Genomic DNA, 72,089 nt, shown 5'->3' on the forward strand with positions numbered 1-72,089 from the left:
GCATCTGGCCCCTATGTTAACAACGTGAAATACTAGAATGCCAAACCACCTTTGGAATGTTCAAATCGCAGATCTGGATCCTAATCCTGTGACTCGGGCCCACTATTCGATTTCTGAAGGGAGAAAGATAGGTGAAGGGGGAAAAAAAAAAGACATCTGAGATAGGGCTCCTCTCTCAAGTGTAAACAGAGTTAAATTTGTATCACGAAGCAGTGGGCTTAGTTTTCTAAAGGAGGCATGGTTCCCAGAAGGAATTACATAAATATTTATGAAAATGAAGCAGGAAATATTTTCCCAGGGTAGGACACTTATTCAGTGCTACATCAGGTCAGCAAAAGCTAGAGGCTATTTGGTAAGTCATTCACTGGAACTGAATCACTGCCTGCTTGTTTGCTGGGTTTTGTTCTGACACAGGAACAGGCTGCACTCTGACTAACACAAATTATGAAACAATTGCAGCTTTTCCCTTTATATTTTATATATATTCATATCTAACGGAACTTGGAATTCCCTTTTTTTTTAAACAACCCCAATGTTTGGCAGTATCTATATGTGTTTCCATGGAAAACCATAATGGTGGCATTAGTTAATTTCAGGCCTTTCATGGAGTCTCATGAGAGTATTATTGTAGCCAACAGTTATTTTCAGTAACAGGAAGTGCTCTGTGGCCAATTGCTCAAACTGACAATAGGGATGAAATTAACCTAGAGACGTCCCTGTTAATGTGGTGTGATTCCTGGGAAATGTGAATAAGCGCGAAAAGGGCCTGGTGCTGCATATTTTATATACCCCACTGAAGTGGGCTTTAAGTAAGAACATACCATATGTTATCTTCAGGCCACATGTTTGAAGAGCTAATCAATGTTGGCTTTGATCTTGCAAATCCTTGCACGCTGCATAACTAGGGACACAAGGCTGTGGTGTCCCAGTGCAAGTGTGAGCAGAGGCTACATGTAGCTTGGATATGCTTGAACAATGCAACATAAGTGGACCCCCCCAAACAACCTGCGAGGCCAGAATGGATGTTAGGACATTGTCACCAAGACTGCTGGGTCATGTGTAGCCTCTTGAATATCATGTTGGAAGTTATGTAAGACTATTGCAGACTATCTTAAAATCTCTATTTAATTGACTGTACAAGCAACAAGGCTTTGGAGGAATTCTTGTCATTAGCTGTAAAGTGCAGTTCTTTTTGGAAGCTGTTTGCCGACACTCATAAAGCATTGGTCACTACCTGGGTCTCTGACTGGAATAATGTAGTGTAGAGCTGCTGTTTACAGACTACAGCCACATGAAGCAAATGTTACAAAATATGACATGGTGTCAGAACACACAGGGTCAGATTTTGAATGAGAAATCAATGAGAATTAGGCACCTAAATCCCAATCTGGGCCTAAAAGCTTTAAAATACCTTCCCCCTACCCCGTCCCTCGTGTGCCATATCATAGTATTCTATTTCTCTCTATTCTTTCCTTCTCTAATCAGTTCCAAGCTCTGACAGTATTGGAATTAACTCAGTATCCGACATGGCAGGCGGGACAGTCCTGACCTCAGATACTGTGGTAGTAGGGGCCATATAAGTACCATCGGAAGACATTTTGCCTTTGAACACCTCCAGATCCCAGTAGTTGATCAGTACAGGTATAGGGAAGCTCCCTGAACTATTGAAGTCTTGGGCTAGAGCTGCTGCAGGTGGACCCTGAGCACTCCAATCTGAGTTTTACCTATGGTATAGGCAGGATGTGTAAACAGTTGAGTCCAGTTATAGTATGTGGGACTGTGCTAATCAGTCAAGTTGGCACTAGTATCTGGCCACCTATTGGTAAACTTTACAACTACCTGAGCAGGTTGTTGTTTGTACTGTATGCCGCATATTGACTTTTGATGGTTAACATCAGAGGGATATTAAGGTAAAGGTAACACTCAGCTCCTGAGGGAAAGGCTTAGATTCTAAAAAGGTAACATGTGACATAATGGTGACTTGTGTACAGCTGATGGCAAATCTACAGAACACTTCATGATTTTCTTTTGACTATTCTCAGCGGTTTCTGGTAAAACATTCTTGCTGCAGGAAACACAAACGCTGGTTTGTTCATTTTTTTCTTGCCTACAGACATCTCTCTTTGCCTGATTCAATGAGAATTAAAATGCACAATGGCTGATGTACCTCATTACATCTCAGTCACCACTGAATTCTCCGAGCAAATGTTTGCCTGCCTCACTTCCCCTATCACTGTTTACTGCTGAGGAATATCAAACAATTGCTGGAAGATTTCTCAGTACTGCTGAGCAGATTCTGCCATTCACATTGGTTTGCCAGCATGCCATCCTCAGAACCAACTACACTACTTTCCTGCTCCTACATCTTGCGCTTAAATGGACTTTATGCTCACAAAATGGAAGTGAAGTGTCAGAAAAAGGGAAAGGATAAATAACATGAATTTACAACTTACAAAGTGATAGGCAAATTCACAATGCAAATCACAGTCAAGTTTATTCCTGTGGGAACTCCATCGACCCACAATCCCAAATTCTTATTCTTCCTGCATGCCCCTCTAGCTATTTGTTTTCCTGCCTTCCATCTTATTTAGATTGCATGCTCTTTGGGACAAGGATCTGTCTTCTTATATTTCTGAAAAGCACAGTGCACACCACAATAATAAAGAGAGAGAGTATTTTGAAACAGCATGGCAACCCATGACAAGCCTGGCTATCAGAGGTGAAATCTTCACTCTGCTGAATCAGGGGGAATTTTCCAATGTGGCCAAGATTTCCACCCCCACCTCCTTCCCCTCCCACACACGTGCTTGAGATCAAAGGCCTCCAGCCATCAAAAAAGAGTAGGTACCTTGTGTAACTGCACACTTCTGTATGGGTATACTTGCTGCTATGTTATCTGTCTGTCAAAGCCTGTAGGGCTATAAAATTAATTTCTCTTTAAATAATGAGGAAAGCATCTGAAAAGCTATTTCTCCTCTTTAATATGTTTTCGCTTAGGATGGGCACAAACAAACGTGTGTGTAACCAGCAATAAATTACTCAGCTCCAACAAATTAGCCCCCCTTCAAGAGCAGCTCTCCCCTTATTGAGCTAAATTCATCCAGAATGTAATGGGACAAAAGTTAGTAGAGTCCCACCAGAGATTAATATGAGCATCCATCTGCCTTTGCTCCCTACCTGCCATGATTCATTGACATTGTTACTATGTTTTTTATCTAATTAAGAGCTAAAGCCTGCCCTTTTCAAGTAGGGTTGCTCTGCGAAAAAGTGCAGTGGGACCACACAATAAACAGAGGCCCCAGGAAGAATTCTTGTGACTACCAGAATTCCTCCAGGGAATCACACACTAGTTCCTCTACTCAGGGGGTTTTACGCCCCTTTGTCTGTGTGTTTGAGCTTCAAACCCACAAACTCAGAGCAAAACTTGGAGAACCATGTCACATAAATCAAAACCAGCACTAACTGAAAACCTCTTTTGCAGTGCAATTGAGAAAACAAAGACTGAATGGGCCTGGAGCTGAACTACTCCATTGCCTATAGAGGTCATCTCTCCTGTCTGGCAATGGGATGAGTGGGCTAAAGGCGGGGTGGAGAATTTTGCACTGCTATTGCTTAAACTTTAAGCCTCTTCTGTGGCTTCAGTCCTCAAGGTTGTCCTTCTGGATCTTGTCTGTCAACAAAGCCAGGGAGGCCACAGAGCAACCACTACAACAGTCTCCAGGCGCTAATAGCAGCCATGGCCTGTGGATTCTGGCTGGCAGATCAGCTTGGTTCAGAGACCCCCTGCTCATACCCATCTCTCACCCTTCCACCATGCTGCATGGAGCCACCAGAGAATCTACAGCATGGCATGCAGGAGGTGTGAAGTCCCATTCTATGACTTCTCCTTGAAGCAGAGCTGCAACCATTCCATTGCTTTTGGGGGATTTGGCAGGCTCTTGCTGGCATATGTCCCTTACCTGTTATAATGAGCGTAAATTAATTTCCTTACATAACACAGAACAAGCATCTTATAATTAATTGACATTCATTTGGATAGAAAATCAAAGTCTTTCTCTTCTGAATGATGGAGTGTTGGATTTCCCCATTATAAGTGTAAAAAGAAAAGGCTAACAAAAACAGAGAGAGCCTCATATATCCAAGACATTTCCTCTGGCCAACGCAGCTAAATATTTCACAACTAAAAGATACATTAGAATAAACAGCTGTCACTGTTAAATAAATATTCTGGACAATGTATCATCTGTGCAGGATACAAAAAACTAACACATCAGTGACCTCCTTTTCCCCACTTTATTTAGTTTTTTTTTTCAAGTGTAAGCTTCCAAGTCTTTGCTCTGCCTCATTTAGTGAAACGTTTATTTTAGAATCAACTTGTATTTTTCAAGACTGAAACAACGAAAGGCATTTCCTGAGGAACTGCAAGGATGAGCAGCATGAAAGGACAACAGTGGAGGACATGTGGTGCTCTTTATTTAGTAGTGCTCTTTATTTTTCAAGTTCAGATTTTTGGTTTCGATGTTGACAATCAACCTGCAACAGATGTTTGCTCGACACACACCATTTTACCTGGACCAAAAGGTGAGCTAGTTAATACCAAAGCTGATCAGAGTTGAAATTCTGAGCAAGGAAGGGATTTGTAGTGTGGGATGTGCATCACCAGTGGGCTGGAGATGAAGGATCTGAAGCATTGCAGCTCTAGCCAAATGAAATGTGTAGGGGAAGATGGAGGGGAAGGGAAAAGAAGGGCTGCAGTGAGGAGACTTGAGAATTGTGGAATTTTAAAAAAATGTTACTGGAACCAACTCCTGCACTTTCATATAAAGTGTTTTCAAACTGGGGTATGCATACCCCTCGTCTGGGGGCTCTCGTCTGGGGTACGTTGGAAAAATTCTGTAATGGAGGACAACACCTTTTATTTAGTAAGTCTTGGCAATCTAATCAACATTTAATCTCCTTTCAATTAAAATTGCAGCCGCTGTGCAACTCAGAATCAGAGGTATTTTAAACTCTGAGGCATGCCCCCCTACGGGGCATTGAGGAATGTTTGGGGGGGCTCGGGCCAGCCCTGCAAGGCAGGGCTCAGAGAGGGAGCACCACCACCACGCCCTGACTCACCACTGCAGGCCACCCAGCCTGTCTGGGTTGGAGGGGGCGCGGCAGGGCCGTCCTTAGGCATATGCAGGATACGCGGCTATGTAGAGTACCCGAAAATTTGGGGCACCATTCCCCTGGAATCCTCTCTTCTCCAGACCCTCCCCCGTGCTGGGCCGGTGGGCTTCTCCCCGCCCCCAACCCCGCCTGTTCCCTCACTTGCTCCTCAGCCAGCTGGCTGAGGGCTCCAGGCTCCATTTCTGCTGCCCCAGCCCCGGGGAATCCAGAGCAGTGTGGCCAGTCACTGGCAGTCCCTCCCTGGACCCTGCTTGCCTGCGCCGCTCGGTCTCCAGCAGGGGCCGGGGCCGGGCCCGGGCCCAGGCCAGGACAGGAGGAGCGAAACTTCCACGTGAGTCAGTGGGGTGGGGGGCCTAAACTGACAGTGCGCTCACTGTCTCTCACACTTCCCTAACACACACACTCTCACACCCACATACACTCTGCCTCTCACGAGTCACAGTCTCCCAATACAGATTGTCACGCGCACACACAGTCTCACACTCCCCAACACACACTCTGTGACACAGTCCCCCAACACACAGTCACACACACACAGGCTCCCTCTGTCTCTCTCAGATGCACTGGCTCTCTCTCACACACACATACACACACTCTGTCGCGTGCACACACTCACACACACACACACTTGTATTATTGTTGTTATTACTGCTTGGTACTTCCTGTCAAAATGCTCGTGGTGAGCCAGGAGTGGCTAGGGGCTGCAGGAGGGCCGTGGGCTCTGGCAAGATGCAGCTCCCCCATGTGACAGCGTGAAGCCTGCCTTGAGCCGCTGCGTACAAAGCTCAGTGTGTGTCAGCAATGGGGGGGAGGTTCTGGGGGTCTGCGGGCGGGAGTGGTGGCTGTGCCCCCTCGACACACTGGGGTCAGCAGCACTGGCTGAGGACCGCCTTCAGTGGAGCATAGGGGCACCAGTTTAATAATGCTGCATAGGGCCCCATAAATCCTAAGGATGGCTCGGGGGGGCGGTGGCGCACAACCAAAAATTGTATCACACATGGGGGGGCTCAGCTCAAAAAGTTCAAACTCAAGTCAGCGCTCGCCCCCCTGAATGTTCCTCCATGCCCCCTAGGGGTCACGCCCCACAGTTTGAAAACCTCTAGAAGCTGTTGCTAAATGGAAGGCAGAAATCTGCGGGGGGCACGTGACCCTATGTGCCAATCCCACACATCACCTCTACCTATCTTAGAAGGGGATACATGGTAAGCTACATTATTTGAACACCACTAATATAAACTTAATAGCTTGTCCAAATTGTTTCAGCTAAATTAGATCGCTCCTGTTCAACGTATGTGTTCCCAGGCAGTTAGTATACAAAACAATAACACCGTGACTTCCCTTAAAAGCAAGCATTAACCAAGTGACAGCTGACGGTTGCACTAGTTGTTTCTACACTTAAGGGAAGAATACCATCATGTTCTCATTGTTTATAAATGCCTACTGTCACGGAGTGTTGGGGGACTCAGGGCCCTGCACCCCCGGCTTCCTGCGATTCACCATGACTCTCAGCCAGCCAGTAAAGCAGAAGGTTTATTTGGATGACAGGAATACAGTCCAAGACAGGTCTTGCAGGCACAGACAACAGGGCCCCCCTTAGTTAGGTCCAGCTTGGGGTCCCAGGGCATGCCAGCCCACCCCCCTTGGGGGGGTCAGAGCCATCTCTGCCTCCCAGCCATCTCTCCAGCCTCCTTCCAGCCTGCTTCCAGCCCTCTGCCTTCAGCGACCCCTCCCACAGCCTTTGTTCAGTTTCCCGGGCCCCGGAGTCATCTGACCTCCAACCCCCTCCTGGGTTCTCATGTTACAAGCTCAGGTATGTTCCCTTGGGCCGGCTCCCATCCCCCGATGCAGACCATCCTAGTCACACTCCCCTGTCAGCATTCACACACCACAGTAAGAACAGTCCCAGTTCGTCACATCTCTCCCCCCTTCGAGACCGAACTGAGCGGGGTCACTTTAGCCAGTGACCTGGGGAAGTTCGAACCTACCCCCGTTCCCATGGATGCCCCCGCATCCCTCCAGTTCCTTGGTGGGAGTTACACCAGGCCCCTTCCGTTCCACGCCCCCCCTTAGGTCGGGGGTGCTTGATGGCACTCGCAGTTCGCATGTGGGAAGGTTTATGCGGCCTGTGCCCTTTTCCCACCCCCATACCTCTGGGGTTCCAACTGGGCTGTGGTCTTCTCCCAGCGCTCCAGTCTGGAGGTCTGTGCTTTGGGCTCTCTTGGTTTAGAGCCGCCCTTTTAACCTTGGCCACCCTCTGGAAAGGATCCTTTATGCTGGGCAAGGGTCCTAAAGCTGTTTTCCCCTTGTCCCAGGCCTTCCTCCCCCTCTGACAGGGGTCACAGGATCCGCAGTACTGTCGGACAGTAACAAAGACCCCAGGCCAGTAAAAGCTCCGTAGCAGCCTCTGCTGGGTACGCCAGGTTCCCTGGTGCCCTGAGAGGGGAATGTCATGGGCCCGGCACAGCAGCTGGCGGCGATACTTCTGGGGTACCACCAGCTGCCTCCTGATCCCCCCTGACTCCATTTTCCCTGGGGGAGCCCATTCTCGGTACAGGAACCCCTTCTCCCACAGGAACCTTTTCCGGCCACCTCGTTCCATGGTCTGTACCGCATTGAGGTCGGCCAGGTCCCTTATCTTCCGCAAGGAGGGGTCTCTCTGTAACTCGGCCTGGAACTCAGCAGCTGGGACAGGGATGGCCACCTGCTCTTTCTCGCCCGCTGGGTCCGAAGCTGCAGCCTCCCTGAGCCGCGTCCCTGGGCGTTCCCTCCCCACCAGGTTAGGGTCCTGCGCCTCAGGCAAGGCACCCCCCCCAAGGCCAGGGCGCAGGGCCCCTCGCCGGCTCTGACTGCGGGTCACAACCAGTGCCTTTTGGGGGTTGCTTGGCCAGTTCTCCAGGTCCCCCCCCATCAATACCTCAGTGGGCAAATACGGGTGTACCCCCACATCCTTGGGGCCCTCCTTGGCCCCCCACTTCAGGTGTACCCTTGCCACGGGCACTTTGACTGGTGTTCCGCCCACCCCCGTCAGGGTCAGGTAGGAGTTGGGTACCACCTGATCTGGGGCCACCACCTCGGGCCGGGCCAGTGTCACCTCTGCGCCCGTGTCCCAGTAACCATAAACTTTCTTCCCATCCACCTCCAGGGGAACAAGGCACTCGCTCCGCAGGGACAGCCCCGCGCCAACCCTGTAAACGGAGAACTTTGAATCCGGAGCATCTGGCCCTCCAGAGAAGCTGGCCGGGGGCCCTTCTCTCTCTTGAGCAGTTGATAAGCTGCCAGCCCCTCTTGCGTGGGAAGCCTGCCCCTCGTCCGTCTGGGCCTCTACCAAGTTAACCCGGTGCGGGTTCGGTCTGCTCAGTCTGTCCTTGAGCTTGGGGCACTGGGCCCGAACGTGGCCTCTTCGGCCGCAGTAATAGCAGCTCAGGTCCCGTGGGTCCCCTCGAGCCGGTCGGTTGTCCCTGACGCTGGGCCTTCCCCGTGGGAGGGGATTCCCCATATTCTCCCTTTGGGAGGTCCCAGGGTGACTCTCTCTCTGCATCGCGGCGGGCCTGTTCCTTTGGGGCTCCTCCCTGCCACCCCCTGACCGGCTCTTTACAAACTCATCAGCCAGCTGCCCGGCGTGTCGCGGGTTCTCTGGCTTTCTGTCCACCAACCACAGCCTCAGGTCGGATGGGCACCGCCCATACAGTTGCTCCAGTACCAGCAGTTTAATCAGGTCCTCCTTCGTCTGGGCCCCACCAGCCCACTTGCTGGCGTATCTTTCCATGCGGACGGCTAGTTGCAAATAGGAGATCTCAGGGGTTTTATCTTGACTCCGGAACCTTTCCCGGTACATCTCAGGAGTCAGCCCAAACTCTCGTAGCAGGGCCTTTTTGAATAGTTCGTAGTCCCCTTTCTCTGCCTCTCCCAGTTGGCGGTACAATGCCACGGATTTGGGGTCCAGTAAGGGGGTAAGGACCCGGAGTCTGTCCGCGGGGTCCACCCGGTGCAGCTCGCAGGCCGTCTCAAAGGCCTCCAGGAAGTCATCCATGTCCTCCCCCTCCTTGTATGGGGCCATGATGCACTTATCAAAGCTCCGTGCAGTCCTGGGTCCCCCCTCACTCACCGCAGCCGGGGGTTTGCTGCCCTTCAATCTCGCCAGTTCCAGTTCACGCTGATGCTGTCTCTCATTCTCCTGTCTCTGTCTCTCTTTCTCCTCCCGTTCATGCTGACGCTGTCTCTCTTCATGCTGTCTCTGTCGTTCACGATCCTCCAGCTCTCTCAGTTTTAGCTCTTTCTCCCATTCCAGCCAATTCCGCTCCCCGGATGCTGAACGTCGCCGGGAGGATCCTCTGCTGGCCGGCGGGCTTCGCCGGGGGGACCCCCTGCTGGCCGGGGGGGTCACGGCGCCTTCGGTATTTGCTGGGCTCCTCCCCACCCTTCCCCTAGGCATAGGAAGGAGGGGTCTCGGGAAGCCCTCAGCAGCCGGCTGACCACTCCCAGCTGGGACAGACACTGGTGCCTGCGCTGCATTTGCCAGGCTGCTTCCCTGAGACACAGGGATCAGTTCATTCGCGCGATCTTCCGCCTCCAGCTGGGCAATGAGCTGTTCTTTGGTGAGCCTCCCAACGCGCAGCCGCCTCTGCTTGCACAGCTCCACCAGGTCGCTCTTAAGCCGCTTGGCATACATCTTCCTGCTGGCCACTCACCGGCCTGTGTGCTCACAGCTCCCCACAGTTCCCAGGGGGCCCCCTAGTGTGCCAGCCCTTCTCGAGGTCACCGCCTCTCAGCCAGGGTCGAGCTGCAGACTCCTCCGCCCCTGGGACCACTCGCTGCGATCCCCCCGGGGGACCCTGTTACTGCAAAAGTCCTTCTCGCTGGTCACACAGTCCCAGGGGTAATAACCGTCTCTCTCTCACTCTTCAGCAGGCCTGGTCCCCGTCAATCCCCCTTCGTTTTACTGCTCCCCAGTCACTTACTGCAGGAAGCGCCGTCCACGGGGTGCAGTAGATCCCACCGCTGCCACCAGTTGTCACGGAGTGTTGGGGGACTCAGGGCCCTGCACCCCCGGCTTCCTGCGATTCACCATGACTCTCAGCCAGCCAGTAAAGCAGAAGGTTTATTTGGATGACAGGAATACAGTCCAAGACAGGTCTTGCAGGCACAGACAACAGGGCCCCCCTTAGTTAGGTCCAGCTTGGGGTCCCAGGGCATGCCAGCCCACCCCCCTTGGGGGGGTCAGAGCCATCTCTGCCTCCCAGCCATCTCTCCAGCCTCCTTCCAGCCTGCTTCCAGCCCTCTGCCTTCAGCGACCCCTCCCACAGCCTTTGTTCAGTTTCCCGGGCCCCGGAGTCATCTGACCTCCAACCCCCTCCTGGGTTCTCATGTTACAAGCTCAGGTATGTTCCCTTGGGCCGGCTCCCATCCCCCGATGCAGACCATCCTAGTCACACTCCCCTGTCAGCATTCACACACCACAGTAAGAACAGTCCCAGTTCGTCACACCTACTTATAGATAATGATCACTGCAGCACATATCAGACTTGAGCTAGGAGCTCCTGTTGAAGTCAATAGGGGCTTCACCATTGACTTCCGCGGGATCTCGATCAGCTCTTTAGCATATCATTCTTTCACCTCCAAGACATTTTACAAATATCTGAGGCCAAATTCCATGCATCATCAGCTTACACAACTGAACCCATGTAACCTAACTGAAGTCAGTGGAATTGCCTGGGGTGTAAATCAGCCAAGAACTTAGCCCATAACAAAGAGCTATATCTTGCAGTGGCAGTTCTAAAACATTTATTCCAGGCAATGGCTATTGAAGCTCAGACTGCTTCCTTATTAGTAATTTGTTATATTTCTCTGTAGGCTACAGAACTGGGGAACAACCGCAAGTGATTTATAGTTTAAACAGAAAAGAGACTTTATCAACATAAAACCATTGCTGCAGACTCATTTGTTTTTATGATGGATTATTCAAATGAATGCTGCTTAAAGTACCATTTTTAATCACCACATTCATTTCTTTAAGATTGAAATCTAATGTTTAACCTTTGCTGAGGCAGTGTAAACTCAGGAAGACACAATGAAACCAGAGGGAGTGGTACAAGTTTGTTTAGTTTCTATCTGAATAATGGAAGCGTACATGCTTGGAAGAGAGAGTTTGGCTGACAATAAACTTCGCAATTAAAATATGCCTGAGTGGGCTATGTCTACACTAGAGACCTTACAGCAGCACAGCTGTACTGATGCAGCTGTGCCGCTGTGTGATTGCTCATGTAGCTGGTCTACGACATAATTACCACCTCCAACAAGAGGCGGTATCTGTGTTGGCAGGACAAGCTCTCCTGCCAACCTAGTGCTGTGCACACTACCACTTATGCCAATATGTTGCTCAGGGACATGGTTTCTTTTAAGTTTTGCCAACATAAGTGGTAGTGTAGACATGGCTTAGTGACACCACATCATGAATAGAGCTAGGATATAAGTCCAGGTCTCAGACTTGTTCCTTTGGTCTCATCCAGCAGGGACTAGGAGCACTTAGTGTAACCCAAGCCTGGTAATGAGCGAATCCAGCAATTGTGATGTTCGGTCTCTGTTGCTTCTTGGCCTGAATAATGGGTTGGCATGATGACACCAGGGGAGGGGAAGAATAAAAGGAGCATATTGAGGGGATGCTTAATGCTCCTCAGGACTAGAATATTACTATTTTCAAAGGGCTGAATGGTTCAAGACTAGTAATTGGACATGAAGCTCCTCACCTTTAAGTCACTGCTTCAAATCTCCTGTCAAACAGGTGACAAGTGACCATCTGACAGCATTCTACACTATGGGAGATGAATCTGTGGCCTCACTCCAGTTCCTAGTGGACAAGAGCCCATGTTAGAAAAGTCACAGCTGGCTTTTACTGGCATGACAGCCTCATCTGCAGTCCAAATGAGAATCTAAAGACTGAATGGAACAATATATGAACTACCCCCTTTCCTGTAGAGAAGTCTCTCAAGGTCAGTGATGAGGCACATTGGCCAAAGAGGGCATGAGAAAGTTTGCAGTACTGCTGCCCACACCGTACCTGTCCTGTGACTAGAGGACTCCAGACACCAGGTGTTCTAGCTGTTAACAGCACTAAATCCACCAACAAAACTTTCCTACTGTATTTCTAACTGTAGTATCTCAAATGAAGGCTTCTGTTGCTTTTAGCACCATCATTATTTTTCTTTTTAAAATGCTGTATCTGTGGTGCAGCCTGTTTTCCAGTCTTCAGAAAATAGGCAACTCTCCAGCTTCTTAGTCAGTTTGCCCACATTTCATCCCTCTACCATCTCTTTCCTCTGCTAGTGGCAGGCATCATAGCATAGTTTATTCTGCTGAGAGATCACACAATATGCTGGGCAATCACTTTGTAGCTGTGCCACTCACCGGCTTTGTGCTTCTCCTGTGACATAATCTACCTTCACCGTAAGAGGCCTGTAGGTTCACTGACTGCCTCAGACCCTATGGCTCCACATTAAATTCATAGATTCATAGATTCAAGGACTGGAAGGGACCTCGAGAGGTCATCGAGTCCAGTCCCCTGCCCGCATGGCAGGACCAAATACTGTCTAGACCATCCCTGATAGACATTTATCTAACCTACTCTTAAATATCTCCAGAGACGGAGATTCCACAACCTCTCTAGGCAATTTGTTCCAGTGTTTAACCACCCTGACAGTTAGGAACTTTTTCCTAATGTCCAACCTAGACCTCCCTTGCTGCAGTTTAAACCCATTGTTTCTGGTTCTATCCTTAATTGAAGTTGTACTGTGCACTTGCAATACTTTAAAGTCCACATTTCCTACAGGAAATAGCAGCAAGAACTTACATTTTTTCATGTGCTCTCTATGGAAACCATCTTTGTTCAAAAAGGGCCAATTTTCACCCAAAAATTATTTGCTCAAAACGTTGGTAACTTTTTTTACACTCAGAACAAGAGATGTCAAATTAATTACTTAGGTAGCACAAGGGGATATGAGTAATGTGATGAAAATAAGTGAGGGGAAAGTTAGGCTGAATATCAGAAAAAAGCCTTCACGACACAGAGCTATTAGGCTCACAGGGAAGTGACGCAAAATGGAGCCTTGAAAAGTTGACTGAACAAAGCGCTAGACAATGTACTGAAGGAATGATTCTGCCCTGGGCAGTAGGGACGGACTAGGGAGCCTAATAAGTCTTTACCATCTTTAATTTCTATGATAAAGCCCTAGAAGTTAGTATCTATTAGAAATGTTTGTTATTAATAACTTAATAGACATTAAAGTCTGACCTCTAGTGCTCATGAATGATATCTACAATGCATGTTTTAGTGACTGACTAATTTAGTATTCCTATTTGTTTTTTCCATCTTTCTGTTCACACACCCTTTTTTCTACTGTTGGTGCAGACAGATCAGTTATAATTTTTAAAAGCTCTATATGAGCAGATGACCAATCTTTGCATGCATGCTAACACACACACACACATACACACACACACACACACACACGAAGAAGCAGGCAAACTTCAACTGGTTTCCAGTTTCCTCTCCAATCTAAAACTCAGCTCAGGTTTGCAAAGAAGGCTACTAATTCTTTTGTTGAACTTGGGCCTAATGTTACTGCAGTCTGCTCCCACCTTTCTGAGAAGGTTTCATCCCTTATAAATTCTAATAGGGTTCTATAAAATTTCTTCAGAATAAGCTTATAGAATGTCATCAAGATTGATGGCCTCTCTAGAGAATCTGTAAACTCACCAATAAAATTTAACAGCAGATTATAACCTTACTACAGAATTCTGTATTTTGGGCTAAAATTTCTATAAGAATTTGAAAACTTAGATTAATAAAGTGATTAGTGATTTTGGGTGCCCAACTTGGGAGACATCAAAGGGATCTGATTTTTAGAAGGGCTAAGCAAACACTCTCTGAAAATCAGGTTAAGGTGCCACACATTGTACCCCACAAAAATTCCCATATCCAACATCGCTAGCCAGTTTTGAAAATTTAGGCTATTATTCAGGATTAAAAATTATAAAACAAGGACCAATTCCTGGATTCAATTGATCCCCTGAAGGGGGAAGACTACCCTAACCATACACACAGTAGGCAACTTAAGTGAAAAAGTCCTTTGGAGGAAAAACTGAACCTCGCGTATAGTCTCAGGCAGAAGCAATGCAAACCCTGCTGACTCTCACTTGGTTTCACTGAAGATGTCAGCCCAAAGCAAAGCCCAATGGATGCAAACCCATACAAAAAGAAGCCAGGATAAAATTTGCACAAACCTCTGAATTAAACAACCCAATTTTCATCCAGTTAGAGCAAGAGCCTCTGAACTGGACGTTGTGATCAGTACTGTTATTAGTGGAATGTGGTTTCCAGATTGATGTGGTTGTTTATGCATCATCAGTAAAAATTACACAGAAAAAAAAGTTTTGCATGAGTACATTGTACAGAGAGGTTCCTTAAAGCACATATTACAGCCAGGGTGCACCAGGTCACTTTATTACCCTCCTGGCATCTCTATCTGATGAGATAAAGTAACTGACATTTCCCAGACAGTATCTGTATTAATCAAGTCTAAACTATTATGAAACATTGAGCCAAAAAATTCCACAGAAACCTTCTGGGATGGCTTCTGCTGCTTCTTTCTTTCACAATAGCCTGTTCTCTCACACTCCACATCATCACCAAGGGATGTTTAGGGAACTTTAAGCCTCCACAGTTTTCACAATCCTGATCTCTCTTGGTTCTCTTGTGTCTGATGATTCCTTCAATGTTCCCTCCCCTCTCCTAGGCAGGGCCAGCTCCAGCAGGGCCGGCTCCAGGCACCAGCTTAACAAGCAGGTGCTTGGGGCGGCCAAGGGAGAGGGGTGGCACCTGCGGCAATACAGGGGTGGCAGGTCCCTCACTCCCTCTAGGAGCGAAGGACCTGCCACTGAACTGCCGCCGCCGATCGTGGCTTTTTTTCCCCCCCAATTGCCGCCGCCGATTGCAATCACGGCTTTTTTTTTTTGCTTGGGGCAGCAGAAATGCTGGAGCCGGCCCTGGGCTCCAGGCACCAGTAAACCAAGCACGTGCTTGGGGCGGCACATTTTCAGGGGCGGCATTCCAGCCAGCTTTTTTTTTTTTTTTTTTGCTTGGGGCGGCAAAATCCTAGAGCCGGCCCTGGCAGCAGCAGCGCGTCCTGCACGGGGGGCGCCCTGGGGCTGCTGTGGTTCGCGTCGGGGAGCAGCGCCCACACCTTATGGGCGGGCTCTGAGCGCGGGACACTCGGGCTGGGGGCCGCCCCATGGGGTGCACAGAGCCGCCTGCAGGTGCCGCAGGGCGACCGCCCCCCAGCGCCGCAGCCGGGGCTGGGCGAAGCGGCCTGAGCCACCCAGGGACTGCAGCAGGGCGGCCAGGAGCAGCAGCAGCAGCGTGGCCCTAGTGGGGACTGGTGCCCAGGGCTCTGCCGTGTGGGGCCCGCATCCCGCTCTCCGGGGCTCCACTCCCTCTGGGGCTGCCCTGCCCCGGCTCCTCAGCTCTCTGCTGGGTTGTCCCCTGGCTCTGCCCTCCTGCTGCTTACCCTGACCCTGCCAGCACCGGGCTGGATGGAGGTGAGAGGGGAGCGGGCAGAGTCAGCACTGGTGTGGGGGAGCCCAGTGCTGGGGCAGCAGGGAGTGTGGGTGCGGGGGAGAGCCCAGGGCTGGGGTGGCAGGAGGTGCGGGTGGGGGGGGGAGAGCCCAGGGCTGAGGGGGCAGGGAGGTGCGGGGGGAGCCTAGGGCTGGGGTGGGGGGCAGCCAAAAAATTTTTTGCTTGGGGCGGCAAAAAACCTAGAGCCGGCCCTGCTCCTAGGCAGTCTCACAAATTTCTATCCTTGGCCTCTTTCTCTTCTTCCTGCACCCCCTCTCAGGGTGATACCATCCTTTCATACAGCTTTAGCTACCATCTATGAACTGAGGCCCCATAAATCTTGCTCCCCATTTCTGGGATGTCTGACTCTATCTAGTCCCATATCTCAGTCTGGATGTCACACCATCAACTTAAACCTAACCTGGCCAAAACTGAACTCCTGAACTTTCTTTGAAACCCTCCTTTCCATTCCCCTCATTCTCTGTCACTGTTAAACACATCATGATACCAGAGGTAATCTTAGTCTCCTTCTTTTCCCATGCCTCTCGCATCCAAATCCTATCACTTCTTCCTCAAAGACCTGATCTTTTCTTTTTGTCCAGACTGTTAGGACTCTCACCCAGGCCCTTATACTCTCCCATCTTGATGGTTATAAGCTTTTCTCTGTATCTTCTGACCCCTACAGTGCCCTCCTCTAATCCATATAAAATTAGGCCACTAAAATCATATTTTGTGCCAATCTGATTATATCAACTCCTCTTTGAACCCCCTATTAGTTCCCCTTTTCCAGCACATCAGGTGCAAGTTTCTTCTCCTTGCCTTTATGACCCTACTTCTACTACTTACCCAACTTTGTCTCTTATCACCTCAGTAGGACAGCGGGAGGCCTGGTTTCTGACAGAGACTGAGACTTTCCAGAAGCAGAACTGTATAAACACAATTACTCAGGATGAACTGGGCAGCAGTACTAGAGACCACCATAAACCACACTGTTGGCTGCTCTTACTGTACAGAAACACATAACGATATAGACCTGCCTAGGTATCTTATTTCTAAAGCACCTTGTCACCTGGTATCTGGGCAAAAACTAACATGTTAATGTCAGTGTTTTAATGTAGCAAATCATTTTTAAATAATATGTCACATTTCTCTAGAGCTTTTCATTAGAGGATCTCTAAACTCTTTACAAAGTTAAAGATTATCAGCATTGTACACCCAGGGTAGCTGGGGCAGTAAGGGCCAAATTCAGAACTTGATGACTGCCCCATTGCAAATGAGGCCAGAATCTGGCCAGGAGAGTTGACCAAGATCAAATAGTGATTCAGGGTAAAATCAGAAATAGAACCTAGAACTTTTGACTTAAAATGTATGTCTACACTGCCGGGTCTCTGCGACCTGGGCTTGTCGACGTAGTGTTTCCAAACCCATGCTTGAGCGTCCACCCTGCATTGTAAACATAGGTTACTGGACCTTGGTCTCACAGCTGTGCTAATGCATCCATACTGCACTAAGCAGACCTTTGGACTCAGGTCTGTGGCTTAAGCTGTGTCCACACTGCAAAATGACAGGGCTTGGTCCTGAGTCACAGAGGGACGTGAGCTCTGACCCAGCCCCCTAGCAGGGTCCTAGGACCCAGATCCTGAGTCAGACTATTTAAACAACAAGGAGTCTGGTGGCACCTTAAAGACTAACAGATTTATTTGGGCATAAGCTTTCGTGGGTAAAAACCTCACTTCTGCAGATGCAGAGAGTGAAAGTTACAGATGCAGGCATTATATACTGACACATCCCTTCTCTACATGTGTCAGTATATAATGCCTGCATCTGTAACTTTCACTCTATGCATCTGCAGAAGTGAGGTTTTTACCCACGAAAGCTTCTGCCCAAATAAATCTGTTAGTCTTTAAGGTGCCACCAGACTCCTTGTTGTTTTTGTAGATACAGACTAACACGGCTACCCCCTGATACTTGATAGTCAGACTATGTGTTTGTGGACAGAAGAGGGGATTGGGCTCAAACCTGAGTCAGAGCCTGGGGTTAGTGTGCAGTACCCCCAGTCTCACTCTATAAGCACTGGGGGCCTGATTTTTCAAAAGTGCACTGCCCAGCTGCTATTGACTTCTTTTGGAGGTGGACGTGCTCAGTATTTCTGCAGACCTGGCCCTAGACCATGCCAGCTCCCTAAGGTCTCAATCCAAGTCCCATAAAGTCCATGGTAGTTTTTCCCAGAACTTCAAAGGGAGTTGGATTGGGCCCAGGATAAGAATCTGGACTGGACTGAAATCTGAAGAAGGATACAGGGAGTTTCCCTGTTGCAATGTTTGTTTGTTTTTTAAAATGTTTTCCTTTAATTATTCTGACAAATGTTCCTGGTAAACTCTCTGACATGGGTCAGTGCTTCAAAGTAACATTTACTGTGGTCTCCAGTACTGCTGTCCATCTCTCAGCCTTACTAACTGAGTTTACACAATTCTCTTTCTGGAAAATCTCAAACTCTGACAGAAACTGACCTGCCACTGTCCACTTTTCCTGCTGAATATATAAACGACCTTACCACATCCCATAGGCTGTCCTAAGCCATAACCAGTGTTCCCTGTCAGCGCCTCAGATGTTTGATAAAAAAATCCTGTAATTTCAAAAGTTACTTTCATCCAATTTCTTACGTATTTGGAATGTTGAGAGCTCTCTTTCTCTCTGCCGTACTCCGCATGTAGTATATGTGCATTCTTTTTACAGAATATCTACCTGAGCGAGGTGATATAGATAAACTCAGAACATGAAGGGCTGGATTCTCTTATCACTTACACTGGTTTTACATCAGTGTAACAACATTAGTTTGACTCCCCATTCAGACTAATGTAAATCATGAGTCCATGGAGTAACATCATGCGGGCAGTGACAGGAGAATTAGGCCAAGAGTTACACCTGTGTGAAACACATGTAAATAGAAGGAGAATTGGGCCCAATGTGTAAATGTTTTTTCTATTATTTACCAAAAAATCCCACCCAGAGGCCCAGGTTCTCAGCATAGCTCTATTAAAGTCAACACTAGCCAAGGATCTGGCCTATGGATCCTCATGGAAATCAGGAGTACAACTGGTCAGGAATTTTTCATTGGAAAATACCAATTTGTTGAAACAGGTTTTTCCAGGTGGAACCAAAGAGCCAGAGATGGGAATAGCCCAGTTAGAGCCCTCACTTGGCATGTGGGAGACCTAGCACCTAATTTGGAGTCAGATCTTCATCCTGGGTCTCCCACATTGCAGGTAAGTGCCCCATCCACAGGGCTATTGAGTTGATCTCTCCTGTTGGAGCTGTGCCATTAGTATAGATAATTAAATATTGGGGGGGATAGGGTGAAAGAGAGCAAAAGTGATACCTACACTATAGCCCAGGGGCTCAGACACTCATCTATGCTGTGGGAAACCCAAGTTCCAGTCTCTACAGCCCTATGGGATGTAATCATGTATTCAAAATAAACAGCTCCAACCTGAGAAACATAGATGGTATAACCTGGGGGGCTAGAGACTTGAAGTGAGTTATTGGCTATTCTAGAAATGGAGGGGGTGTTTTTCTTTTTTGTGTGCAATGTTTTTTTTTGGGGGGAAGGGGTGTTCTCACCTCCTCACACACATTTCCTGCTGTGTCAGTTTCATCCTGATGTGGAACAAACAAACAAAACTTCCAGAAACTTTGAAATTCTTTGCAAACTAGGATGATTGTTTTCCAGCCAGTCCTAATCAGCAGTAACTGTACTGAAGTCAATGGGTATACAAAGTTCTTTAAACTTTGAATGGATATAATTGGTCTTCTAGCTACCTACACTATAGCCCAGGGGCTCAGTTACTCATCTATGCTGTGAGAAACCCAGGTTCCAGTCTCTACAGCCCCATGGGATATAATCATGTATTCAAAAGGAACAGCCCCAACCAGGGAAACATAGATGGTATAACCTGGGGAGCTAGCTTGCCTGGGATGAAAGCAGAGACTTGAAGTGAGTTATTGGCTATTCTAAAAATGGAGGGGGTGTTTCTCTTTTTTGTGTGCAGTGGTGTCCCAGGTATCACTGGGAATGGGATAGGAGAGAAAGGAGAACAATAAAATGATATTTATTTCTTTTTAACTGTTATTTCTGTATTGGCAGTGCTCCTTTAAATTGCACAAAGGTTCTACTGATTGGGAGTGCTCAAGCCACTTTCTTGGAACTGTTTTTTTTTTTTTTAACCTCATTCCTTGTCAGTTACAAGTAGAAGTGATCTGGTGGCTGTTAAAGGTCTAAGTGCTTGTAGCTTTTGCTCTCCTGGCTCACACAAAAGCAAGAAGGCTGAGCAACTTCCTGTTCAGTATGTGCATTTTAATAGCTTGGTATTTTAAATTAGTGACACATGGCAAGTGGATCAATTTGATGGAATACTAAAAAGGTGCAGAAGACAACCATGCTTCAGCTTGATGCACTGACATGCCAACACATAGGGGTAGAAGTAAGTCACCTCTGGGCAACAACAGTTTAAAGGAGACAATCTGTTAATTGGGATAAAATTGAACCAATCACACAGCCACTATTGCCTAGATCCCTGAATACCGCCAAGAGCAGATCAGAATGTAGGCCAGGCCTTAGACTGTAAGCTTCTCAGGGCAAGGACTCAGTCTTCTTTTTCTGTAAAGCAACATGTACACTGATGGTGCGGTACAAAGAAAAACAGTAGGATGTTCTGTTCCCAATCCAGAGTTGTGATTCAAGCCCCTCTCTGATGTGAACATAAATACCATTTTCAATGTACAGGCTGGAATAAGGCAAGTGGATAAAAAGATGCAGGTGGCCTGTACATATTAAATCACAAGAGATGATGAGGGACTTGCTCATTTAAAGAAATGCATCCATCCTAGTCCTTCCAACAGAGTAGCAAACCACAAGAGGGCAGCATCATTTAAGACTTCACATTTCAAAAGGAAATCTGCACAATACTTTCAAAAGAGGAGCGGGGGGAAGCAGAGGACTTAAGTTCATAACTCTGCTAGATACTAAAAACCATGGACTGAACAGAGACACCGGATTTATGGCTTAGTACAACAATCTGTAACCCACTAAGTCCCTTGTTTTGACCTATGACTGCAGAGCTGCTCTACATTGAATGGTCCCTTACAATATGTGCTAACTACTTATGCTAAACAATCTGTTCGACCTTGCATTTTGCTGTGATGCTGGGAGTTCCTTTCCCAGACCTGAAGAACAGCTCTGTGTGGTTCAAAAACTTCTCTCTCTCTCCAACAGAAGTTGGTCCAATAAAAGATATTACCTCACCCTGCTTGTCCTTACTTCCTAGTCCAAGCCTTCCTTGCTTCACAACAGCCCATCTATGAGTTAATTAACAGGGGGAATGGTATGGAAAGTAATCAGAATTAACATTCAACCGTTATAATCTCAAAGCTCTTTACAAAGGCAGGCAAGTATCATTTCCCCATATTCTAGAGTGGGAAACTGAGGCACAGTTTAGTGAACTGACTCTCAGTCAAGTGCCCCATACACCAGATCACGGTTAAACCCTTGACAGCCCAGAACTCTGAATGCATGCTGCTCATTAGGTACTCTGATACAGAAGGAACCATTGCAGCTTTTAAGAACGAGGAGTACTTGTGGCACCTTAGAGACTAACACATTTATTTGAGCATAAGCGTTCATGGGCTAAAACCCACTTCATCGGATGCATGCAGTGGAAAATACAGTAGGAAGATATATATACACAGAGGACGTGAAAAAATGGGTGTTGCCATACTAACTATAACGAGAGTAATCTGTTAAGGTGGGCTATAATCAGCAGGAGAAAAAAAACTTTTGTAGTGATAATCAGGATGGCCCATTTCCAACAGTTGACAAGAAGGTGTGAGTAACAGTAGGGGAAAAAAATTAGCATGGGGAAATAGGTTTTACTTTGTGTAATGTAATGACCCATCCAATCCCAGTCTTTATTCAAGCCTAATTTAATGGTGTCCAGTTTGCAAATTAATTCCAATTCTGCAGTTTCTCATTGGAGTCTGTTTTTGAAGTTTTTTTGTTGGAGTATTGTGACTTTGAGGTCTGTAATCGAGTGACCAGGGAAGTTGAAGTGTTCTCTGACTGGTTTTTGAATGTTATAATTCTTGACGTCTGATTTGTGTCCATTTATTCTTTTGAGTAGAGACTGTCCGGTTTGGCCAATGTACACTCTTTGGGAGGACTGGGGGAAAGTACCTGACAATGACAAGCATTCTATGGAGCAGCAACCATCGTTTATTATGCGTGCACAGTGGCTAGTGCAGTGGGGCCCTGATGCTTGGCTGATGGCCCCTAGACACTGCCGCAATACATATAATGCCAACATTCCCACTAACTCCAGGACTGGACCCAAAGGCTGATCTGGATTTTTAAAGGGCCTAGCTTCCAGATATGTATCTGTATTGGCTTTATGAAGCACCTTTGAGGAATCACTGCAGAGCTCTTCAAGATAAAGGTTCTTCAATGGTCCCTTATTAGCTAATTGAAGGCCATGGCGTTTCTGTATTTGTTTTGTGACAACTGGTTTTAAATATCCCAAACAATGTTTATGTAAATGAGCATAATCCCCATCCAGCTCCCCACCCAGCATATGCATGGCAGGCTCTTATGCACAGCCACCCTTATGGGTGAGTTGGGGTTTGTCTTTATTCTGCTACCTAAGCAATTAATTAACTTAAACAAATCCATGGGCACGGACTGTACTTACTGACTGCACTCACTGACAGGTTAGCACGTTCCTCAGCCATATTTTCTCCCAGGCTGTTTATCCCCAGGAGTTCCTGTCCCTCCCTCTAGCAGATGTTCTCGCTTTAATCTCAGCTTGACACTCAACCTTTTATTGTCCTCATTTTGAACTAATGAGCCCTGCTCTGGCTGCCAGCATAAGTCACCAAAGTCCCAAAGCTTGACATCCATCTTGTCAAAGCTGGTCTTAACCACATATCACTAGTTTATTCACAGAACCAAATCGAAAAGCCTGCCTCATATAAAGGAAGTACAAACTTCATTTATCTTTTGGCACCATCAGGTGTAGTTCAGAAAAAAATGATGTGAGATCAGAGCAGGGCCCAACTTCCCAGCTTGTTTCCCACATTTTCATATGGCTCACTTGCTGTTTGTATTATTGACCTCCCAATCAATAACAAGGCAGTCTCCATTTTTTTTCTATTTGCTGCCATATGTAGCTGTGTACGTCAGAGGAGAAGTTTTTGGTTGTTTTAGTTATGGGGGGTTTTTTTGTTTGTTTGTTTTTTGCTGCTCCTGACTGAGCCTCAGGAAATCTGGGTTCAAGGCCTACTTCTGCCCCAGACTTTCTGTGTGACCTTGAGCAACTCAATTATCCGGTGCCTCCAGTTTCCATCTGTAAAATGAGATTATTTCTGGCACCATTTGTCCGCCTTGTCCATTTAGAGTGTAAACGCTTTCCTGCAAGACTGTCTCTTACTATTGTATGTACAGCACCCTGTGTGCAATGGGGCCTTTGTCTTTCTTGGGGTATCGATGTGCTACAGAAGTAAAGTTCAAGGAACTTGCTGCCGTGGACTTTCCCTGCAGGCAAAGTTCAGAGTCATGTGTGGGAGTATATATAAAATCCAAATTTTATATTCAGACACACATTCAGCCGTGCCAAGGGTTGATGGGTTGACTTGCTGGGATTTATGGTTTGTTCCATTCCAATTTCTACAGCTATCAATCTATCTACCTTAAGGTTTTATACTGCTGTCCATCACCACAGTATCTGAATGCCTTCCACATAAAATCACTAGAAAGAGCAAAAGCCCTAGTGCACTCTGTGGTATTTCTCCCTTTTTGGAGTCACAGCTCTGCTTGGGATAGGCCTTTATTTTGTTTTTTTGTGTGGTGAGGGTTTAGAGGCAGAAGGGAATGTCAATGTCAATGTCATTGTTATGGTGGGAAGGTTTTGTCAAAGCAGAATGTATTGCCACATTTCCTGAAGCTGGTCAGACACTGGGTGGACCTGCTCTCCTCTGAAGTTTGTCCCATATATACCCACTGTACCTTCAGAATGACAACTAAAGAAGCCAGTCGTGTCAGCCAGTCAATTTTACTTTTGGAGAAACACATGGTAATGTTTATTGGACTGTATGAGCTGGAGCATGATGTTTTATTTTATGCTTTTTAAGGGGATGACGGTGAAAAAGGAGATCAAGGGGAGGTCGGAAAACATGGAAAAGTAGGCCCCAAAGGACCAAAAGGTACGTGTGGTAGTTTTGATAGTATTGATATAGGGATATTAATACAAATAAAACAGAACAATATGTCAATTGCTAGTCATGATAATACCTTGGACTAATGCTGTACCAAGAGATCTCATAATATTTTCTAAACATGAATTGATTAAGGCTAACAACATGCCAGAATTACTATTAATATGGGTATTACTATTACTCTTATATACCATAAGAAAGTCACAACTTATGACTGACTGCCAACCGTCGTGTGACAGGCCAATAAGTTTCTATTGCTGACTTCCTTCTATTGCTGCAGTTCATCGTGACTGAGGCATGTGGAAGATTGTTAGCTGATCAGATCACATATGCACCTCCTGGCCTCACGGCTAGTTCATCAAAAATAACCTGGACCCTAATTTCATCTCCTCTTCAGAATATGAACGAGAGGAAAAACTGCAACATGTCTGGAATTATATGGCTATAATGGAGGGATTTCCATTTAGCTCTGATTAGAAACATTCAAAGCCACATGTAACAATACATAGCCTGACTTCATATTTCAACATAAATCAAGGTTTTATTGTCCCTTGAGTCAAATACCTCCTTAGGTGAAACCTAGGCTAAGAGTTACCTCTAGGTCAATACATCTTGACATTTATCTCAACAGAAGCCAATATCTGTGGAATTTTCAAATTTACAGATAAGCAAACTGATGCATAGAGGCCCAGATCTCAACAGTATTTAGGCTGTTCCCATCCATTGAAATCAATGGACGGTAGGAGCCTAAATATCTGTAAGGATCTGGGCCAGAGAGAGACTAGGTGAATTACCCACGGTCAAACAGCAAGTCGCTGTCTAAATTGGGACTAGAGCCAAGGACTCTCAGCACTCTGCTCTATTAGACACACCCCCTCCTTGGATAATGAACAGTACAACAGCATTCTGAGGCAGAGAAAAGTACTGCTAATTACAGAGTTCAGAGTAAAGCTTATTTGTAAAGTCCCATCTCATAGTTTAACCAGCTGTTTTTGCAATACTGATACATACACATGTTCATTCTCCCATTTGGCAATGGGCTAAGTATTTCAGGATGCTAATCCGTAGCATTGTTTTACATTTTATAGCTAGAATATTTTTTAAAATTCTATTTACTAGCTGTTATAATTAATACATCCTCTAATTCTGTATATACATCGGCTACATAGGACCACGTGTGACATTGTTTCAAATCATAAAATAGTGACTGGAGCAGATCAGAGGGAAAGGGATCAGTTAACACGTGTTTATTAAATGTTTTTGTGGCATTAAAGTCATATGTGCAGATGGAGAGCCCACAAAACTGGGATCTCATAATTTAGCCAGCCAATTTGCAACATAAAACAATGGCAAGTATAAAGGTGTGTATTACCATCAGACTCTGTGCACCAGAAAAATCCTGTAGTGACATGCAGCAAAAACACTGGGCCACATTTGGCAATCCTGACTTTTACCACAAGTAAGGACTTCAGAATTTCGTCTGGTAAAAGAAATCAAAGAAATACTTGACGGGGTTCTCGAACTTCATTGCATTTTGACCCCCTTCTGACATGACCCCAGGAAGGGGGACTGAAGCCTGAGCCCACCTGAGGCCCATCACCCCAGGCAGGGGGGCTGAAGCCAAAGCCCGAGGACTTCAGCCCCAGGCAGGGGGCCGGAGGCCTGAGCCCAGCCGCGGGCTTCAGCCCCAGGCACTAGGACTCAAGCTTCAGCATTGGCCCCGGACCCCAGCAAGTCTAATGCCAGCCCTGGTGACCCCATTAAAATGGGGTCATGATCCACTTTGGGGTCCCAACCCATAGTTTGAGAACCACTGAGCTATTGGCCATGGATTTGCTGTGTAGCATAATTAATATATGAATAACTAAAATGGGTTTTAATCTGTATTTTCAGTATAAAGGATGATGGCTCCGGGCATGTCAGTTGAGAGTTTTAATAGAACAAGAAGTTCTGAAATGTCATGCTGTTTATTCCATAGTACAGGAGGTCAGAACCATCCATTAGTATCGTCCTAATACCTCCAGACACATAGGCCTTGCAATGCTGAGCAGACAAATCCCTAAATACATTTAAAATTCTGGGCCAGGAAGACTGAGCAGGAGGGGAAAAGATAGGCGATCCTCTGCATAAAATCAATGGGAATCTTGTTTAAATCTTTTTTTTCCAGCATGAAAGTTACATTTCTGATGTCTGCTAAGAACTTGTCAATTACAGAGATTGGCAAGAAGGATAGAGAGCCCAATTTTTGGCCAACGCATTGGGGACCTCCAGAGCTAACAGCATGAGCTGCTATGGAGCTAAAGAGCCAAAGCTCTCTAAGTGGGGATGTCACAGACTCATATCCCCTGTGGATCGGCCCAGAAGAGGACCGGTAACACACATTGTTTCATTGCACTTGCACACCTTAAAGTAACAAATCCTCTAAAGAATGAAACTGTCCTGCGAATGGGTAAAACCATTCACCTTCTTTTCATTGCTTTCCTTTTCAGGAAACAAAGGAGCTGTGGGGGATAGTGGGGATCAGGGAATGATTGGAAAAATTGGCCCAATCGGTGGAAAAGGTAATTTATGTGTTTCATGTTACTTTTTTTTTGTGAAGGTACATATTCAATTATGACATGATTTGTATGTTTTTAAGAATTACAGCTATTAAGTACAAATAATTCAGATTTAAATAATGTCTGATTTATGTTCCCCAAATATATTTACACAGGCTAATTGGGGATCATGATACAGTTTGGTGTGTGTATGTTCTAGCTAAGCTAAGAAAGCTGATCTCTTTTAGATTACAAAATAAAAAGCATAGGGTGAAATCCTGGCTCCAATATGGCAAAACTCCCATCGACTACAATGAGGCCAGGATTTTACCAGGGCCGCCCAGAGGGGGGTGGGCAAGTGGGGCAATTTGCCCCGGGCCCTGCAGGAGCCCCTACGAGAGTTTTCAGGGGCCCCCACGAGAGTTTTTGGCGGGTCTTCGGCGGCAGGCCCTTCAGTGCCGCCGAATACACTCGGATCGAGTGAAGGACCCGCTGCCAAAGACCCGGAGCTTCTTCCACTCCGGGTCTTCGGCGGCGAGGGCTCCTTCCGCTCTGGGTTTTGGGTGGCAGTTCGGTGGCGGGTCCTTCACTTGTTCCAGGACCCGCCGCCGAAGTGCCCCAAAGACCCAGAGCTGAAGGACCCCTGCCGCCAAAGACTCCAAGCCCCCTGAATCCTCTGGGCAGCCCTGGATTTTACCCGCTTGCTTTCAAAGCCGAGGATCATAAGTCAATATTCTGCTGCTTATTATTCATGCCAAATGTCTGGACCTGGCTAACCACCTTGGTGTGCAATGGGCCAGCTCCTTGCAGGAGACCTAGATTTGGCAGTGATTTTAGGACTCATGTTCTGACACTAATTACTTATTCTGAGAGCTGTCCCTTATATATCAAGGTAGAATATAACTACACCTGTCTGACCTGTCAGAAGAGGCCCTCAGTTTTCAAACTATACAGATACAATTATAAGTTACTGCATAAATACATCAAATAAACATGCATGTGCCCTCTTTATTCATATTGTTTGGTTTAATTTCCACTTAGGCAGGAGGGAAAGGAACGACACTTTTATTACCCCTGGTTACAGTGGAATGGAAATTTGATACAGCTACATGACTGTCTGATGTGCTCTGAGGTTTAATTTTTACTATGGCTTGTAACAACCAATCATAAAGTGCAACACCTGTGTACTCAGCTTTATTAGTGTGTGGTTCCTGGGCACTAGCATTGTTTGTGTTTGTTTTTAAGACAAAACTGTAACGATGCTGCCTCTGGCGGGACACAACTGAGAGTACCAATTCAGGACAAATTGCTTAGAGCAGGGCAGTTACAGCCCAAGGCTGAGGTTTCTCCACCTTTAAGGCACACCCAACCAGCCAGACAGAGAGGACTTTGGTTTTACCCCACTGGCTAACCATAAGTCATACAAGCAATTCCCTTAGACACTCCAGTTTCCCAGTATTACCACCAGTGCCACTCATTATGGGGACGAATGGTTATGAAAATCAATGCCCCAGTAAAAGAAAAAAGAGGTTCTCCTGATCCCAAAGGACCAAGCCCCAGGCCCAGGTCAATATACAAATCAGATCTTACCCACAAATCACGCTGTTGCCAATCTTTTAGAATCTAAAATCTAAAGGTTTATTCATAAAAAGAAAGAAATATAGATGAGAGCTAAAACTGGTTAAATTGAATCAATTACATACAGGAATGGCAAAGTTCTTGCTTTATGGCTTGTAGCAGTGATGGAATAAACTGCAGGTTCAATTCAAGTCTCTGGAGTACATCCAGATGGGATGGGTCATTCAGTCTTTTGTTCAGAGCTTCAGTTTGTATCAAGGTTCCTCCAGAAGTAAGAAGCAGGAGTGAAGACAAAATGGAAATGAGGCAGCTGTCCAGGTGGAAGGACACCTTTTTGTTCTTACTGTGGAAAATTACATCAGTAAGATGGAGCTTGGAGTCACATGAGCAAGTCACATGTCCATGCATGACTCAGTTTGCCGGCCGATGCCATTGTTTACATGTTAGTTTGAATGTTCCCAGGAAAGCTCAGATGTGGATTGGCATCTCCCAAAGTCCATTGTCAGTTAAATGTTTCTTGATTGGGCACTTACTGAGAATAGTCCCTTCTCAAGAAGCTGACCAGATGCTTCACTGAGGCTACTTAGAATCAAACCACATTGATATACAAGTACATAGCCAATATTCATAACTTCAACTGCAAAAATGATACACACATGCAGATAGCATAATCATAATCAGCAAATCACAACTTACACAACAACCTTTGCACAACATTTACTGCAAATATATAACAGCGTTTGCAACAATGATCTATACAGTCACACGTTATGTCAATAACATCACAAAAACACCCAAACATTTGTTTAAATAATCTGAAAGAACTATATGGACTTTGCAAGCAAATAAGAAAAAAAGGCAAGTCTAACTTTTGGCTTTGCATTACTGAGTCTCAACCTACAGCCTTTTCTAACATCAGTTCCTATTGGCTTCAATGGCAGACATGGCTGAATAAAGATAGTTGTACAAAGGGAATGGAGAGCGGCTTTAGACGTCTGCTGGGGATTTCCCTGACACAGGGGGAATACCCAGTTGGAGTAAAACTAGTGTATGCTCCCAAGAGTAGGAGCAGGCTGGAGATGGGTAGAAGTTGGAGTGGTCCCTAGCTGACTGCTGTAGCCCATGTAATTGAGAACAGCTGGCCCTTAGGCTCCCAGACAAGATCAAGGGAGCAGCAAAGTAGCTTAGATCTCCCCCATCCCATTGACTTCAGTGGAATTACTCCAGATTTATACAGCATTTGCAGAATTTGACCCCAAGGGACAGATTTTCAAAGATATTTAGGCACCTAACGATGCAGGTTGGCATCTAGTCAGATTTTCAAAAGCACCTAAATATATAAGGTGCCTAACTCCCATTGATTTCAATAACTTGCCAAGGAGCTTTTGAAAATCCCACTAGGTGCCTACTTGCATCCTTAAATATCTACATATCTTTTAAAATCTGACCCCAACTTTTTAACTCAATCCAGCTCTTTGTCTAGCATAGTGACTGTTACATTTACACCACCTCTGATGGTCAAGAAAGAATTATACAATCAGTTTGGAAGAAAATGAGGAAACAAACAATTAAAAATGTGTTTCTGTTTCCAGAAGCAAAGGTTGTTCAAGCTAGATGGAAGAAATTGCTGCTGGTATTAGGGTTCAGTTTATTGCTTTAGGTGTTCCCAGGTGTTTCCTGTCACAAAATTGAGGTTATACCCAAACCAAGAAATGAATGTATTTTATCATGCTAACTTACTATATGTCTGTGATGAGGGCGGACAGTGAGAAAGAATTTTTGGCATCCCAAGTTAAAAATAGAAAAGGTCATTCTGAAAATGGGGGAACTGGCTCTGATGCCAAAGTATCCCATTCTTTATTACCAACATTTGTAAAGAATTTGCCCACAGCAAGTGATTCTTTAATACGGCTCCTTATGCCATTACAAACAACAGCCAAGATCTTCAAAACAGTGACTGGTGTTTTTGCATGCCTCCGTTTTTACTGACTAATCGGAGACACTTTAAAGGAGCCTGATTCTAATGAACATCCGCCCTCTGCAAATTAAGCCCCTTTAAGGTGCATCATTAAGACACCCAAGAATTGTGGTACCCAAAATCACTAGTCACTTTTTGAAAATGTTGGCCACTGTCTAGTATTGATTTCCATGAGATAAGAAGTCAGTAGTGTTATTATGTATTTACATTGGTGTAATTTTGGGCTTCTTCATGGCACATTACTGTGAGAATCTACAGAACACTGGAAGTCGTTGAATGTGGCTTAGTGTACTATGCTTTCAAGTAGTAATAATCAGTCACACTCGGGACTTTCACTACAGTGCAGCCATGTCCACACAAGGATGTTGATGTACAGCAAGCTGGTGCACTGCCAATTCACACCCTGGCTTGCCCAAGAGCACTAATTGGCCCATAGAATTTAGCTTTTGCTAGATATATTAATATTCTTCAGTATATGAACAGAAGACCCAAACCCATTCATGGTTTAACACTATAGAGTATTAGGTGCTTTAATGAAATTTTCCAGAATTTCCATCTGTCTGTACAAAAGGGAGTCAGTTATCTTTAATTAAAATGTCCATACGCTCCTGATGTCTTCCACACAAAAAAAATACAACTATATTAAGGAAAAGAAATAATGTAAAAATACATGGTGTGAAACTACAAGATAGAATGAATATTAAGCAGGGTTTGATCTCTGAACTAAAGGTGCTATTTAATCTACCAGAGAGAGCTGAAATGAATTTTAAATAAAGTCAGACAGTTTTCTGATTCAAACAATTATGAGTGGCTTTGAAATAAAGCTGCTCACTCATCTTTTTGTATTAGTACATCTACTTAGATATGGATCATTGGAATGATTTTCAAAATATGAGAAACACAATAAAAATAAAAAACATAACACTTCTATGGATTTATTCTGAAATGAAATGAGGTCCCCTACCTACCTCAGCTAGAGAGCCATTTGTCAGCTGTGTGCATTGCTAAATGCATCCATGGAAATTCACTGGGTTCTGTCAAACCAGCCTTATCCTGTATCTTAATTTTACATGATGTAATCCAGTGCCATATGGACTCAGTCCTGCAAGATGCTGAGAGAATTCCCACTGACTTGCTGAGGGCTTTCAGCATCCAGCTATATAAAGGGCATTGTGCAGCTCCCCCTTAAATTGAGTGGGTACCAGGCACCAGCCACCCACAAGAGGCCTGAGCTATCAATGGGTGAGCTATTAAAGTTTTCTCCTTCTTTTCATTCACCAGAATTAATCATGGATTGTTTGATTTGGCACATCTGCTAGAACAGCACATCAGGGTCCTTCTGCCAAATGCACACAGCTAATACATTACTAAATAAATTTCCAACATGTTTTTCAAACACGCTCTCCTGAGATATGGGAACGTATTTTTTTTTCTTCATTCAGGTGACAGAGGAATCAAAGGTTTATCTGGGGTGTCTGGAGGGAAGGGAAAAGCAGGTACAGTATGTTAGTTACCACTACATTTCCTGAGCTGTGTCTTTCTACTAAGGATGGTTGAACCTGCTGGGGTGCCGGGGTTTCCTGACATTTTGTAAGTTTGGGGTTTCACTGAATAATTGAGATCCATGAAATGGTTTCCACCCTTAATTTAAACCCTGTTTCTTTATCAAAACTTTTTTTTAAAACAAAATATAGATTTTTAACTAAATGGCAGCTTAGGCTGTGCAAACCATAAAGATTCTTGTGAGAAATTAACTGCATCCCTCCCCTTCCTGGGAGTAGCAGAAGAATGAAATAAAATATATAGAACCCCAGAGGTCATATTTTATCAGGCCCAAACACAACCCAAACTTCAATGGTTTCAAGTTGTCATGGTTGTTAATTATTTACTGCACCATAAGTGCAGAAGAGAGTGTATTGACATAGTCCCCCCTCCAAAAAGTTTCCAGTTTAAGGGCTCAATGCTCTTTTCCATGTCCCTGGTAGAGAAGAGTCTATGCCGGAAAAGTGGGTATGTTCTATGTCTGTAGCATGTTCATCCCTTTCTCTGACCTAATAGAAGTTCCTCAGCCCAACTCTCTGGAGCAAGAGTAGGGTGGGCTGGGAAGCCAGCTGGTCTCCTCTGGATATCCCCAACCCACAAGGGACGCCAGTGGCATTAATAGATCCCAAGGCTGTATTAACTTACCCTGCTTTTACTTCTCTGCCAAAGGGAGATAAAATGATAGCGACAGCTGTGATAGGTGAAGTCCCGGCTGGTGGATCAGAGGAGCAGAGGATATGGCGATTAAGGGGGTGAAACCTCCTACATCTAGGATGGGCCTCCCCTACCCCAGGAAATAATTGTTCTTTTTCAAGATCAGAGATATCTAAGTGGGTGAGAAAAATCTAAACCGAAACATCAATGAAAAGTTACAGTCACATGAAAAGTTACAGTCACATGTTAAGGAGGCACAGTCCAGCTCCCAGTTAGGTCAATCAGAGTGTTATCATCAGTGGGTGCAGCACTGGGGATAAAGAGATGCTAGCTTGCCACAAGTCAGCAGTAAGTCTTCTAGAAGGTCTGAGAGCAGATTGGCAGGTCAGGCAGTACCATGCACTCACCCTTCATTCCCAGCTGGTGAATCAGGTGTTTTCTGTGTTGCATCAGGCACAGTCTGTGACTGTGGGAGATACCGCAAAGTTGTTGGACAACTGGATATTAATGTTGCTCGACTCAAGACATCCATGAAATTTGTCAAAAATGGTAAGCTTCATCATCATTTATTTTACCGTCCCCACCTTTTTATTAATGATTATTATTGTTATATTAAGGTAGTGCCTAGAGAGTGTGGAAATATATATAAAGAGACATCCCAGCCTCACAGAGCTTCCTATCTAAGTGTAAGATTATCGACAACAGGGAGATACAAACAAAGAGGTAAAGGATGCACCAGGGACCAAGGAGATGATAGGTACTAGCACAATTGGCACTGGGCACAGCACACCAACTGCCCAATCATTGTTGAGTTTGTAGCAGGCATCGCAGCAGAGAAGAGCTAAGGAGGGATTTGAAGGAGGACAGTGAGATGACTGTAGATATTTACTAGGAGCTGCGCCCAAGCTTGAGGGGTGGCCAGGGAGAAAGCACAAAGTTGCTTGTTGGAAAATGTTAAAAAATATAATTAAAGGCCGTCAGCTCTGATTCTCCACTGCCTGCCACCTGGGCTAGTCACTTCCACATGGGCAGCAATCAGAATGGTAGCACTTTATAGCCACTTTGACTACCCTGACTATACAAGGAACAAGTGTGTGCCAGTCTGCTCCATGGCGTGCAAGGGAAAAGGAGGACACAAGAAACCGCCTGCCCCTTGCAGCCCTGCACAGTAGCTGGGTGTAATTGGAGTCCCAGTGTTCACTCTTTCCTCGTGCCCCTGAGGAGTCAGACACCCAAAAGGGGATAAGCATGGATAACGAGGAAGCACGCTTGTGGTCAGAGTTGCCCAAGCATGCAGTTGGGGAATGTGCTGTGCACCCTGAAGAGACAGAAGAATGGCTACTCGGCCCCAGCACACCTGGGAGCTCTGGGTAGGACTCCACACTATGCACAGTGCAGGCTAGTGCTTGTCTAGCATGACTGAACCCTCAGAGGCCCGGTTATCAGAGATAACATATCAGATGATGCTGAGCACCCACAGCACCCTTTGTAGTCAAGGGATATTGTAGAGACTCAGCAGTTATGAAAATCAGTCCAAATTCAAAGGCCTAGCTTGAGCCACCCAAGAACACTGGCCTCCACTTACACTGAGAGGGCCCTAAGGCTGTTCGCGTTCTCGCTTTTGCTTTCTGGAGCGCTATGCTGGCATCTGTATTAAGTCACAAGTGAAGTGAATGTGGTGATCTCATCTAGTTGCCCCGACTCGTTTGTCCATCTGGCAGGACATGATCTGAGAACCACGGCTGCAGAGAGGCCCAGAACTGAAATGCCAAGGGAGATGCTGAGCAGTCAGGACTGAGAAGCACTATGCCTTGCCCTCACTTGTATAAGAAGCATACCACCCGCATTAATATCATTCCCTGTTCATGCCTTCATCGTTATAATCAGAAACTCAGTTGTGGGAAACCCATTTCCCAGCTTTATGGGCTATTTCGACTGTTGTTCTGTTTAAGGAGAGACTTGTGTACGTTTTGAGAGACCGTTAATAGGATGTTTTTCTTTCTACAGTAATAGCAGGAATCAGGGAAACAGATGAGAAATTCTATTACATTGTCCAAGAAGAAAAGAGCTACAAGGAGGCAGTGACCCACTGCAGGATCAGAGGGGGGATGCTGGCAATGCCGAAGGATGAGGCAGCCAATGCACTGATTGCTGACTACGTCTCCAAGAGCGGCCTCTTCCGTGTGTTCATTGGGGTGAACGATATGGAAAAGGAAGGGCAGTTCATGTATGCAGACAACACCCCATTGCAAAATTACAGCAACTGGAAGGAAGGGGAGCCGAAGAACACGTCTGTGCATGAGGACTGTGTGGAAATGCTCAGCACGGGAGAGTGGAATGATTCAGAGTGCCATCTGGCTATCTACTTTGTCTGTGAATTCAAGAAGAGAAAATAAAATGCCAGAGTGCTTGCCAGGCAGCGTCTGGACCTGCAATAATTCCTCCTGAGTTATCCATTAGAGGTGATGCGCTGGGCAGGGCTAGGAGGGATAGGGCCTGATGCTGCACTCACATACACTGGTGTAAAGCAGTAGTAACTATGTTTAAGTCAATGGAGTTACACTGGTGCTCGTGGAGTCAGAATCAGGCCTGCAGAGAGCTCCTAGCTTCCCAACTCATGGGGAAAATCAGTGATTTTTATTTGGGGTTTAAAGTTCTTGGGCTAAATTTAGAACCAGCATGAATGAGTCTGCCTCCATTGATGGAGTGACAGTATGTGAATAATGGGGAAAGTAACTGGTGGAACAGCTTATTGAAATGTTGCACAAACTCCACTGAGGGAGAGTATGGCTTTTAGCCACACCAGCACTGCACTGGGGGTGGCGCACAACCACACTGCTCCACAGGCAGCACCAGATGGTAGACTGCACCAGGGAGGCACAATATTTTCTGCAGCTCCCTGGTTGTGTTAGGGAGTGGAGGAGTAGTGTGCAATGTCCCTTTAAGAGCTGCGAAAAACCTCCTCTACTGCCCCCATGGTAGCTGGATGGATATGCTGGCTGGTATGGAGCATCGTTCCATCTCTCCTCAGCCTCCCCACTGCTCCCCACCTCTCCCTGGCCAGTTGCTCTGAGGTAGGGGTTACTGGGTCTGGGGCTCCAGGGGGTTCTGGACCACTGCACTGTTCAGCCTTTTTCTTTCTCCAGTGATTGGCTGGCTGTGGGTTTTGTTGGTTTGATTTTTGGATTGGGTTTTTTTTCCTCAGCCACTTGGGGGATGAGAGGTGAGCACCAAAAACGTTTTCTGCCCTGGTCAGCTTACTGGCTAGGGCTGCTCCTGCTTGCATGAGCAAGTGGTCAGCAATGAAAGCAAAGATCCCAGCTATTTATTATTCTACTTTGGCATTTACCTAAGAGGCCAGATTTTGATACCCTTGCTGCTGCTTCCTCCCTGAGTACTCCTGGTGAAATCATTGGGGCTACTCCAAGACCCTCCGTAGGAAATACTCCAAGATCATTTGGATATCAGGCTTGATTTTAACCCTGATTTTAAAGGTGTGTAGGATATAACATTTTAAAAAGCGATTTAGGTGCTTAGGAGTCTAAGGCTATGTCTACACTACCACGGTAAGTCGACCTACGCTACGCAATGTACCTTAGGTCGAGTTACTGCGGGGTCTACACCACAGGGGGTCAACGGGAGAAACTCTCCCGTCAACTTACCTTACTCTTCTCATCGGGGGTAGAGTACAGGGATCGACTGGAGAGTGATCTGCTGTCGATTTGGTGGGTCTTCACTAGACCTGTTAAATCAACTGCCAGTGGATCGATCTCAGAGCGTCGATCCTGGCTATAGTGTAGACTTGCCCTTAGGACATGTCTACACATAAACCACTACAGTGGCACCACTGCACTGCTGTAACACTTCAATGAAGACAGTACCTACGCTGCTGAGAAGGCTGCTCCCACTGGCATAGGCAATCCACCTCTCCAAGAGACGGTAGCTAGGTCAACGGGAGAATTCTCCTGTCGACCTAGTGCTGGTCTACCCTGGGGATTAGGTCAATTTAACTGCGTCTCTCAGGAGTGTGGATTTTTCACACCCTGAGAGACATAGCTATACCCAAGTAAATTCCTAGTGTAGACCAGGCCTCAGTGTCATTGAAAGTCAATGGGACTTAGGAGCCTAGGTCACTTTAGAAAATGGGACTTAGCCATCATTTAGGCCTTTCAACACGGAGCAGAGCAACATCTAAATAGCTTTAGAAATCTGGGCCTTTGACTTAAGGCCAAACCCTGAGTATGGGTGGGGCATATGAAGTGGAGTAAAGAGAGAGAAAAAGAAATGGTTTCTTGCAGGGTCAAAGCATGATGCATGGGAGGCCTGACTTGGTTTACACCAATTCCATGTGAGTTCCTCATTCAAATACATGGTCAAATCAAAACAATGGTAAGAAATCTGAACAACTGCTCTTTGACTAGTGATGAGTTAAAGTAATCCAGGAGCATGCTCAGAGCTGGGGGAGAAAAGCATTACGACAGCCTTCAGTTGCATGGCCAAGGACACAAAAAAGAGAAGTGAGCCAAGAACTAATTTGTGGGTATCTTCTATCCTCCAAGAGTGGAATGTCATTTGCCAGTATTGGCTGATTACACTGAAATCATTGTCAAATAGACCTCTTTCCTCCTCTTCCAAGGCAGTAGCATTTGTGTAATCTTTTCCTTTATAGAAAAAAAAAAGAGTTCAATGTAAAAATAGCCTACCTGTGCATTCGTACAACATTATGGTTAAGATTTGGTTACTAACTTTTATTAAAGATAACAAAAATTTAGGGCAATACAATTATGTTATTAATGTATTAAAAGAAAGGTTGACAAGACAAAAAGTAGGTGAAAACAATGGAGTTGAGACTCTGAGTAGTTTAGTTACAGTACAGTGGGAACACCTAAAATGTTCATTCTGGTCCTAGAGATATTCACAATTTCACAGATATTCCCTAATTTTGGGAAATAGATATTTAGGACAACCACTAGAACTGGAAATGTCTCTAGAACCAGAGTGAACTGTAAGTGCACCTACCGTAGATTTTTACATACACTGTCTATAATGTATATATAGTAAAACTTATACCCATGATCTTTTTATTAAAATCATTTTAGCCTGTTTGGCCCATCTTTCCTCAAACAGTTCAGCCATTAATCTCATACAGGCAATAAATTGTTCCATTTCCTTTAATTCTTTTATTCTGTTCAACCATATGTTGAAAGTTGGTATTTGATTTTGCAGCCATAGTGATGAAATACATTTCTTGGCTACAGTCAAAAGACTTCTAAACAGGTACCCGTATTTGTTTAATTTCAAATAAGATCTTAAAGGTACACAAGTCAGAAAAGCCTTTATAACAACCAAATGACATGTACTAAGACAACTAACAACACTATATTCAGTAATAAAAATAGCACCTATGCACTGAGGGAAGTGGACAAGTTACATTTGCTTTGGAAAGCACTGGTCTGGATTTTCTGGCTTTAATGTGCTTACATTTTGCATTTAATTCATATTTAGTGTGATCAAGAAAGTTGTGAAAGAAGAAATGAGCAGGTTCAAATGAGAGGCATAATATTTGTTGCTTTCTGTTTGCATAGGAAGTGAGAACAACATCTTGTAAAGGTATTTTTGAACTCTTCCTGTTTAATCACTACGTACTGTGTGCCTGACTCTGCAGTCATCCCACCTCACCCTCTGAGTTTCTCCGTGCTGATATTTCAACATACTGAGACAACATTTCACTCTAAGTTTTATTAGAAGGGTGGGGCTGATAACGTGTATGGTCCTGTCTTACAGACAACAGTGGCAAGGCAGGAGAATAGTAAAGCAAACTGAAGAGAAACCACAAGGAGGATTTGGTGGGGTGAGGGGAGCATGCATTTTCTTAGGTTCTGATTCAGCAGAGCGCTTGTACAGTGCCCAACTATAAGTGTGTGTTAAAGTCCCATTGAAGTCATGTGTGTAAGTGTTTTGCTGACCAGATGGATTTAAGCATGTGCTTAAAACAGTCTAGTGCTATTTATTCTTTTGGTCTTATTATTTAAAGTGTAGAATGATCAAATACTATTTAAAGTAGACAACAATTAAACAAATGTCTCCTTTAAGGTTTCAGAAGTCATGAATCCTGTTGCGACTATTTCCTTTCACCACACAATTGAAACCTATTTTATCTTATCTACAATTCACCTCGCCTATTTCCCAGCTTCCTGAAAGCTTTAGAGCAGTGTTATTAATTTTAGTTACTTACAAAGCACCAGGGGACTGCACACTAGAGCTTTACAACACATGCAAATGGTATCGGGGCACTGCACTTCACCAAGCTGCTTACCATCCAGATTGGATAAATATAAACCAAACAACTAAAAGGATAAAGCATGAGGTGGAAATCAAACTGAGTCATGGTTGATCAACAATGGAGGATTACGCAAAAAGCTGTGAGTCTTAAGGAAGAATTTGACTGTGGAGTTGAAGGAAGCTCAGCACATAGTTATACATGGAACAACTTCCCTCTTCTACCGAGTCAACTTCAAGGTCTCGCTCCTTATCCTGAAATCACTCAATAACCTTGACCCGGCATAGAAAGGATATGACCAAAAGCTCTGTGCTTAAGACCATGGTTGACAATTCAGCTCCTCTGGTACAATGGAACTTTCTATACTAAGGGTAAAGCTCATCTGTGCAGGAGACCACTTTCCTAGGGACCAGTCCAAGACTGTGAAATTAGCTCCCAGAGAAATGAAAGACCATCACAGACTTCACCATCTTTTACTACAAGTGCAAAGTGCAGTTTTTTGACTTGCCTTCTTCAATATCAACAGAGCAGTATGAACATTTAATAAACATGAAATAAAAACAATAGTCCACCTAAATGAAACACTTCACTGAACACAATTATCCTCCTGGGATAGAGAGAGAGAGAGAGAGAGAGAGAGAGAGAATGAAACACACGTGACTGCTGTTAGTCATATCACTTAATGCATCACTCAAAGGCAATCAAATATTAGGAACTGTGGGTGTTATAAGAATCTATGTAGAATAGAATATGGAAATGTGAAAAAAGCCTGGAGTTAAGAGTGGAGGAAAAGGGAATTAAGGAAGGGAAACTAAGCAGAGCCCAATAATTTGTTTCATTTTTGCATAATTTGTATTTGGCTAAAGCATATCTTCCAGAAAGGCATCCAGTTTTGATCTGAAGACATCAAAAGATGGAGAATCCACTACTTTCATTGGTAGTTTGGTCCAGTGGCTAAGCCCCTTCACTGTTACAAAACTTGTGCCTGATTTAAGTTTGTCTGGCTTCAGATTTCAGCCATTCCTACTTGTTCTGCTTTTCTCCACTAAATTAAAAGAGATCTCTAGTACCTAGTATTTCTCCCATTGAAGGTACTTGTACACTTTAATCAAGTTACCTTTCAATCTTCTTTTTGATAAGCTAAATAGATTGAGCTCCTTAGTGAGACAAGGTTGGTGAGGTAATCTCTTTTATTGTGCCAACTTCTGTTGGTGGAAGAGACAAGCTTTCAGATTTAAAATTTTTATTAAAGCTAATGTTAAAAAAATTATATATTACATAGGTTGGGGAAAGAGTGTCTGTACATCTGGGTATAGTGCTTAGATTATCCACAAATACAAAGTTTGTTTTTAAAAGTCATATGATACACAGAGTACATAATCAGCGATAACCCAAATTTAGGTTAGTAGATTTAACAATATAGTTTAGATATTAGAATCTGAATACTCGGGTACATGACTCATGAAAAGCTGTTCAGAGATTTGGTCGTAGAAAGCAAAATATATCAGTGAATGGAGATTCTCAATTACTGAGGGACAATTAGGTTGGTTGTCCATTTATAAAATACAATCCATGAGGAAAGTATGTGTTACTGTGTAGCTGCAAGCCCATTTGAGAGTTTGGCAGCTGCGACACAATGCCATCCAAGATCGCCTGACCAGAGCCATCTCGCCACCCTTGGGGAAGGTTGCCATAAACTCCGCCATTCCCGGAACTGACAGCCAACTGTGACCGGACATCGTCATCACCAACGAGGACCGGAAGAAGATCATCATGGTGGACATAACAGTGCCATTTGAGAACAGGACCCTGGCCTTTCACGATGCCCAAGCTCGAAAGGTAGAGAAATATGCCCCTCTTGAGAGCTAAGGGTTACCAAGTCCAGACACATGCGCTGATCATCAGAGCCTTAGGTGCATGGGACCCCAGGAACGAGCTAGTGCTGAGAACATGCGGAATCGGTCAATGCTACCCTCGGCTGATATGGCAACTCATGGTGTCAGATGCCATCAGGTGGTCAAGGGACATCTAAATAGAACACATCACTGGACATCGGCAATACCAGGTGAGATGAGCTGGAGTGCTGATGAGGAGTGCAGTCAGGAAAGTAACAAATACACAGAGCTCTACTTCAGGTCTGCAAAAAGGTATTCAGAGCATTAAAGCAACATACAAGGTGGAACAAATTGTTTAGGAGAAGTAGTTAACACATATTCTTAGGGACTATTCAAGGTGAAGTGGCCCTTTAACATCCCTGCAGTCTTAGGACAAAAAGAGAGTTAGTGGATTACAAATTGTAATAAGCCATAAATCCCGTGCCTTTATTAAGACCATGATTTTTAGTGACTAGCAAAGTTATGAATTTAAGTTCCCAGACTCATCTTTTGAAGTTGTTGTGCAAGTTTCCTTTGAGGATGAGTACTGAGAGATCAGATATGGAGTGATCATTTCATGAAAAAAGTGCCTGCCCACATATATTTTTTTTGTCTTTTATCATTTTCCTGTGAGAATTCATTCAAAAGTGTAATGATTGTATTGTTTCACCCACATAGTTATTAGTGGGGCATTTAGTGCACAGGATGCAGTACACCACATGTTGTGATGGCGTTCTGGCAGGATCTGGTGTTGCTTTGGTGGATCCTGGTCTGTGGGGAGCTTGCTTCTGATGATGAGCATGGCTAGGTTGTGGGGTTGTTTGAAGGCCAGAAGAGAAGGATTGGAAAAGATTTTTTTCAGGGTGTGGTCCACTGAGCTCTTTAAGCTCAGTGTAAGGCATTTTCTCCAGACCTTGAATCATTTTTGTATCTCTTTTCTGTACCTTCGCCAATTTTCAACATCCTTGTTAAAATGTTGATACCAGAACTGGATGCAGTATCCCAGTATCAGTCTCACCAATGCTATACACAGAGGTAAAATCACCTCCCTACTCCTACTCATTACCCCCCATTCATACATCCAAGGATCAGCAAATATGACCCGCTTTTATCAGAGCATGTTAAACGTGTTTGAGAATACAAGAGAGTCAAAAGCGCATGCAAGTCCGTTATCTCTCCACATGCATACAAAATGAGTTTATTGAGCTATGTGGGTCATTCGTACAAACAACAATTCTTGATGAGATTCGAAATATGGTTATTTGATATGTTAAGATTGTAGATAGCTCAAAATTTTCAATTGAAGACAGGTTTATTTTGTTTGATAATTTCATGAGAAAAACTGGAAAAGAAATTGCTGCTTAAGTACTAGCAATTCTAGGTTTTAAGTTAGATTTTCAAGTCTGCATTGGTCAAGCCTATGACAATGGATCTAATATGGCTGGGAAGTACAAAGGTGTACAAGCAGTCCTGCTTGAGCATAATTCAAACTGTATTTTCTCCTACTGTGGAAACCACACACTAAACCTTGTAGATGTTGACTGTGCTGAATCATACAAGGAGGCAATTATTTACTTTGGAACTGTTCAGCAAATGTACAGTCTCTTCAGTAGCAGTCCACAAAGGTGGGAAATTCTGAAGCAATATCTTCCTGAAATCTCAAAAGATCTCAGTGACGAGGTTATCGTCCTCAAACAAATATATTCCAGGAACTTTAAATTGGATTGCAAGCCAAAAGAATTGCTTCAAGAAATACTCGAACTTGGACTCTCCGGGGTGTTTCCTAATATCACAAATGCATTGCGTATTTTTGTCAGTTTGCCTGCATCAGTGGCTTCAGGTGAACGCACCTTCAATGTGTTGAAGCAGGTAAAGAACTATCACCGTTCAACTATGGGGGACAAGAGCGTTTGAATGGGCTCACCATGCTTAATATCAACTGTGACATTGCATGAAAACTAGATTTTTCTTCAATAATTAGTGCATTTGCATAGAAAAAGGCTAGAAAAGCATTTGTTAAATAAAAAAATATTCAAATTATGTCTCACTCTTTTTTGGTGCCTTATTTTGTTTTCATGTGTCATCATTTTTTTTTTTATTATGGCTAGGGGCCTCAAAAGGTGGAAGTGGCCCAGGCCTCTCTGGACCTCTGAGAGGGCCTGAGAGTAACAGTAAAAATATTAGTTTACCAGGGAACAAGATAATTTTTTTAATAGTATCCTCTATTTTTCTGAGCCAGATGCATTGCTATGCCCCTCATTTGATCATCTTAAGACTGACCTGGAATGTCTGGTTCTGTGGCCAGAGCAATAGCAGTATGCACTGCCGTGAACATAATTCAATCTTGATCCTGCCCCATTTCACATTCCAGGACAGTAGAGATGAGAGCAATGGTGAAGTTTCTTTTAGCTTGGGGATAAAGAAATAAGGTGGGTGGAAGAGGGGCTTTCATTCATGCTTTAGTGAGTTCAGTTTATTCTTATTCTTTTTGTTGACCGCCATAGCTCAATTCAGCTGAGATGTAATATCCAATGTTCAGTGCATTCCCACTTTTTACATAGTTTTCCAGACTGGGTTATCTGAGTCACAATGAGTTCTCTTGCCTAAGGTCAGGCAGTAAATTTAGCCCAGGGTTAGAATTTAGGTTTCTTTTGCCACTCATGAATTGGCTGGGCCAAATGGCTTTATCCTAGGTCGGGGTCAACAATCTTTCAGAAGTGGTGTGCCGAGTCTTCATTTATTCACTCTAATTTAAGGTTTCATGTGCCAGTAATACATTTTAACGTTTTTAGAAGGTCTTTTTCTATAAGTCTATAATACATAACTAAACTATTGTTGTATGTAAAGTAAATAAGGTTTTTAAAATGTTTAAGATGCTTCATTTAGAATTAAATTAAAATGCAGAGCCCCCCGGACTGGTGGCCAGGACTCGGGCAATATGAGTGCCACTGAAAATCAGCTCGCCGCCTTTGGCATGCATGCCATAGGTTGCCTACCCCTAGCAGCTAGGTTATATAAATAACCATATTCAATTATTTTCAGGTGGAGGATGTGACTATATGGAGAAGGGTATGAGAGCACTCAACTAGTTGCCTTTAGCAATTTACACAATATAAACATTAATTTCAGGACAAGCAAACAAACTTATTAAATAACAGCAATATAGGATGACTTCTTTGCTATCATGTACAATTTATGGGCCAAATTTTCAGCACATTAGTCTGCCCTCCCATCGATTTTGTACCCAAAATAATTTGTGGGTGAAACTAGAGCCATCTAAATGTGTTAGTAGGTGAGCACAGGGATTATTAGACATCTAAATGACAACCATAATTATTTGCAGGAACACAATGGAGGCCATTGTATAAAAATGTTGCCTTATATATTTTCATATAAATTCAGGCTACCCTGTTCATGAGTATTTATTTAAGGTCCAGTCCTGAGCCCCTTCCTCAGGAAGAACTCCAGTGAAGTGTGGAATTTTGCTCTGGCTCACACCTGTACAGAGGGGTGAAAATTTCATATTTGTCTATGGAAAACATCAATTGTTTCCTATCTTCAGAACCCTTTGCAAAGAATTTTAAAGGCAGCCACTCTGCTGCTTAGGCTACACATGCATGAAATCATCATTATCAGCACCTGACATGGAAGCATGGGCAGGGAGAGGGAAGAGAAGAACAGAAGAGATGAAAGGGGAGACTAAAGGAATAGTAAAAGTACAGTGTGAATAAGGCTTTCCAAAAAGGAACTTAACACTTATTGCATTCAAGACACTTAAAATACATTAAATATTTTCCTAATTTTTTCCATGTAAGCAAGTGATGTGGTTGCTGTTGGTTTGTTATAGATTGTAGCTAGAAGGGGAAATGGTCCATGAAATCCTGAATGTACGTGGGGAAGTGTTAAGACAATCTCTCTGTTAAGATGAGATCCATTATTAAAAAAAGGTTAGAGAAGCCACAGCCTTTTCCTCTCCAGTAATTCCTTACATATTATATGTGGTTTTTACTTCCCTGTACCAGGAGACAGACTAACAAGAATGCAGACTAACTGGTTTACATTTTGTGAAAGGAACCAAAAAAAAAAAAAATTCAAACCTGTTTGCTTTCTTTTGAATTAACATGTACCTGATTGAATGCCTCCACTTATCAACTTCTCAATGATTGAGGAAATCAGCAGAGAGAGAGAGAAAAAATATTGCGTAAGGAGCTGGGATTGGCTTTGAGGTTTATAACCTCATAGCAGTGATGCTTTAGATAGGCTTGAGGAAGCATTTTCATAGCCAATTCCTGTTTTCAGTTGTTTATAAATATTTCAGTAAACTGAATTCTGAGCTGAAGCTTCTGGGGCATTTTCTCCCAAGCTGAATCCTTTATACAGGGTGGACTAATCACAGGTTTGCCACAACATATGGTCATGATTTTGCCATTTTTGAGTTATCTAATAGTGAGATAACGGTGTTTTTCATACTTTATATAACTTTCAGAGTCTTTCTGCATTTGGAAATGTCAAAAATAGCATTTTGTTACCATCGGACGCTTGCCATGTACGTAAGGCCTGTTTTTCAGAGCCTCTGAACACCTGACATCAGGCTGTAATCACAGAAGTATACACTGGAAGGGACCTCGAGAGATCACAGAGAGTCCCCCTCTCAAGGCAGGAAGTTTGTCAAACCTGTTCTTAAAAACCTCCAGTGACAGAGATTCCATAATCTCCCTAGGCAATTTGCTCCAGTGCTTAAATACCCCTCAGGAAATTTTTCCTATGTGACGTTATTGATATAATCTGGGACCATATAGATCATTGTTGCAACCAAGGTCCTGTAGTGGCACCCAGATCTTGTATAAAGGGGGTCAAATGGGGTGTCTAAGACAAGGTTATGGTTTACTGGTTATGATTATGCTGTCTATATGTGTGTATCACTTTTGTAGTTGAAGTTATGAATATTGGCTCTATACTGTCTGTATTTCAAACTTATGCTATGCTGCTGGGTGACATCCCAGACAAACTGGTGTTAGCTCTGCCTAGCCTGCTTGATGGCCCATTAAGGACCATCAGCTATACAATGGACCCATTGAGAGAAGGCAGATACGCCTTGTAACTCAGCAAAGTATGCAGGGACTGGCCCATGTGACTCCAGACTCCATGTTGCTGTAATTTTCCACAGTAAGAACAAAGAGGTGTTCTTACACCTGGAAAAGACTATATAAGGCTGATGCCTCATCTCCATCTTGTCTTCAATCCTGCTTCATACCTCTGGAGGAACTTTGCTACAAGCTGAAGCTTTGAACAAAGGACTGAGGACCCATCCCAGCGGGGGATGTATTCCAGAGACTTGATTTGAACCTGCAGTTTATTCCATCGCTGCTGCAAGCCTGAACCAAGAACTTTGCCATTACTGTATGTAATTGATTCCATTTAACCAATCCTAACTCTCATCTCTATCTTTTTCCTTTTATGAATAAACCTTTAGATTTTAGATTCTAAAGGATTGGCAACAGCGTGATTTGTGGGTAAGATCTGATTTGTATATTGACCTGGGTCTGGGGCTTGGTCCTTTGGGATCAGGAGAACCTTTTTCTTTTACTGGGGTATTGGTTTTCATAACCATTTGTCCCCATAACGAGTGGTACTGGTGGTAATATTGGGAAACTGGAGTGTCTAAGGAGATTGCTTGTGAGACTTGCGGTTAGCCAGTGGGGTGAAACTGAAGTCCTCTTAGTCTGGCTGGTTTGGTTTGCCTTAGAGGTGGAAAGAACCCCAGCCTTGGGCTGTAACTGCCCTATTTGAGCAATTTGTCCTGAGTTGGCGCTCTCAGTTGGGTTCTGCCAGAACCGCATTGTCACATCCTAATATCCAACCTAAACCTCCTTTGCTGCAATTTAAGCCCATTGCTTCTTGTCCTATCCTCAGAGGTTAAGGAGGACAATTTTTCACCCTCCTCCTTGTAACTTTTTAAGTACTTGAAAACTGTTATCGTTAGGGTTGCCAACTTCCCGATATCTTAAAACCGGACACTACATCCTGGCGTGGGTTGATGAGCTGGTGCCCCCGGTCCTCATGCCCTGGGCCAGGCTGGTGGTGGCATTTGCAAGCAGCGATCCTGGGAGGGAACACGGGGGCTGTTGTTAGTCTGTCTATCTGGGCGAGCCGGGGTGGGATGGGGAAAATGCCCTTCCTTACCGACACTGTATGTATGCAAGCTGGAGGCCAGGCGCTGCAATGCCCTGAGATTTAAAGGCACTTGTCCCCCACCCTCCCAGGCTGGGCCAAACTCATCTGAGTGGCACAGGGAGGAAGGCGAAGTGGGAGCTGGTGCTGCAAAGTCACCTCTGCCCTGAGGAGAAGTGTCCAACCCACATGGGATCCCTGTCTCTGGTTGTGGCTCCGGTCCGTGACTTGGAGCCCCTGGAGTGGCTTCCCACAAAGAAGAACAGGAGTACTTGTGGCACCTTAGAGACTAACAAATTTATTAGAGCATAAGCTTTCGTGGACTACAGCCCACTTCTTCGGATGCATCCCACAAAGATGAGTGTTTCTGCAGCAGGGGGTGGGGCAGAGCTGGGGAGCAGAGTTGAGGGTGGAAAATAGGATGCAATCCAAACACAATCCTGCAGTGTGGATTGTCACCCACCTGGCTCACTGCCATGCTGCCCCCAGCTCTCTGCAAGTGCTCTGCTGCCGTCACACATGCTGTGGTGGGCTGTGCCTGTCCCTCCCCTGTTCTGGCACCCCTGTGGGCAGTAATTTTTGTGTCCAGTCAGTACTTCTGACCGGACACTGTACATGTCTCCTTTAGACTGAACTTTCTGGTTGAAAAACGGACACCTGGCAACCCTAGTTATCGTTTCCCTCCTCAGTCTTCTCTTCTCCAGACTAAACAAATGTGGTATATTCAGGCAATGGAATATACTGGCCCTTTAAGAGTGGAGGAGGCCAGAACACCCCATTCCAGGAAGCTGGAATGAACAAAGGCCCAGGAAATGGAACAGTCCTGGGGAATAAGTAGTTGGATTGGAGAAAAACCTAGGGCACTGCCCCTTTAAAGGCCTGGGACTAGGAACCCTAGGGTCAGGTGGGACAGAGCTATCCTCTCTTCCAGCCAATCAAGAAGAGCTCTCTAGGGGGGCAATATATAGCCAGGCTTCTCCCTCAGAAGAAGAGAGATGATGCTGGTAGGAGAAGGAAACTAGAGCCAGAAGGTTGAGTGCCAGATAGAAATAGCTAGGACTGGTGACACTGTAAAGAACAGATGCTGGCAGAAGAAGAGCTCTGTGTGGGTGGCAGAAGAGCCAGAGATAAGTGTGAACTGTTGGGTTGCAATGCAGAACTTTATGTCTGAGCCATTAAGGACAATGTGGGACTGTTTGCAGTCATTAAACCAGCCCCAAGTGAGGATGGTTCTACTCATGAGAGACTGTATAGCACTCAGAAGGAGCCTGAAGATGGAGAACAGAGGGAGGGTCCTGCAGAGGGACTGAGCACTCCCTTGTGGCCAGAGGTAAGTGGCAACCCTGTATTACTCTTTAATCAGATGTCTGAAAAGGTTTGCATTAGAAATAAAAGTCATGTGCTACACATGACTTTCCACTCATGGCCCATTCCTCCCACACAGAGGGAGCTCATCAATTCAGATGACATGGATACAACTTGCAGGATCAGATCCTAAATTTTCAGCTATCTTCCAAGTTGTAGTACTTGTGCATGAGAGACTATCTGGAGTCTCACACAATGAACCCAGTTTTATGCTGTTTTATATTCTATGTGACTCTGCTGAGATCACTGGGGTTGCCTCAGGACGTAAGTCGCTGGCCCAATGGAATCAGTTCCATGTGTTAATTCCACTGTGTGATTGCATCCATGCAAGAATATTCAAACAATCCCTCTGGGTGGGCATCTTATGACTTTCACACTGAAATAAATCCAATTTATTTTCTTTTTAATCTTTTCATTTTATAAAAACAATGCATTCAGAGCAAAAATTATGTTAAATGCAACATGACTGTTACTGCTGTAGACACACAAAAATCAAGAAATTCAGAATTATGGTTCATACAGTGCAGCAATTTTGCAAAGCAGCTAGGATGTAGCAGGATGTATTTTGTGTTACTGAAATTATACCATAGATGAATGTGTGCAATGAGACTGATTTACCAGTCCTAGGCTAGATTCAGTCCCAGGACTGGTAACTCATTGTCTCATTGCACCCATACATTATGGTATAATTTCAGAAACACAAAATACTACAGATGCATGAAGGTGGACGATTTACAGTAACTCCTGGAAATACAATGTACCTTTGAATTTCCTGCCTCTTGCATGTGTAAATTCTTAGTTATAATGTTGCATTAACATCAACATCATGTTTTCTTTTTAATGAATTGAATACCACACAATAAGAAAAGATGATGTGTCTCCAGAGACACAAGAGAGCTGAAGTATAGCAGTGAATCTGGCTCCATTTGCTTTGTGGATTAGATTCACCACTGCGTTACTCCATTTTACACAGTTCAGCAACACTCACATGAGAGGAATTGCACTGGCGTAAAACTAGAATGATGCAGTGGTGAATAAAACCTGAAGAACCCATTAAGCTAAATATACTGGGAGACTTCAGCTGTTTTGTGGCACAAGGCAGCTATAATCCAAGTTTAACCATCCAGTTAAACTGGATTTATGACTGCTTTGTGCCACCAGAGCAGCACAAAACAGCTGGAATGTACTGGTGAATCTTCTCATAGCATTTAGTTTTTAAATTAAGACTGTTGGCCTGATCCCACAAACTCCAATGACAATAAGTGGTAACTGAAATCAATAGGGTTGGCTCCAATGTTCTTAGTAAACTGAAAGTAACTACACACACACACACACACCATGATGTTTCATTTAAGTATGTTTGTAACTATAATTATTATTTACCATCCTACAAAAAGATAGATAATCAGATAATGCCTGATTATACATATTTGTTATCCCTTTAAACTTAGCAATTTTTACATATAGACTCATTCTTTTACACAAAACTACTTATTGGCTATTTTAAAACCTTGAAGACCATCTGTGGATTGGCATACCCGTAATTTTCCCCTCCTTGCTTTTTCCTTCCTGGACTCATTCATCACATTAAATTGAACAATCTCATTATGCTGCTTGATTATTCTTTGTCTTCTATTGGATTTTTAGCTAGGTCGCTGCTGAATTAAACAAATAGTCTAAAAAAAGTAAACAAACTACAATAAATATATAATGACTTCATATTAATAGACTGTTCATCAGAATATTAGATACATGTTCCTGCCTACTGGTAAAATCCAGAAGTAAATACATTTTGATTAGACTAATCAGTATGTGACTGGTGGCAAAATAATCATAGAAATCAAAGACTGAAAGGGATGTTGGTAGGTCATCTAATCCAGTCCCCTGCACTGAGGCAGTATTATCTAGAGTCCATCCCTGACAAGTGTTTGTCTAACCTGTTCTTTAAAAACCCCAATGAAAGGGATTCCACAATCTCCTAAGTAATTTGTTCCAGTGCTTAACTATCTGGACAGTTATGAAGTTTTTACTAATGTCTAACCTAAATCTGCTTTGCTGCAATTTGAGCCTATTACTTCTTGTCCTCTCCACAATGGCTAACAAGAACAATGTAGCATCCTCCTCGTAACAACCTTTTATGTATCTGAAGACTGTTATCATGTCTCCCCTAAATCATCTTTTCTCCAAACTAAACAAACCCAATTTTTTAAATCTTTCCTCATAGATCATGTTTTATAGATCTTTAATCATTTTTGTTGCTCTCCTCTGAACTTTCTCCAATTTGTCCACATCTTTCCTGAAGTGTGGAGCCCAGAACTGGACACAATACTCCTCCACTTGAGGCCTTATCAGTGCAAAGTAGAGTGGAAGAATTACCTCTCCTGTCTTTCTTACAACACTCCTGCTAATACATCCCAGAACGATGTTCACCTTTTTTGCAACTGTATTACATTGTTGACTGACATTTAGTTTGTGACCCACTATAACCCCCCCCCAGTATTCCTTCCTGGGATTCCCATTTTGTATTTGTTCAGTTCATTGTTCCTTCCTAAGTGTAGTACTTTGCATTTGTCCTTATTGAATTTCATCCTATCCATTTCAGAGCATTTCTCCAGTTTGTCAGTTCTAATCCTGTCCTCCTACAAGGACAGGAAAGCTATCTTAAAAAGCCAGCTGATGATCACCTTAATGTAAGAGGAATCCCTGGATGGTGTAGCACTAGCATAGCCAATTAGAATCTTGTAGCCCCTGGCATAGGAAACCTGTCAGAGGGAAGGGGACATGGCCAGATTGTAGCTGCTCTCCAGTGATCCCTGGCTGGTTTAGAGCAGCCCTGTGGCTGCTTTCAGTTGTTCTGGGAACTGAACTGGCCCCCAGCCAGCCCCAGAACCAATGGAACACAAAAGGTGGTGTATGGATTTTACTCCACCCCTCTCTATAGGTCCTGTGCCAAGCACAGTTCAGCTGGATCAGGCCCATGAACTTCAACAGAAGTACTGTTTTATTCAGACAGTGCAAGGAGGTTAGAATGAAACCAAGTGCCCAGCCACATGTGTATTAAAATAAAGCCAGCATCATTGCCCCTTAGAAAAATCTCAATAACCCGGTATTTGCACACTGTAATCCATGATGTCTGCTAATCTAAACATGATATCATGTACTGTCACCATCGGATTGGCATTTAATTTACAACCCAGGCAATAGTTAAGAATCGGGATCTTTAATATCATTTATGCCTTTTAGATCATTCACAGTTTAAATGCATGTTTCAGGCCAGATTTCAGTTTGTATTAACTGGCATAGTTCCATTGTAGTCAACGAAGCTGTGCCAACGTATATCAGCTGGGAAACTGGATCTTCATGTTCAGTTGAGTGACAACAATGGTAATGGAGAGAATAACTTAAGAATCTGAAACAGGATTTGTTGTGTTTACACGGTACATTGGCCTTCTACCTATGTCTCTTTTCCACTATGAAACAATTTGATTTTACGGTAGGCTAAAGAGACTGCTAGAAAACCTTCCTGACTCACTTTATTCGGAGAAGAAAATATGGCCCATAGTGTACCTTTGTAAAGGGTTCTCTTAAATATCTAATAGAAATAGAAAATAAAGATGAGTGTCAAGTAGAAAGCTTTCTTCAGGATAAGGTTATGCAAAAGACACAGAGCTGGCTTTTGATTTCACACCAGTTTACAATGATTTAACTTCCCTGACTTCAGTGGAGCTACTCCTGATTTTATACTGGTGTGACATCAGGATCATGCCCACAGTTATCAGACACATGCTAAATAAACTAAAGTTAAAAAAAAAACAGTTTGAGTTTGCTGTGTATTTTTATGATGACAAAAGTAATAATTGGATTAAGACAGACAATGAAAAATTCAGGAAAACTAAAAATGTTAAGGGCTTTTTTGTGATCTTTCTGCAGAAAATGAAAGTAACCAGGAAAGAGAGGTGGATCCTGGAATGGTAGAATGACTCACTGAACTATGATCTGTTTGTTTTAATCAAGCTGTGTGTGTACAGGTCTAACTGTGGGCAAATATGGCCAGCGTCTGACCCATAGCTGTGGCCATGAAGGTGCCTACTTCTGTGTGTGTGTGTGTGTGTGTGTGTGTGTGTGTGTGTGTGTTGTGCTTTTTAATTATTTACCTGCCCAATCCATGATGGCCTTACTTTCTAGACATTGCAACGTGAGACATAAGAGATTAGCATAGCTATACGTACATTTTGGGGGTGCTGGGAGGTTTAGAGAACATGTGTAAAGTGTTTGGAACATGAAGTGTGATATATAAAACTTGCTATTATTACTGCCTGTGATTAGTGTTAAAAAAATCTTCAGCAGCAATTTCAGCATCATCACAGTATATCCAACTATCAGGAAATACAATGCAGATTCACTGAACGTATAAGATGTGCTGTCTTATCTCATGACTGTCACATTCACCAATAAGATACCACTCACTACCTTCAATCCGATCATTAAGTACTGCTATGGTTTGCAGTTAGAGCTGTGATATTTTGTGGCAAGCGTCTCAATGGAGTCAGAGCTTTACGACTTTTAGGTTAGGACATGCAATAGCTTAGGTGTTTTGGCCAGCCACTGAAATTGCTAGGCAGTTGTCTGCAAGGGCCCCATGACTGGGATGCTAAACAATGTCAGATAAAGAGCAAACAGCGTACGATGGTAAAATGAGGGACAACAGGAAAAAATCCAGCAGCAGACACACCACATCCTTTTTGGGGGGAGCTGGACAGGATTTTACATAAACTACATGACTGCGCACCCCTGGCAGCTCATGGCTCATGCTGATCACCTTCTCCCTCCCCAGCCTCCCCCCAAGATTTACCAGTAAGACTCACTGGGGGATGAGCACGAGGAGGCCGGTGAAGAGATCTTCCCAGACAGCCAGGATTTATTGGGACTCAGGACCCCAATGCCATCCAGAATGAAGATGAACCCAATTCCTGCCCTGCAGCAACCAAACTCAACTCCCAGGCAGCTATCCAGACCAGGACTGAAGGGCTGATCCTATGGAGGGAACCTCAGCATGTAAATTTTGCATTATTTTTGTAATAATTAACTATTTAAGTTTTAATGTATTATTATTATATTATGCCACACTGCCATGCTAGCTTCTGTTCTGGGTGCCCCTGGCCACAGCTGTTGTAGGCCAGATGTGGGCTAGAAGCCTTTCCAAGTCTGAGGTCCCCTCCTCCCATCAGCCCGTACTGTCCATTCAGCCCCCACACCTTTACCCACCTGGAATAGTCGCCATTTTGGAATTAGCCTCTATCTCACGCTAAAGCCATGAATACTTACTGTTTTCAAGCCCAGGCCATGAAAGGCGCATGCCCATATACACATTTTCCTTTCCTCTTCCTTCAGCTGTCCTGCTCGATGAAGGCCACCCTCACTCGCAAAAAAACCAATTCTTGCCACCTCCAGAAAGAGGGCTGGCAGCATGGCTCACCTGTGCCCTCTACCCCACCCCCTCGCAAGACAGATTCAAATGAGGAAAACATTCTTTTGCGTGAAATGCAAAGGTTTATTGACATGAAGAAGAGCTCTGCTTAAGCTCGAAAGCTTGCCTGTCTCTCACCAGCAGAAACTGGGCCAGTAAAAGATGTTATCTCACCTTCCTTGTCTCTCTAATATCCTGGGATCAACACAGCTACAACAACACTGCATACAAAGGGTTATTGAGACATAGGTTCCAGGGAAAGAAATTTGGTTAGTGTTCTCCTTTTACAGGAGGTAAAAGCTTGCAAAGCTACAAAGAGTTACAGCTCCCCTGTAACATGTATCCTTACAAACTGTAATAGTGAATGCTTTGCGGAACCCTATTTTTCTCTGAATTTTCAACATGTCCGCAGGGGAGATAAAATAAAATTTAAGACTGAGAAATTGTTCTGTATTTGTTCTGAGATTGTGAGGAATAGCTGCATGGTCATCCCCATCCCTGGAATAACTCACAACTCCTTTCCACTCCTGCAGAAGTTCTAGCGAGACCATCTTGGTGAATAACTTCCCAGCGTATCTCGCTGGTCTGTCCTTTGCCTTTTTTGAGTAGGCCATTCTCTGCTTCCTAGACACCCAGTTCAGTGTGATGTCATCCAGAGTCAGGACAGCCTAAAAGAGTTGGCGAGGGGATTACTAGCCATCTCACCCCCAGATTCATTCTGCTAACCCTTCCAACACCATATAAGCACCTCCAAGGGATAGAAAAACTGCAAAGCCAAACTGGAAACATAATTCCCACCCCCAGCCTCCAAGGCACAATGGCAAAGCCACATAGCATAAACTAGACAGACAAAAATCCCAATGTACACAACACTTACTTACCATTTCCAATGTTTCCCAAGACTGGGTAGAATCTCAGAGAGGTAAATGTAAATGTAAAAAAAATACTCCCTAGACTATGAACAATGACACTTTTATTGTTTTATACTCCCAACACCTGTTATGGCACCTGCCCTGGCTAGACCAGGGGTAGGCAACCTATAGCACACATGCCGGAAGCGGCACCCGAGCTGATTTTCAGTGGCACTCACACTGCCCGGGTCCTGGCCACCAGACCGGGGGGCTCTGCATTTTAATTTAATTTTAAATGAAGCATCTTAAACATTTTAAAAACTTTATTTACTTTACATACAACAATAGTTTAGTTATATATTATAGACTTATAGAAAGAGACCTTCTAAAAATGTTAAAATGTATTACTGGCATGTGAAACCTTAAATTAGAGTGAATAAATGAAGACTCGGCACACTACTTCTGAAAGGTTGCCGACCCCTGGGCTAGACGTTTATCAGTGGGCTTTTATCAATGGCTGAGCAACTGGCAAACTTGAGGGTGAGAAAATGGAAGACTCCTGATGACATGTTGATGGATAGAATTACAAAAAACCTGAAAAATGCGGAGAGGTGGAGACAGTATCTGAGGACTTAGAAGAAACCCGACAAGGAGCTTTCTAGGGAGAACACTGCAGTGGCAATGGATTCCATTGCAGTTGCCAGGGACAGCATTGCCAGGGCCAGATACAGTAATGTAAAAGACAGGAAGATCATAGAATATCAGGGTTAGAAGGGACCTCAAGAGGTCATCCAATCCAACCCTCAAAAACCTCCAAGGAAGGAGACTCCACCACCTCCCTAGGTAACGCATTCCAGTGCTTCACCACCCTCCTAGTGAAATAGTGTTTCCTAATATCCAACCTGGACCTCCCCCACTGCAACTTGAGACCATTGCTTCTTGTTCTGTCATCTGCCACCACTGAGAACGGCTGAGCTCCATCCTCTTTGGAACCCCCTTCAGGTAGTTGAAGGCTGCTATCAAATCCCCCCTCATTCTTCTCTTCTGGAGACTAAACAATCCCAGTTCCCTCAGCCTCTCCTCATGAGTCATGTGCTCCAGACCCCTAATCATTTTTGTTGCCCTCCGCTGGACTCTTTCCAATTTTTCCACATCCTTCTTGTAGTGTGGGGCCCAAAACTGGACACAGTATTCCAGATGAGGCCTCACCAATGTCGAATAAAGGGGAACGATCACGTTCCTCGATCTGCTGGCAATGCCCCTACTTATACAGCCCAAAATGCCGTTAGCCTTCTTGGCAACAAGAGCACACTGTTGACTCATATCCAGCTTCTTGTCCACTGTGACCCCTAGGTCCTTTTCTGCAGAACTGCTACCTAGCCATTCGGTCCCTAGTCTGTAGCAGTGCATGGGATTCTTCCGTCCTAAGTGCAGGACTCTGCACTTGTCCTTGTTGAATCTTGTGACGTTGTGCAGTCTATATGGTTTTATAAAAATATAAGTGAATATAATGTAACTGGGATATGCTTCATGCAAAAGGTCTCTTGTGAGGTATCATTACAAAGCTCATAATCTACTGAGTGTGATCATCCTATTTGTAGAAATGTACCACTCTTGTATCTAAAACTAGAAATATAAAACATAACTCTGAGGGCCTATTGTAATTATGTAAAGTGTGGGCCATTAAGGATGGTTTGGAATCTTGATGACTCCCATTGTCTGCAGATGGCTGTATTTACCTGTGAGTCTTCCTGTATATGTGTGTGCTGGCAAGTGAGTAATGAAGTCTTGCAGTGACATGTGATCATGTCACCTGAACTGGAATCCATCTTTAACCTGGTGCTTTTCCAGTGAGGGGGGGTGGAAACCCAGAGGGACAAAGGGTTCCCGCCTTATGCAAAAGATATATAAAGGGGTGGAAAAGAACGAGTGGGGAGAGGAGCCATCATGAAGAATCCCCTAGCTATCACCTGAGCTGCAACAAGAGCTGTACCAGGGGAAAGAATTGTGCCCAGGCCTGGAAGGTGTCCAGTCTGAGAAAAAACTTACCAAAGCATCTCTGGAACTGGTGAGGAAATTATCTGTATTTAGTATCAGAGGGGTAGCCGTGTTAGTCTGAATCTGTAAAAAGCAACAGGACTAACAGAAGTATTGGGAGCATAAGCTTTCGTGGGTAAGAACCTTACTTCTTCAGATGCAAGACTTCTTACCCACGAAATGTTCTTATCCACAAAAGCTTATGCTCCCAATACTTCTGTTAGTCTTAAAGGTGCCACAGGACCCTCTGTATCTGTATTTAGTTTGATTAGACATAGATTTGCACATTTTATTTTATTTTGCTTGGTGACTTACTTTGTTCTGTCTGTTACTACTTGGAACCACTTAAATCCTACTGTCTGTATTTAATAAAATCACTTTTTATTTAGTAATTTACTCAGAGTATGTATTAATACCTGGGGGAGCAAACAACTGTGCATATCTCTCTATCAGTGTTATAGAGGGCGAACAATTTATGAGTTTACTCTGCATACGCTTTATGCAGGGTAAAACGAATTTATCTGGGTTTAGACCCCATTGGGAGTTGGGCATCTGAGTGCTAAAGACAAGCACACTACTGTGAGCTGTTTTCAGGTAAACTTGCAGCTTTGGGACAAGTGATTCAGACCCTGGGTCTGTGTCTGGAGCCAGACGGGAGAGTCTGGCTCAGCAAGACAGGGTGCTGGAGTCCTAAGCTGGCAGGGAAAACAGAAGCAGGGGTAGTCTTTGCACATCGGGTGGCAGCTCCCAAGGGGGTTTCTGTGATCCAACCCGTCACAAACCTCATCAGGTTTTTTTTGGCCCAATCCTCTAATTTGTCTAGGTCCCTCTGTATCCGATCCCTACCCTCTGCAGGCAACTCCTGGATGCACTACAAAGCCAGAATGCCCTGTTGCAGCGCATGTTACCAGGGCCAGCTCCAGGCACCAGCTTACCAAGCAGGTGCTTGGGGCGGCCACTTCGGAGAGGGGCGGCACGTCCAGCTGTTCGGCGGCAATTCGGCAGATGGTCCCTCACTCCTGCTCGGAGCGAAGGACCTCCTGCTGAATTGCCGCCGCAGATCGCGATCGTGGCTTTTTTTTTTTTTTTTGGCTGCTTGGGGCGGCCAAAACCCTGGAGCCGGCCCTGCACGTTACTGTTAGGGCAGCAGCAGGCAATGAAGCACAGTACTGCAAACCAGCTCCCAGGCATGTTATGCTGCCCCTGGACAATACAGGCTACAGGAACAACTCCTGCCCATTGTATCTCCACAGCACGGCTCCGCAGAGGCCATTTCCCTCCCAGACCCCAGCTTAGGGCACTGAGAACCATTGTGCCTGGGAGGGACCCCAGCTCTTTTGAGCTCTCTTTTGCTCCTGGTACCTTTGAGCCTTGGCACTTAACACCAGAGGAGGCAGAGCCAAGTTGTATACTCGCCTGTGACTTTAAAGCCCTTGTGCCCCTTGCATTGTGCCCTGCCCTGTCACACTTTACTGTTTTGTTTTGTAACCCCCTTTGGAGTCTGTCAGCTCCTGGAACACTGAACTGAGTCTCTGGGGTCCTAGCCTCCGGACTACAGCAACAATGGCTCCAGAGCCTCCCAACACCCTTTCCCAGCCTGCTTAGGGTCTGGGGCAGAGACAGAATAGACTGGAAACTCCTACAGAAGCCAATGGGGTGCTTTGGATGGAGTGATTTATATATGTAGTTTGCTGGGCCAGTGATGTGCCCGGGCTGCTGAGTCCTTCAGTGCGAGGGGACAAGTTGTCTCAAAGACACAGTTTTTGTTTCATTTTGGGGCTGTTTGAGTTTGGAGTTGGGAGAGGAGCAGCGCAGTCTGGGGAGCCTTTACTCAATTCCCACTCCTAACACAAAGGGGGACTTTGAACTACTAGGACAGTTAGTATGTGATTTGGGCGTGCCAGCCCTGTGGAGGCCATGCGAGGAGAGGGCAGAAGCCACTCCGACTAGCAAGCACCAGGGGTCAGGCTTGAGCCATGCCTCTGGGGAGGGGCTACAGTTTCACCACTGGTTAAATGAAAGCATTCTTTGTAGAGTTAGAGATCATTGCTTTTTAATATATTGTTTATACTTAAAGATTGTTTTCATTTTCGTTTCAGTTGATGGTTCATTTCTGTTTGTTACATAATTGTTTAATAATAAAAACCTTTTAAATTTAATTCATAAGGAGTTGATAACAGTTCTTTATCTCTGGCCAAGCAGCCTGTGAATGGCTTCGTTAGCCAGGGAAGCAGAGGATAAGCTGGGTCTCCCAGGATCACCAGAGCAACGTTCACACTATTAATGTCCATAGTGTTCCCAGGGGCAAGCAGTCCATTACTTAAATATTCTGAATTCCAAAATATTCTAGAATCCTAGACCCTTCCAGACCATCCAACATTTATATCCATAAACCTGCCATGGTGGTCGACAAGCCCTTGAAACTCCATAGGGCTACCCTTTTCTGTTTATGAATTCTGAGCCGTGATGGCAGGAATGGGGCGGGAGGATAATAGGCATATAGGTTGCTTCAATTGCCCCATTTGGAAAATCCCATGCTTACAAAGCCATCAATAACCTCCTGAGCATTACCAAGCTTATAAACTGGTGCAACGGTAGTCTTTCCATGGCATCACACACTTGCAAGACAATGGCCCCAACAGTTGATCTCCCCGTGCCAAATTGGTTTGCTGCTGACCGGTAGCATTCAGGGGTGGCCAGCTTCCAGATGGCATTGTGACACGCTTGTTCACAGGTATGAGGCACCACATGTTGGTATGATGGTTCTATCACATTTTGGGAAAACTACTGCAGACAGAAGCTCAAATATTTCAACTCTTTACAGACATTCAGTGCACATATCAGTAAATAACTAGTCAAAGACAAAAGGACATACTACATAGTTATACTGGGAATCTAGATAACTGATGATTAATTAATTCAAACACTGATGCTTATTACATCTTCTAGATAATCTATTTAGCATCGCCGAATGTATGTTCTAAAAGAACTTAAATTAAATAAGCGGAAAAATAGAAAATTCAAAGGATTCCCTCTTTGTTGACAACAATATATAGGTAATTTTAAAACAATTAACCTCCTTTTAAAAACCAAAGAATCATTCTATCAATGCCATCACACCACTAACCATTGCCATTGTGATGTAGAGAAAATCATGGGTATGAATTTGTGCTTCATGCTCACACTCCCTATGAATAATTTTGTCATCTTAAAAACTACAGCAACTAATTTTCGACTTCAATGACAATCCGGGAGCGTTACACATGGACAGCGAGGGCAATAGCTATCTAGGAGTTTAGAGCTTGTTTGCATAATTTTTTTAAAACAATGGTTGAAGAGATAGACCTTGCTAAGTATTGTTATCAATACACTCCTGTCATGTTGTTGATTCTGTAGCCAGCCAGATGAAATAGCAGCATCAATTCATCCTAGTAAGATGCCAAGAGGTGGTTGTTAACCTGAAAACACTAGTAACCAAGATGTCCAACATAAACATCTGCCTAAGTCACTGAAAGTAAATTTTCAATTTTAAACTATTTTATTGCACTAACCTACTAAAGAATTTAACAAACTTTTAAGCAGGAATCAAGACACATCAAACTCTGTGTGTATGTAAATTATCACAAACAATTAATGTAGTACTACATGGCCAAACTGAGATGTTTCAAGATAAATTCCCTATTTCTATTTAAACAGTTAGGATTTAAGGCTAAATCCTCCCCTAACTCTGATTTGGGCTCAGTCACATCCTCTGCATGTGCATCCAAAGGCAAAATTTGGGCATTACTATAGAAAACAACTCTGATTTCAGAAGAGCTTTGCTAATTACGACCATGGCTTAAAGGAATGTGCAGGTTGAAATTAATGGTATATTTAGAACAAGTGAAAGGAAAAATGACATCACATAACATATAATCAGCCTGTAGAATTTGCTGCTGCTGGAGGTCAAAGGCCAATTCTGTGGCTCAGTAATAAAAGAACTGGATAATTTTATGACCAATCATTAACATTTCTACTTATGCAGGATAAGAGAATGATAATTAAATCACATGGTTCACAGGATATGCTTATCAGGAAGAAATCCACCCACACATACTTCTCCCCATGGATAGAATTGCTCAAGTGACATCATCTATTGGATTACGGCATTCTAGTAAACCAATGACTCACCAGGACTTAACTTTCAAAGAAAAATTATAGCCAAAGAATGACCATTATGATAGTAACAGAGAGAAAATAAAACCTGACACAAAATAGTAATTTAAAACCACTGTTTCAGAAGTGTCACAAATTGTATATGTCCCAATTCTGAGGTACCTAAATTCAATGGGAATTCTGGGTCTCTCTGTGACAGGATGGGATATTCTATACCAGACTTTGGACTCAATTTTGTGTGGCTTAATGAACACATCTAAACTTGTCTAAGACATCTTATCATATAACACTGCAAACGGTGTGGAAAAGTTGCTTGATACCTCACTGAAGGATGATCTGGTCTAAAATTACACAGTTAGGTTGATGTAAGCTGCCTTGCATCAACCAAGTTGTGGAAGTGTCTTCACTTACATTTGGCTCCAGCTGATGTAAGTGACTCTCTATGCCAATTTAGTAACACCACCTCCTTGAGTGGCGTAGAGTCACGGTCAATGTAATTAAGTCGATGCAGAGTCACTGTAGACACTGCATTGCCTACATTGATTTTACTGGCCTTCAGGAGCTGTCCCACAATGCCACACGCTGACACTACAATTGATACGAGTGCTCCTGGTGAGAACGTGTACCGCTGACACAAGGAATCAGGTGTGCACACACACAAGTGATTTCATAACTGCAGTGGCTGTAGGTCAACATAATTGTGTAGTGTAGAAATGGCCTGAGAAGCCATCAATAGAGCAATTGATGGCCATTGGCTCCAATTCTCTTTCTACTCCCTATCCCATGGACTTTCTTCACTGGAACCCACAGGTGGGGGAAGGGTCTGGAACATCCCAGGGGAGAACATGGCAAAGAGAAAGAGAGATTATTTAAAAGGGGTGCAACTCTGCAGGGGGTTGATCATCACCATTGGAAGCATAGGCGCCGACTTCCCCTCTTTTCTGTGGATGCTTGACCCCCCCACTCTGCCCCCAGCCCTGCCCCCACTCCACCCCTTCCATGAGGCCCTGCCCCACTTCCTCCCACCCCTTCCCCGCCCCCATTCCAACCCCTTCCCCAAAGTTCCCGCCCCAACTCTGCCCCTATTCCAACTCCTTCCTCAAATCCCCGCCCCAGCCCCGCTAGGAGGTAGATGGGGGAGCGGGGATGCGGCACGCCCGGGGGTGGGAGGAGGTGTGGCGGGGGGAGGGGAGTTTGGCTGCTGGTGGGTGCAGAGTACCCACTAATTTTTCCCCGTGGGTGCTCCAGCCCCGGAGTCGGCCCCCATGATTGAAAGTAGGGCATGCAGAAGATAAAAGGACAGCCTGAGACGCTGACAACCCTCCAACTCCCAGTGAAAACAAACTAAGAAAAGGGGCATTTCACTTTTTTTTATTTGTCAAAGATCTATAACTCTTCAGTGCTTTTAAGATTTAAGGGAGTGTGGTTATAAAATTCCTTTGCTAAACCTATAGGTGCTTTCTTGCAACACGGTCCTTGAAGGAGTTAAACAAGAAGGGCAGAGCACCCACAGCCTATGTGAGACACTTGAGGGTCTGAATGAAAGCAACCAGAGGGCTCAAGAGGTCTAAGGCACTGGTTTGGTGCTCTAGGGCTGCTGGACTGTGGAGTCTCATGTCTCAATGAAGGACTCAGACAAGTGATCTGAGCTTGGGAATGTGCCCTATAGACCCAGAATTAGAAACAGTGACTAGCCTCAGGCCAGATCCAGATGGTTTAGAATAGTTCTCAACCAGGAGCACATGTATCCAAGGGGGATGCAGAGGTCTTCCATGATATTTGCCTAGCTTTATAACAGCTTCCAAAAACCACTAGCAAAGTCAGTATAAACTGAAATTTCATATAGACAATATACTGCTCCATATACTATACACCGAAATGAAAGTACAATATTTATATTCCAATTGATTTATTTTATAATTATATGGTAAAAATGAGAAAGTAAGCAATTTTTCAGTAATAGTGTACTGTGACACTTTTGTACTTTTATATCTGATTTTGTAAGCAAGTAGTTTTTAAGTGAGGTGTAACTTCGGGGTACACAAAACAAATCAGACTCCTGAAAGGGGTACATTAGTCTGGAAAGATTGAGAGCCACTGGTTTAGAACCATGTGGGACCCAGTGGCTGGGCCCTCTTGCAACAGACTTGTGTCCGTACAGAAGGGTAACGGTGCAGGTTGTAATACTTAGCACTTCTGAAAATCAAACACAAGGTACCTCAACATAGTCACCCAAAAATTGAGGTATAATTAGTGAATCATGTAGTTTGAGGAAGCAGAGCAGCTACCCTGGCATGAATCCTTCGTCTGAAACAGTAATTCTGTTTAAAAAAAAAAAAAAAAAAGTGAGAATGGTGCACAGATTTGGGATGAAGTTTATTTCATTTTACTCCAATCTATTTTCTGAGTGGGGCAATGCCCTAGATATCTCTACAGAGTATCCATCCTAATCTCAAAATCCTGAATGGGGACAGCAAACAAGAACAAATAGTTTATGATTATTTTATCTGTGAAGATATCTTTTACTAAATTAAATGAGATAATAAAGTTTATTATAAGCGGCATGATGAATGCACGTTTCCAGATGTATTTCGGGCTACAAGTTTGGTCTCTCATTAACAACATTTTCCCCTACTGGAATTTAAGTGATAGTCTTTTGTCCTGCTACCCTTTTCTAAACTAGGTGTTACTAAAGTATATATGCAATTTCTTATTGTACTTTGGAGGGGAAACCCTCTGCATGTTATAAACAAATCTGAAGAAAGTCCCTGCCTTTAATGTTCAAGTCTCATCATTTCTTCATAAATCTTGTGATATTTGATGTTTTTCTTAAAACTCCAACTCCTGGAGTCAAGTGACTGCATTATAATCTCAGTTTTGGCTGGCTGATTTTTTAAAGGTATAGTTCTAAGCCTTTGTGGTTGCACAGATAAAGCTTGAAACCGTGAACCCTAACGTCTCTGTAATGAGAAGGCAAATAAAAAGAATCCCAAATTATTTTTAAAATCTCATGATTATAAACCAATCTCATGATTTTGGTGGTCTGACTGCAGGAGGGATCTGGTCCTGGGTTTAGATTGCAAAAACCCCAGGGACTGGAGGAGTGGGGGTCTGCAGGAGGGGTTCTGGCCCTGAGTGTGGTTTGGGAACACCCCAGGTGCCAGTGGGCTACGGGGGTGTCTCTGGCCAACTGGGCTAGAGATTGAAAGGGGGGGGTGGGTCTGGCCCTGGGTTGGGAACAGTCTAGGGACTGGGGACCTACAGGACCTACAGGAGGGAAGGCTGGCCCTGGGTTGGGAACACCCTGGGGGCCAGGGGCTACAAGAATACATGCCTATGCTCACTGGCTCCACAGAGGAGCCGCCAACTGATATGTGTGGGAGTGGGACCAGGGAGGAATAGAGGCTGGCCCACCAGGGTTTCCTCACCCTCCACAGGTGGTAGATAGTCCTGCAACTTGGAATCAGGCCGGGACATGAGGGCGAGGAAGTGAACTGTGTGGTGCACGGGCGGGTATAGTTGTTTCCTTGGCACGGTTCGGAAGCGAACCGGCTGCAGGGCAGGCAGCGGCTCGGATTGTGGCAGGGAGGGCTCGCAGGACAGGGGCCTGATGAAAAGGTCCGGAGGGCCTGGGGTGAGGGGCAGGCGGGCGTGTCTGACCCTGAGTTGGGAACACCCCAGGGGCTGGCGGGTTGCGGGGGGCAGGGTGTCTGGCCCTGAGTTGGGAACACCCCAGGGGCTGGGTGTCTGGCCCCGAGTTGGGAACACCCCAGGGGCTGGCGGATTGCGGGGGGCAGGGTGTCTGGCCCTGAGTTGGGAACACCCCAGGGGCTGGCGGGTTGCGGGGAGCTGGGTGTCTGACCCTGAGTTGGGAACACCCCAGGGGCTGGCGGGTTGCGGGGAGCTGGGTGTCTGACCCTGAGTTGGGAACACCCCAGGGGCTGGCGGGTTGCGGGGTGTCTGGCCCTGAGTTGGGAACACCCCAGGGGCTGGGTGTCTGGCCCTGAGTTGGGAACACCCCAGGGACTGGCGGGTTGCGGGGAGCGGGGTGTCTGGCCCTGAGTTGGGAACACCCCAGGGGCTGGCGGGTTGCGGGGTGTCTGGCCCTGAGTTGGGAACACCCCAGGGGCTGGGTGTCTGGCCCCGAGTTGGGAACACCCCAGGGGCTGGCGGATTGCGGGGGGCAGGGTGTCTGACCCTGAGTTGGGAACACCCCAGGGACTGGCGGGTTGCGGGGAGCGGGGTGTCTGACCCTGAGTTGGGAACACCCCAGGGGCTGGCGGGTTGCGGGGTGTCTGGCCCTGAGTTGGGAACACCCCAGGGGCTGGGTGTCTGGCCCTGAGTTGGGAACACCCCAGGGACTGGCGGGTTGCGGGGAGCGGGGTGTCTGGCCCTGAGTTGGGAACACCCCAGGGGCTGGCGGGTTGCGGGGTGTCTGGCCCTGAGTTGGGAACACCCCAGGGGCTGGGTGTCTGGCCCCGAGTTGGGAACACCCCAGGGGCTGGCGGATTGCGGGGGGCAGGGTGTCTGACCCTGAGTTGGGAACACCCCAGGGGCTGGCGGGTTGCGGGGAGCGGGGTGTCTGGCCCTGAGTTGGGAACACCCCAGGAGCTGCGGGGGGCGGGGTGTCTGGCCCTGAGTTGGGAACACCCCAGGGGCTGGGTGTCTGGCCCCGAGTTGGGAACACCCCAGGGGCTGGCGGATTGCGGGGGGCAGGGTGTCTGACCCTGAGTTGGGAACACCCCAGGGGCTGGGTGTCTGGCCCTGAGTTGGGAACACCCCAGGGACTGGCGGGTTGCGGGTTGCGGGGTGTCTGGCCCTGAGTTGGGAACACCCCAGCGGCTGGCGGGTTGCGGGGTGTCTGGCCCTGAGTTGGGAACACCCCAGGGGCCGAGTCTGGGCTCATCGCCAGGAGAAGGGGGCTGACGCTGTCTGAAGCCCTCGGAGCAGGCAGCGCCGCTGCCGGCGTCCTGACGAACCGGGCCTGCCGCCTCCAGGCGCGGCTGTGGGGCGTGCGGCTCGTGCACCAGTCCCCGGGTTGGGGACTGGGCGGCGCCCGGCGCAGGGGCTGGCCCAGGGCTTGGGTGTTGCACACACGCTTCCTGCACCTGCTCTGGGCGCAGCCTCCCCCCAACCTGCGGCCACGTCAGGGCCAGGCTCACTCCGCGGCAGCATGTCGGCCAGGGGAGGCTCCATGCCGCCGCCCCCCAACCCCACCGCCTACTTCCCCGCGCCCAGGATCACGCTGCCCGTAGGCTTGGACATCCTGCGCACCTACTCGGGAGCCTTCATCTGCCTGGAGATCGTGAGTGACCCGGGCCGGGGGCTGCTTGGGGAGGGCAATGCTGCTGCCGGGCACGGGCTCCCCGCTCGCCCCCCTTCAGCCCCGGTCCCCTCTTCTCCTCCCCCCATTACCGCCCCCTCTAGTCCCGCTCCCCCCGTTCCCTTTCCTTTCACTCGCTCCTGCCTTGAATCTCAGTCCCTCCTCCCCCAGCAAATCCCCTTCTCCCAAACATCTCCTCAAATCCTTCCTCCTCCGCCGCCCAGCACTTGTTGCGCTGAGCCCGGAGCGCCTGGGCTGCGATGTGAAATGCCCAAAGCAGCAGGGCCAGTGTCCTGCATATAGAACCGGGGGTGCACACCTGTCCGTCCCCCGTGTGCAGGAGCCCAGGCTGCTGCGAACAGGCGGCACCGTAGCCCTGCTACCGCCCCCACGCTGCTAACCTGCCATTTTGTAGGTGGGAAAGGTGCAGCAGCTGGTGGTGGCAGCATCAGGAGGTTCTGCTCCTGGAGAGGAAACCAGAGAGCCTGCATCTGTAACTTTCACTCTATGCATCCGAAGAAGTGAGGTTTTTACCCACGAAAGCTTATGCCCAAATAAATCTGTTAGTCTTTAAGGTGCCACCAGACTCCTTGTTGTTTTTGTAGATACAGACTAGCACGGCTACCCCCTGATACCGGAGAGCAAGAGCAGACTCTGCACTTTCTTGCCAGGAGCTATTCCCCAAAGGAGGATCTGGGAGAACTGGAGCATTGGACTTTATGCAAGGGGCGGGCGAGGTGGGGTGGGGTGAAGGACAGTCAGTTGGGGGAATGAATGTGTGTAAGGTGGGGGGGCACCACTGAAGCCCTTCCGCATGCCTCCATTTTGCCTAATCCCCTGTTTTCCCACCTTAAAGCTTCCCCAGGAAGGGGGATCCTGTCCAACATACAACTGTGCTGACGTAACACCGGAGGTGTTTGTTCTCCTGATTTCCACTCAGATCTGTGTTTTTCATAGCTGTATCTTGGCTCCTGTTCCGTTTTAGTTATGGGACAGTGGCCACAGAACACTGTGTATGTATTTTACACAGTTTTATTTTAATCAAGACAGTCTTGATCCTCCATACGTTTAGATCAGATTCAGAAGTCCAAGGAAGTAAAAATATACAGTGTGTTTGTTTTTAGGCTCCCTCAAACTCTAGCATGCTTAAACCTTACTGGCATACCCAGTCCCATTGACTTCAATGGGACTACTCATGTCCTCAGAGTTAGGACAAGGGTAAGAGTTTGCAGGATCAGCATCATGATTACTAACAGGTTAGAGGTGAAATGCTGGCGCCATTGAAGTTAATGGCAAACTCCCATTGATTTCAATCAGTCCAGGATTTCACCCAGAATGTCTTTCTTCTTACAGTCACAGATTTGAACACTGACCTGGGCCCCAATCTTTCAAATGGATCCCTATAGGCATGCCTTCCCCTCCACATAGGGCCCTGACTTTTTTTCAAAATGGCCTCCGCACTGGTCCAAGGATCTGCTGGTGTGGATCCAGTTGCAGGACTGGAGCCCAGATCAGCAGTGACCAAAAATTAACTGCTTGGCAGATTTGCCAGTTTATGTAACAGGTGCTGACATTCTCAGGTTAGTCTTGGTGTGTCTCTGATATTGGGCCTCCCCACGATCACAGTGGATGTTTAAATTAGTAACCCCGCTACCAGTCTTAGCAGTGGGATGTTGCAGAAAAGATTGTGCTGTTACTACCCATTAAATATCTGTTCTCTGAATAATGTTCTGAGCCTCCAGTGCTATAAAGATGGAGAAAACCTGCTTCCTCACTACAACTAAAACCTGAAGAGAAGCGCTTGAAAATAACTTGGAAGCTGATAATACTAATCCATGGGAATGCTGAATGCAGGCTGCCAGTGCACGTTTACATCATCAGCCTCAGATGGTATCCACAGATGGTTGCATTTTATACCAAAGGAGACCTACTTACTCCAAATGCAGGCAACTTCTTCTGAAAATTGAGTCTGAGGTCCTAGATTCAGAAGAAATTGGGCAGGCATTATTTTGAAGTTGTAGTTCTTGAAGTCTGAAAATTTTATCTCCAACTTTATACTCTGAGAGCTGGGAGGGTTGAATTGGAAATGGTAACTCAATATAAATTTGAGCAGTGCTCAGTTAATAGATGAGTTCTATTTCAATCAAGTTAAGGCTTTCTGTATTAAAGGAACACATTTCAGGAAGCAAGTATCACTCTTATAGAGATCTATGTTTATGATTGAAGTCATGAATTGAGAAGATCAGTGTGCTGCAACTTTGTAGGACTAAATTCTGCTCCTAATTATATAGATCTTAATATGAAAAGAATTTGGCTGATATACTTCATTTATCTGACTTTCATGACACAGCAGTCTACCATAGTTATGCTAGTCTTTTATATTTTACTTTTGTTTGTTGCTTTTTACTCTTTTGGGCATAACCAATAAGTCCTGTTTATACAGTTATAATGATCTCATATCTGTATCTGCTGGGAGCTAACAAAATTATATATGGGTATAAGATTTAGATTTTAATCTCATTTACATCCTTGGCATACCAGTTGCAACAGATAGAGATTTATTTATTTCTATTTTAGGATAAATGCATTTTGATAATATTTTCACTTGTCCTGTATTTCCTTCAAAATCAGATTTCAGTGAAACTTTAGAAGCAATTAAGTGATTTAGGAACCTAAATCCCATTTTCAAAAATGATTTACAAGCTTATGTCCCATTGACTTTCGATTACTTAGCCTTTTGAGTAGCTAAGTCACTTTTCAAGAGGGGATTTTTGAATATTTTACCCCAGTGCCAAAAATTGAACCTGAAAGCTTTTTTAAAAATAAATTAACTGTTAGCTCTTAGTCTGGAGGGGCTGGACAAGATTCAGCGTTAAGCCTTTATTCTCATCATGGCTTTTTTTTTTTTTTCTACAGCTGTTTGGAGCACTTGTCTGGATTTTGGTAGCTGCTACTAGAGTTCCAGTGCCTCTGCTACAGGGATGGGTGATGTTTGTGTCAGTGACTGCTTGTTTTTTGTCCATCCTCTTCCTGGGCGTGTTCCTTTTTAGTTATACACACAGAATTGCTGTGGACTGGAACCAGATGGTAAGTTTTTTTTCCCTTGTGGGCATGATTTTATGAGAAAAACAAATTGATCTTACTCTTCATAAGACTCTTAAGGTCTGATCCAAAGCCCAATGAAGTTAATGAAGAAATTCTAATTAATTTTGATGAGCTTTGGATCAGGTCCTTAAATGTTATGCTAGTGTTGGTGCTTGGCTTTCACATCATGAATGGCCAAAGCATGGCCTGCAGCACGAATATAGTTCAGAGTTCTTCAGAGACTCTTGTCTGCCCTTTTCTTTTAATTTGATAGCGCAGCCTGTAGAACTACAGGTCCCAGCATGCAGTGCTCAGTGTTCATTCAATCACATGGCAAGATTCTGCTCATGTTATGATGAAGCTTTACATGCTGAAACCAGTAGTACTCCCAAGCTGTACCTCCATATTAAAAAAAAAATAGACGGCAGTAATCTGATCAGTTTTATGCAAGTTACACTCAAACTATTGGAAAGTTACCAAGTGCATCCCTCAGTGATTTATAGTTTGTGCTCTCCTGTGTTATTGCCTAAAAAATGTTTTCTTGTGAGGTGCATGTTCGGAATGGGGAGTCTCTAACAGCCTAAAAGTGGTGAAATGCAATACTGTATCATTCTATTTTATAGTATTGTGAGGCTTTTTGAGTGAGCAATAACAGGCAGAGAAAATACACAAAGAATCAGACCTTCTACAATCTTTATGGTATACCTCTACCCCGATATAACGCGACCCGATATAACACAAATTCGGATATAACACAGTAAAGCAACACTCAGGGGGTCGGAGGAGGGGAGGGGCTGGGCTGCACGCTCCGGCGGATCAAAGCAAGTTCGATATAACGCGGTTTCACCTATCACGCGGTAAGATTTTTTGGCTCCTGAGGACAGCGTTATATCGGGGTAGAGGTGTATTAAAATGCAGTTATGCCTAATTGCTCAACACCTTCATTAAATAATCTTTCTTCTGTGTGGCTCTTTTTTATTACTGGCAATCATACTGCTTTTAGCCAGATTTGTATGTTTCAGTATAAACATCCATGGTTGTGCATCCCTTGATATCCAAGTAACTGTGTTGAGAGTCCCTAGATCTGTGCGAATCTTGAATCAAAGGTCATCAAACTTCATAAGTTTGGGGTTTGAAAGCTTAAACTTGTGTAATGAGTCCATTAGCAGTGATAGTCTGGATTCTGTCCAAACAGACTTTAGCACCATTGCACCAGTGTTTCACTATACATACAAACAAAGTACAACATCAACTCTTAACTTGATTTGTGGTTTAATTCCATTTAAGCTTGTTAAGGGATTGTGAGCTGGATGTTGGGGAAGCTGCAGGGAATTTCACAGAAGGTGGTTAGTGTTGTTCAGTGGCAGTCACATCACTTAGTATGCAGGAAAGCACATAAAGCCTGTGCATTACTTTTAAGCAAGTGAATAGTGTCATAGGTTTCAGTGGAACCAATCACAGACTTAAAGTTCTGCACATAATTAAGTGCTTTGCTGGACTGGAGCCATAGTGCTTTTTTGCATGTTCAAAGTACTACACAAACATTCATCGTATAATTCTCCTTGTAAGTATTCATTATACATTATTGATTTTGCCCTATCAAATGCTTGTTGGCTATTTTTATATCTAGTAGGACAGGGAATTTTGACACCTCTCTGTGATAAAGTGAGTGCTGCTGCTGGAACCTCCCTTATGGGAGAAAAATAGTAATAGGCGCACATCATCTGTGAATGTGCCTATGATGTTTGCCTGTGATTTTGTTAAAAATTCCCCATGATTAACAGGTCAAAGAAATGGGATATGAACCTTTTATACCTAGTTCACTGGCTCAATATCCAGTCCAGATCACTAATCACCAAAAGATAATTACTATTTGGCCACAGTTCAGCATAGTACCTGCTGGACCTAAAGTTATGTCCTGTAGTATGATGGACCTAGATTTTTTTCAGCAAGATACCATGACTTCTACATTGCTGGAATATATTGCAAATGGCAAATTCTGTGGAGGACTTACAAAAAAAAACCTGAGTTTTTTCAATCTGGTTATATAAACTCATTTTTTAAATTTTTAAATAAAAAGATAGTATACCATGTTGCTGTTTGTTCTAACACTTAAATTGGAAAGTGTTTAAAGAAAAAGATTTTTGTATTATTCCTTATGCTGCAGAAACTAAAATTTGGCCTGGAATTCAGAATGGCTAATTAAGGCTAGTGGTTTGAGAAGGCCAAAAATGGGAAAAGTCCAGGCACATTATTTTAATTATTATTGCTTGTCATGGAAAATTGTAAGAAGAGGCTATTCTCTTTTATTTTAAAATAAAAATAGTTTAAAACCCCCAAACTCCACTCTCCTGGATGCAAACGAGTAGCACTTTTAGGGTAAGATTCTGCCAACCTTGCGCTGAGCAGTACCTTATTTCCTGTTTAGCCCTATTCAATCTAGTGTGATTACTCATGGGAGTAAGACACTAACTCAGCATGAGTAAGGAAGTTGTGTTGCTCCCAGTGGTTCTCAAACTTTTGTACTGGTGACCCCTTTCACATAGCAAGCCTCTGAGTACGACCCCCCCCCTTATAAATTAAAAACACTTTTTAATATATTGAGCACCATTATAAATGCTGGAGGCATAGCTGGATTTGGGGGGGAGTCTGACAGCTCGCAACCTCCCATGTAATAACCTTACGACCCCCAGTTTGAGATCCCCTGCTTTATACTGAACCAGATGATATGACAAAGACCATAGACTTTATTCTCTGCTGCCCTATATATTGTGTTGTCATTTACATCTGCGCAAACTAGGTGTAAGCTACCATTCCATTCTGATCTGGTAGTATTTTACACACACTTTGCACAAGATTTAAGTGATTGTGCAAGGTGTAAGGCAGTGGAAAATTGGGCACCATGATTTTTTATTTAAAAATCCTAACAGTAAACAGTTAGGTTTTGGATCACAGGCATCATGTCCCGGATAGAACCTTACCGTTGATACGTATCTTCACTGTAACTATTGACAGGGAAGTTAGAGTGTTTGGCATCTGGATGGAGGAAATGACAGCTTCTCTTTTGAAAATATCTCTTCTGTGTACAGCTAGGACTAAGCTACTCACTGAACAGTATCGGGGGTAGCCATGTTAGTCTGTATCCACAAAAAC

The 72,089-nt window shown here is 44.8% G+C and overlaps 2 protein-coding genes across 4 annotated transcripts in view; both read left to right on the forward strand.

Annotated features, from left to right (window-relative positions):
• Positions 1–4,247: 4,247 nt before the first annotated feature.
• COLEC10 (collectin subfamily member 10) lies at positions 4,248–38,421 on the forward strand. The gene is made up of 6 exons (XM_005303381.5): positions 4,248–4,581; positions 23,957–24,028; positions 26,530–26,601; positions 31,576–31,629; positions 32,783–32,878; positions 34,337–38,421. The coding sequence occupies exons 1-6, from the start codon at positions 4,428–4,430 to the stop codon at positions 34,723–34,725; spliced, it is 837 nt and encodes a 278-aa protein (XP_005303438.2). The 5' UTR covers positions 4,248–4,427; the 3' UTR covers positions 34,726–38,421.
• Positions 38,422–65,436: 27,015 nt separating this feature from the next.
• Positions 65,437–72,089, forward strand: part of MAL2 (mal, T cell differentiation protein 2) — a 15,312-nt gene continuing 8,659 nt past the window's right edge. For 2 of the 3 annotated variants that reach the window (XR_010598967.1, XM_065586064.1), the window contains exons 1-2: positions 65,494–65,834; positions 68,769–68,939. Coding sequence is in view for 2 of the 3 variants with exons in the window: in XM_065586064.1 (XP_065442136.1) it covers positions 65,703–65,834; positions 68,769–68,939 (303 nt within the window). In the remaining variant the exon portion in view is untranslated. Of the gene's footprint in view, positions 65,835–68,768; positions 68,940–72,089 lie in introns of all 3 variants that reach the window. The other variant, XM_005303380.5, reaches the window with a different exon arrangement.

Source organism: Chrysemys picta, chromosome 2 (genome assembly GCF_011386835.1).
Source record: "Chrysemys picta bellii isolate R12L10 chromosome 2, ASM1138683v2, whole genome shotgun sequence".
Classification (NCBI taxonomy): Eukaryota; Metazoa; Chordata; order Testudines; family Emydidae; genus Chrysemys; species Chrysemys picta.

Bases quoted from the DNA above. Each gene is read 5' to 3' on its own strand.
- COLEC10 (XM_005303381.5), top strand. From the start codon at position 4,428: ATGAGCAGCATGAAAGGACAACAGTGGAGGACATGTGGTGCTCTTTAT. The intron at 26,602-31,575 runs GTAATTTATGTG...TTCTTCATTCAG, and splicing joins TGGCCCAATCGGTGGAAAAG to GTGACAGAGGAATCAAAGGT. The intron at 32,879-34,336 runs GTAAGCTTCATC...TTCTTTCTACAG, and splicing joins CATGAAATTTGTCAAAAATG to TAATAGCAGGAATCAGGGAA.